Genomic DNA, 72,089 nt, shown 5'->3' on the forward strand with positions numbered 1-72,089 from the left:
CCATTCTTTATATTGGCAATAAAATTGGCGCACATCATCGAACCAATTGTAACTGCCTATCTCTAAACTTCATTGGAAGCACCCGCATACTCGTCGATCTACTGAAGAACCGCAGGTTCAGAATCATAGCGCTGCAGGAGGTGTGTTGGACAGAATCCATGGTGCGAACGTTTAGAGGTAAGCTGTGTGGCTTCGTGGTCGTGCGGCTAGTGTCACCAAGCACTTAGTCGCATCGTGCTAAGGAGCGCGGGTTCGATTCCCGCCGCAGCTGTCAGGAAAAGTTTTCGGCTGTGCCACTGGGCGTTACATGCTAGTCCGTTGTCTAGTGTCGTGCTTCCTTCAAAGAGCGAATAGCTCACTGGAAGCATTGAACGTGTCCGTGTCTTTTAAAGCTGAGACGAGACTCGCGAAGACGGTCTTCTTTTTCTCCACTTTGTTATTTTTTTCTTCTTCCTATCTGTGTTGACATTATGTTTTGGGCTGGTGGTTCAAACACGTACGTGACCGCATCACCTCACATGCAGTGTGACTGAATCCCATTCACGCACAAAATCATGTTGAGGTGAAATTTTGCATCGCCAACAATCGTCAAGCAAAGTAATCATTGGAATATTTTGTTTTCAATTTATTTTTGACAGTACAGGAGAAGAAAATGCTGCTCGGAGTGAATTTTGGCTTCAGAATTTATCTCGGATAGCGATACTTTCCTCGTTTTAGGTAACGTAATCAAACGGGCTACAACTGACAGCTCAGTTGGGCTGCACTTGACGTTGCTCAGGAGGTAAGCATACCATCAACCAGTGCTGCGGCTACACACGCAAGCTGGGAACAGCTTTCATCGTGATAGGTGATATGCAGAGGCGCGCAATCGGTTGGGGGCTGTCCATTAATTACGTAAGGGAATTTTTGCGATTTTTCAATACCCCCTCCCCTCCTTGTAAGATTTTTTGTATGGAAAGCCAAATATTTTTGTATGGCGCGTAAGATTTCTCAACCCCCCTCCTCCCTCTATAAACAATTACGTAATTAATGGACAGCCCCTTGGTAGCCGATCGATGATAGAATGCAAGGAGAATACATTTTACTAAGGTGGCGCAGATAAACATTGCAAACCACTGGTTGTCTCTTCCACTCTTCTGGTGTTCTTATGCATCTAAAATAGTGACGTCACTATTTCAGTTCCATAAGAACACCAGAAGAATGGAAGAGACAACCAGTGGTTTGCAATGTTTATCTGCGCCACCTTAGTAAAATGTATTCTCCTTGGATAGAATGTACCTGAGAGAGAGGAGACAGCTTACTGACAGCCACGATGTTTACATGTCTTCTTCTTACTTCTTTTTTCAACTTTGTGCGCCGCACAATGGTTTGAAAACATATAATTGGTCAAAAATGATTTGCATATTGAGTTTGTTGCCACAGAGCATGGAAAATAAATAGATTCGTTGCGCTGGTCGAAGAAAACTGATCATTAATATTATATCTTTTTCAATCACAAAAAACGGAGCGGAATATTAATAAGATATTTTGTAGATTTGGCCACTCCACACCATCAATGTGCGATTTTCAGCTCGGTTTGCGGTGACAGTTTGTGACAGGTTTTCCTTGACATTAAGTAGCACGCAATCGAAGCCAGCTGTCTCCTCTCTCTCAGGAATGTATACAGGTTGAGGATCAAAGGCAGATTCTTCAACTTCAGCATAATAAACGAGAACAGCCCACACTCCGGAAACACTGATGATGACAATGATGCATTTTACGCGCAGCTCGTACGCGAGTACGACCGCTACCCAAATCCAGATCATCATAGGATCTATACGCTCAGGTGGGCCGGGGGGAGGAATTTAGACCGACGATTGGAAAGTTCAGCGCCAACCAGCAGACGAACGAAAACGGCCTACGACTCATTGAATTTGCCGCCTCCATGACCATACGCAGAACTTTTTTTCCAACACAGCCTCCCTTATCGTTACTCGGAGTTTTCGGCTATTCAGTCTTATGATTTCAAACGGTAGTTTGTTAACTGCCCGACGTTTTGGCTGTTCTTGGCAGCCTTCTTCTAGGGGAAATAAGATCTATCGTTTACGTTTGTGAACATATAAACGTAAACGATAGATCTAATTTCCCCTAGAAGAAGGCTGCCAAGAACAGCCGAAACGTCGGGCAGTTAACAAACTACCGTTTGAAATCATAAGACTGAATAGCCGAAAACTCCGAGTAACAGAATCTACCAGTCGAAAACCACTGTGAAACCTTCCTTATCGTTACATCTGGATATAACCAAAGCAGACGAAATCGCAAATGGACCACGTTCTGTTTGACAGACGGCACTTCTCCAATATTATCGATACTATCGACGTCAGGACCTATCGTAGCGTCACCATCGATTCCGACTACTACCTTGTGAAGGCCAAACTACGCCCAAAACTTTCCTTCATCAACCATGTACCAGCGGTACGGTATTGCGCGCAAACCCCAAAATTTTATTCCCACCTTTGGGTTTCCGCGCCGAAGACCCAGCGCCAGATTCGGCGACAAAGAAAACTGACAGCAGTCGCCGGGCAGTTGGCAATCCTGATATTTGACGGCGGTCGCCCGTTAGTTATGGGAGTGGATTGTTGTCACGCAAATAGAGCTTTTCGCTGAAAATGCATGTGTATTGAGGTCTTGTTGACAGATTTTCTGCTGTGTTAGTGTGAAATTCAGTGATTTCCTGTATCGCGTAAGCCTTCGCTGGAAGGAAATGTCATGTTGCTCAGCGAAGCAAGGAAATTTTTCAGTGAAAAAAGCAATACCAGCGACCGCCACGGTACAACCTAGAGTGACTAAAACAACTGAATGTCGCTTCAGCATCAGTGTTGGTAAACTCACACTCAAAGCTGGCTCATGAACCACTCCTACGTGAGCAAACTCGCACGCGATTCTGAATCATTTTCTCACGCGCGAGATGTTCATGCAAAATTTCGCGCTCATGAGTCAAGCGCCGAAATCTCGTTCGCTTGTAAAACGAATCCAAATCAATTTGAATGGCATTAAATGTTATTGTACGCAAGATTTGGTCTTATTCTATCATACAATCCTAAAAACTTCGTTGTAAATAATAAGAACACATTAAAATAAAGCAATGAGTAAAATTACGAGTCAACTCATGCATGAGTTTTTCGGCGGTGAGTTTGGCGAGTCAAGAATCGCGCGTGAATCAACTCAACCATGAGATTAGAGAATTTGAGTTTTTACCAACACTGTTCAGCATACGCACATAATCTCGAGGTCACGTTGCCAGACGAGGGTGTGTTCGATGAGGTCCCTCTAGAGAACTGCTGGATTACAGCAAAAGCAGACATCAACGACACAGCCGAGCGCACTATCGGGTATGTGGAACGGAATCGACGAAACGAATGCTTCGACAAAGAGTGCAGAACGGTTTTTTTTAAGACACAGACACGTTTAATGCTTCCAGTGAGCTATTTGCTCTTTGAAGGAAGCACGACACTAGACAACGGACTAGCATGCAACGCCCAGTGGCACAGCCGAAAACTTTTCCTGACAGCTGCGGCGGGAATCGAACCCGCGCTCCTTAGCACGATGCGACTAAAGGCTTGGTGACTTTAGCCGCACGACCACGAACCCACAAAGCATTACAAACAGAAGCGGAAGCTGGAAGAAGCGAAGAGCGAAGAAATGGAACTGCTGTCCCGTTTTCAAGAAACACGGAGGCTCTACTAAATAGATGCTCGATCATCTTCCGTAGTCCGTCACCTAAACCGAATGAGTTCGTAGGAAGTTATCAAGCCGGCTTCATTGACGGCCCGTCAACAACGGACCAGATCTTCACCTTACGGCAAATCCTCCAGAAAGGCCGTGAATATCTGGTCCCAAAGCATCACCTGTTCATCGATTTCAAAGCGGCATACGACTGTATCTCAGCGACTGTAGGGACTGAGTCCGAATCAGCTCTGGCCGGTTCCGTTCGCGCCTTTTCGTCCCCATCTGTCAATCGTCACACACTAACTCCCGTTCACCCGAGTTGATACACTATAGATAGAAAATAAACTATAAAAGAGTATAGAGAACCCTACAACGATAGTATCTACCGCACATAGCTATGGGAAATCTTAGAAGAAAACGGCTTTCCTGGGAACCTGACTAACGATCAAAGAAACGATGGACGGTGTGCAAAATTGCGTAAGAGTTTCGGGTTAACTATCCATTTCATTCGAATCTCACCGGGGTCTGCGACAAGCTGACGGGCTTCATGCTTATACTCTTCAACATTGCCGATGCGACGAGTCTAGAGGTGTGCGCCGATTTAAAATCGATCGGCGGCGGCGTTTTGCAATTTTTTGGCCGGCGGCGGCGGCGTGATCGGCGTGACGCCGAATGCATTTTCGGCGGCGGCGGCGGCGGCGTGAAACGGCGTGGCCATAATTTTTATTTTATTTTTTTGCTAATTCCGTTAATCAATATCAGTGTTTTATTTTTTAGTAACTCATCATGTTGAAGATTCAATAACATGTTTATAGTTACGGTTTTGTTATATTTTTTTTATTCTCACATGTTTTTTTTTTTTTAATTTATTGAAATAATTATTATGGTGAATCATCTATCAGCTGCGCAAAAATTAATCCAGAATGGCCTCGTAAAGGAATTCCCGGAAGAAATTCTAAAGGAATTCCCGGTGGAACTTCTAGAGGATTTTCCGAATAAACTATTAAAAGAATTCTCGGAGGACTTCGTACAGGCATTCCCGTAGGTACACCTAGAGGAATTCCCGGATGAACCTTCTGAATGAATTTCCAAAAACATCTTAATAAGGAACGTTTAGAGAAACTCCTGGAAGAATTTCGGAAACAAATCTTAGAAGAACTCTTAGAGAAATTGCCGGAGGAACTCTCAGTGGAATTCACGGAAGAACTCCTAGAGGAATTTGCTGAGGAATTCTTAGAGGAATTACCGTAGGAAATCATAGAGGAATTTTCGGAGGAAACTCTGGTCAATTTTTTGTGCAACTCTCAGAAATACTTTTAGAGCAACTAATAAATAAATTGCCGGAACAGCTTTCTGAGGAATTTTCGGAGGTACTCCTAGAGAAATTACCGAAGTAATTCGGACAGGAATTCAAGGAAGAACTCGTAGAGAACTACCAGAGGTATTCCTAGATGAGTTCCCGGACGAACTCTTAAAAGAATTTCCGGAAGAATTTCTTGAGGAATTTCCAAAGAAATACGTAAAGAAATTCCCTGAGGAACTCGTAGAGGAGGTCGTAGAGGAACTCGAAGAGGAGTTCCCGGTGGTACTCCTAAAAACTCCCGGATGAACTCTCACATAAATTCCTGAGAGAAATTGCAGAGAAATTCTCGATAGAACTCCTAGAAGAATTCCCAAGAAATTCATGAAGAAATTTCCGGAAGAACTCGTAGAGGAATACGTGGAAGGACTCATAAAGGGATTCCCGGAAGAACTTCTAGAGAAATTCCCCGAGATACTTTTAGAGAAATTGCTGGGAGAACTCCTAGAGGAGCGTTTGGGGAAACTACTGGATGTATTCCCGGAAGATATCATGAAGGAACTCCTAAGAGGAATTCCCGGAGGAATTCATAAAGGAATTACTGAAGGAACTTTACAGGAATTTCCGGAAGAACTTCTAGAGGAACTTCCGGGAAACTCCGGCATACCCAGTGCAACTTCTAGATAAAACTTATAGAGCAACTCGTAGTGAATTTGCCTTTGGAACTTCTTCGCGGTGAAACTCGTAAACGTGTTCCCGAAGATGTTGGAATTCCCAGATGTACTCCCAGATGAATTCCCGGAAGAACTTCTAGAGTCAGTCACGGTGAAACTCTTAGTGTAACTCCCGAAAAAAAAATCGGTAAGGAATCCCCGAAGGAACTCGTTGAAGAATTTCCGGAGGAATTCATTGAGGAAATCCTAGAGGAATTCCCACAGGAACTTCTAGAGCATTCCAGAGAAGTCTCTGGAAGAATTTCAGGAAGAAATCGTAAAGAAACTTCTGGAAGAATTCCAGGAGGAACTGCTACAAAAATTGCCGGAAGAACTCCCAGAAGAATTCCCGGTAGAACTTCTAGAAGAATTACCGGAATGAACTTCTGGTATTTCCTGTGCAATTTCTATGAACTCTTAAAGAAATTTACGTAGAAATTCATAAAGGAATTCCCAGGAAGAACTTCTAGAGGAATTGCCGGAGGATCTCCTAAAAGAATACACGGAGTAACTTTTAGAGGAATTTCTAGAGAAAGTACTATTAAAAGTCTCTCTTAGTTAAACTTCTGTAGCAATGCCCGGAGAAACTCCTAGAGGATGTCTCGGAGGAAACTCTCGGAATTCCAGAAGAACCTTCTAGAGCTCCCAGAGGAACTCTTAGCGAAATTCTTGGGGAAATTGCTGGAAGAATCCTCAACAGGGTTACTAGAGAAATTTCATCTCTTCTGTAGATGAACACGACAAAAACATGTTTTTTTAGAATCACTAGCATTTTCTTCGATCTTCGGAATCCGTACATTCTTTCAACAGCCATCAGTTATCTTCAGGAACCCCGGTATATATAATTTAAAACAAATGTCGGTGTAACTGAGCGTAATTTGATCTATTTTTCGCGTTCCAAATTTTCAGAACTGTTATAAATTTGGACCATAAAAATGGACCACCGCTGAAAACGACCTTACAAATGCTATGTATGCAGATCAGGCATTGGACTTGTGAGCGAGCTCAACGAGCATGAGCCTAACATGATCGCAGTGTCTCGGTTATGTGAGCGAACTCAACTCAACTCGCTTATAGCCAGCGATCACGAATCGCTCGATGGTTCGCCTCTGGAATAAACCAGTGAGCTGGAGTTTGCTTGACAACGCCTTTCTGCTTGTACCACTCGAAAATCATAGCAAACCAAAACTATGTTCATGCACCGAAACAGTCACTTCTGTCATAACCGGCATGTGTAACTGTAAGAGTTGAGACTGACGCTTACAAACTGCTCAAAATGCCCAGCGTCTGAACGGAAGAACCGCAACTCCAGGATACCTACTAGCTCAGCAGCATGAGACCGTTGACATAGTCACAGTGCCCGTATGCTACTGGGGGTAATTCGGAAAGGCTACGCGGAACTACGGATGCAAAAACTGTGTTTTTATTGGTGGATTGTCCTTATTCTTATTGGTCCTCAATCTTCAAAATTTCCTTTGCATTGCATTGCAATGATCTGAAAAACAAGGAGCAGGAGAATGCACTCTCCTTATTTTTCAAATCAGCATTGCCATGATTTGTGCCTATCATTTCCAGAAAATACTGCATCATTGATGCAAATCAATTACAGCTCTTTACACTGGCTGAGTGCGCTACAAGAGCTTGCATGCATACATGGTAGGCCTAGCAACCAATTCGCCCCTTGTTGTTAGCGACTGAAAATTTTCATTATTACCGAATGTGTGCCAGTTGCGGTACGTTGTGATTAGCTGTAAGGTTTGAGGAAATTTATTCAATAAATTTTATAAAGAGGAAGATGTTTCAAAATTTATTTTATTTTCAGTTCTGCCACTATCCAGCTGTTAGAGAAGAGCGGCATTATGAACAATATTGTGTTGAAGATATAGAGTCCACAAATCACTTCGGCCAGCTGTATGCCCTTTTTGGCTGATCTTCTCTGCTTGAATTTCACTTGAATTTCCCACCAAACGTTACAACCCATGTCATTGTTTTATTATCAACCAGAATAAAAATTCATTTTTAATCGTATACCTAATGTTTTTTTTTTGTATTGACACCGTATATGATCAAAAAAACTTATTACTGATTCTGAAAGACATGCACAGAAAAATTTGCTTAACACTGTCTGAACTCTCAGGGTTCATCGTCGAGAATCATCAATGTATAATTTGATGAACACTTTCCTCCAATTAACTCCCAAATTGGTTCCCTCAAATCTCCCTCCAAAAGTAGTTGGAAATGATGAAAGTGCAACATATTTTTTTCTTCATTCATCACGGTACTGAGAACTCGCATTGTCACATATTTGACGCTTCCTTAGATACGGCCATTATTTCAGAGGTATTCGAAGCCAATTTCGGATGTTCACTAGGAGATCCTGGTTATAGAAATGAAGTTTTTCAATCATTTTGTATTTTTTTTTTTGGGCTTGATTAAGTGTGTAAGGTTACAGTTTGTTCACGTTGTATTGCTTCCCAGATCCCGCCAGAGATGACTCCGATTCATCTACGGACAGCAGTGGTGTGGACTGAGATGGACAATTGCACATCAAAAACACTTCATTTAATAAACCCGCTTCAAAAAGCTCAGTAAAATAGCCCGAACATAAACCCGAATATCAGTACCGTTGGAATGAAATGATTTGAATCAATGATGCACTATTTTCGATCGAAGGAGCATAGGAGCAATAAAATGCGAATATTTGAATTGATCGTCTATTTAAGATTTTTTCGAAGCATGCTTTTTTAAAATTCACGTACGCAATGATGATCTTTGAAGACTGTAATGGTCCTTATCGGGTAGACCAACGAAATTGATGGGTTGGCCTGGCCGATCGTGCATAGTTGGCGGGAGTATTCTGTGAATCATACCTTCCCACCAAAGGTCATTGACCTCATGACTATCAAAATTAATTGCCCTTTGGCCTCACACGATGTGGTCCGCTTCAGGATCATACTTGGCAATTTGGGCACTGTAGACATTTTAGTCACTTGGTTCCTCATTCGCAACTGCCGTGGACCGTCCATTAATTGCGGAAGGAGAACCTTTATGTGTCATGAAGAATGCGAAAAAATCCTACGAGGGGGCCAAGGGGTGTTGAAAAATCATCAAAATCGTCATTATCTAATAAATAGACGGCATCTAAAACATCTAAATTAGGTAACCATTCTTTTGCATCACGTTGGGAACATCTTGTTGATGCAGTGTAAGGTATGATTCAAAAATGACCTAATGCCAAAGGAGGGTTAAACAGTTGCTTATTTTGTTAAAAGTTTCGTTCACCAAAATGCGGCCGAAAATATAAAATATTTTCCCAAACAAAATCGAAGCTCAGCTAGTTTTGGTACAGTGAGCTGCGGTGCTCGAAGCTCACTTCACTGACGAGCGTCCAAGTTCAATGAGCTTGAATGATCATAGGCTATCGTTCTGTTGAGCATCAAGTTAGCATGGAATTGGCTGAGTTTTGCTCGTGAGCTGAGCTTTTTCAATGCCTGATTCAGATGACTCCAATGCTTGAAATATTGTAATGAAATAAATCAATAAACAATATAATTTTTCAATACGTTTTTGAGATCGGCGTAAAAAATTGGAGTTCGGCGGCGTAAGCGGCGGCGCGCCGAAAAATAATCGGCGGCGGCGGCGTCAACCAAAAATCGGCGGCGGCGTCGGCGTGGCGCGGCGGCGCACACCTCTAGACGAGTCGCGGTCAGCAGCCGGGATTCGATTTTCACAAAATTCGGTCACTTTGTGTGCTTGCGGATGACATGGACATTATCGCCAGAACATTTGGAACGGTGGCAGAATTGTATCATAGATTTAACACTAAGATATTAAGGTCAGGAACAAATTCATTTCGATTTGTGACGCCATTCGCTCCCCCAGTATTTTCGCCTGCTCAGCATTTCGCTTGAAGCGGCGCGTTAAATTTTCAATTCGCCGCCCTTTTTCACTTTTCTATCAAAGCAAACTTATTCCAGAAATATGTATCGTAACCAAGCTAACGAGATTTGCTTGTTTGTTTATCCCAAAGCTAAGAAAAAATAGATGGGAAGCAGCGGGTACTTTTCTGCCTTCAGGTATGCACTATGCAGCTGGGCGGCTGTCGGGCACTAATAGCCGGAGTGAACCCGCAGCAAATAAAAAGGGATGATCATTGTGCCCACACCCTTAAATGAAACAACACAGCACACGAGTAACTTTCACGCAGCGACCGAAAAGACAAAAGAATTTTCACGCAGATTTGTGTAACACCGGATCAGCACATTTTTTGTGTTGATCCAGTGTTACACAAATCTGCGTGAAAATTCTTTTGTCTTTTCGGTCGCTGCGTGAAAGTTACTCGTTGCGCTGTGTACATCGAGTTCTGCGTGCAGATCTTGGCTGGTGTTGAGAGAGATGTGATAGGAACGACTCTCGAGATTCATATGGCAGAAGAGCGGGCTGGTTACGTGGCAAACTCCCAGCGGTTTAGCTCGAAGTCATAAACTGTTCTCGTATAACTGCCAAGCTTTGCCACTTAGAGCAATTCTTGAAATAAAAAATAAACAAAAAAGCCGACAAAACCTTCAAGGAAGTCTTCGATCCTATGAAGGATTTTCATATATATATTTGCAATATTTCTTCCGATGTTTGTTCATTACTTTATTCAGTAAATCTAAAAAATTAATTTAAAAGACACAGACATCGTCTTCAGCCGGCGGCGGAACAGACAGAACGAAACTTTACGAACGATCACACGAACATGGAATACGAAAAAAAAAATATTCTCGCGAAAAGTTTCATCGCCCGAAGCGGGAATCGAACCCTCGCCCAAGGTGTGGTTTGAAGCTTGGTGACCGTAACCACACGGCTACGAGGCTCCACACTTGGTGTATGACATTTTGTATAAACAAAGGAACACATGATGAACAGTTGAAAGCGTCAAAAGCGCCGCCTCCTAAGGTGCATTCGTGAATTACATACTGGGGGATTGGGGTCGCTGAAATATCACGAAACTGGAACCACGGGCGAATTGTGAGTTGCATATTGATTGTTGATTGTATACTCGCTTGAAACGCAAAGCAACAAAGGTCGGACTGTTGGTGAATGCGTCCAAAATAAAGTACATGCTGGCAGGAGGAACTGAACACGACCGGATCCGTCTAGGTACCTATTAATGTGACGATAGACGGGGATACCTTCGAGGTGGTGGAAGAATTCGTCTACCACGGAGCCTTACTGATGGCTGACAACAATTCTAGCCGTGAAATACGTAGACGCATCATCAGTGAAGGTCGTGCCTACTATAGGCTTCAGAAGAAGCTGCGGTTCAAAAAGATTCACCCACGCACCATGTACACGCAGAAAAATGGCGCTTGTTTAAAACAATAAAACGCATGGTTGATTTTCAAACTGAGAATTTACTTATTCCAAAGTTATATTTAATTGTTTTCATTTAGAGTTTATCGATAAAAACAACCGATTACCATCATTTCATATAATGTCAAAAATTTCATTTGTTCCAACAAAATAAATATCATAAACATGGTCCGAAAGCACTCACACATCTATAAAATGCTTACCCAAACATCGCCACAACGAAGAAGGTGCAGCATATCCATCACGCCAACTTCCAAGTGCAGCTTTGGCCGTGATGGATAACACGCAGGTACTCACGTTGATCGGTTTCGCCTTTTTTGTCTTTTTTTAGTAGTTCTCCTCCCCATCCGCTTACCGACGGACTAAAAATAGATTTCCGAGCTGCCGCAGTTGCTGCCGTCACCAACACAATCACATTCCGGGTTTGTTAGTGGCAAATGTGCATTCGTTTGAATCAATCCATTATTTTATGTTGAAAATACCATATCTCTGTTTGTTTTAACAAACTGTCAAAAATTTCGACAAATGAAAATATTGGTCATATTAAACAATAGAACAGTTCAGTTTAAACTAGAATTCAGTTTGTCGCTATAGTAAACTGAAAAATCGGTTAATTTGAACTAGAACTTAATTGTGTTTACAATTTATTTTTCTGCGTGTACAAGATGCTGATAAGACCGGTAGTCCTCTACGGACACGAGACATAGACCATGCTCGAGAAGGACCTGCACGCACTCGGAATTTTCGAGCGACACGTGCTACACTGAGAGATCAAAGTACTCTTTAAAGAGTAAAAAAGTACCCTTTTCGAGAGTAACTAGGTGAACTCATAAAAAGAGTAAACGGCCTTTACTCTCAAAAGGGTAAACCGCTTGTACGTCAAATCAACGAGTGATTTTTACCCTTTTTCTGGAATGATTTGAAATTATGAAAAGAGTAAAATTTACCCTATTTATTATTTTATGGGGACTTAGTGATTATTAATACAATAAATTAATAATAAATAAGCAACACAAGATTGTTCATGCGAAATATTTATTAATTATAATACTAACATTATTCCTATGGGTTTTGCAAGTCGGAACACGGACCTTTATACCGCAACTGGTTGGAGGAAGCCTGCAGATCCAACTTTGATCCAGGTGGAGGGCAGAACCGAGCAGAACCATGCTCGCGGCCTCTGACATTCTAATGAAATAAATAATTCACTAATCAGTTTCTTACTTATTGAATATTAGTTAAATATTTAGTTTTACTTACCCGCAAAAATCAGCAAAATGAAAAACATCACTCTTGGATGCACCTCGAAAAACTTCAACAACATTTTCACTCTTTGAAGAGTACTCGGTAGGAATTCTAAGAAGGGCAAAAATTACCCATTTTAAAAATTTGACAAGTACCCTTTATCTTGACAGTTTCATATACCAGCAAAAAAAAGGGTACTTTTTACTCCTTAAAGCGTAATGCCGGATTCGCAGTGTAAGGGCGTTCTTCTGCGGTGTGCAGAAGAATGGTGTATGGTGGAGAAGGATGAATCACGAGCTCGCTGCACTTTACGGCGAACCCAACATCCAGAAGGTTAATTTCTTGATTTTTTGCATTGGCTGACCAAGCCATGTAGGAAATTACATTGTTGAAAATGCTTTGACATCCATGTGCGTTCTGTTGACATCCATGTGCGTTCTGTTGTTGTGATCATGGATACCAATGCACATGTTCTGTTGTGTGCATGGATGTCAAAGCATTTTCAACAGTGTATCCAGAAGCTCGCCAAAGCCGGAAGGATACGATGGGCAGGGCATGTTGCAAGAATGCCGGACAACAACCCTGCAAAGTTGGTGTTCGCGACCGATCCGGTTGGTGTGGCAGGCGTGGAGCGAAGAGAGCACGATGGGCGGATCAGGTGGAGCGCGACTTGGTGAGCATCGGGCGTGACCGAGGATGTAAAACGGCTGCCACGAACCGTGTATTGTGGAGAAATATTGTTGATTCAGTTCTATCTTGAATATGATGTAATACTAAATAAATGAAATGAATGTGGTTTGAGGAATTGGACATGGGACGAGATTTTATCATAATAATGTGTCGATTTTGTCCAATCACCACTCGCTTGGCTGGTACTTCTATCCAATGCTCACAGATATCAATCACTGTAGCTGTGGTGCAGCCTATCAAGATATCAACCATTTTGTGAGGAAATGCCCCGAATACGGTATTACTAGTATCGATTTAGGTGCAACCCTCAGGACCTGAAGGAATCCAGAATAAGACGTTAGAAATGCGTTGGGTAACATGAAGCTTATGTACGACTTTTTGAAACAAGTTGAAGACTTTGTTTTTTTTTCTTTTTTATTTATGTATTTATTTCGTCAATCATAATGTAGATTCCAATCATTCTAAAGGCTGTATCTGTATCCTTTTGTATGCATCTATAGGAATTGAAATATTACTTTAAATTTGTTCGAGATATGGTCAAATCAATTGATATGCAGTGCTGGTTGTAAAGAGGCATCATTCGATACCCCAGTCTTGCTGTTCCACTTGTCCAACTCGTGTCCCTTCGAAAATCATTTGTTTGTATTTTTTACATGTTTTCGATTATCCACTCTATGTTTGACCAGTAGCATTACGCTTCATCATGCTGCTAAGTGTTAACTAAATGTCATATTACACTATTTTTTCCTCAAACATTATTGATTCCTGCTGTTGAAAATCGACTATTATCTAAACTCTATAGATTACTGGCTATACAGTCTTTGGCTTCAAAAAACGAATTTTATTTTTCTCCCGGCGTCTGGGGGGAAATGAATATTAAAGTGTTTGGTCAAATGTTTTGTCTAACTTTAACTGTTTAGTTTTGTGTCGTTTTTGGTACATGACCTCGGAATCAGTTAAACAGTCCAACGGTTTTTTTTGGCAAACACAAAACGAGACTGTAAAAGTTAGACAAAACATTTGGTCAAACACGTTAATATTTATTTTCCTCCTGAAGAAGACACTACCTTGGACACTACCCATGTGTCGAAACGTCAGGTGAATAATAAAACTAGTGTTTTGAAGCCCAAGACTGCGTAGCCGTTAATCTGTAGAATTATTTATTCCTCTGACCTCGACCAAACCGTGAGTTTTACGGTTCACCAAAACTAACATAGTTTAAAGCTATGTTCATTTAGAATCCGGAATGATAAAATCACGTATATCTTAAGGATGGAATAACAAACATAAAAGGTGAAGCCCTCAGAACAAAGATTATTTATTGTACTTTCATGGAAAAATATCATTGAATTTTTTTTTTCACACATTTTCTCACTTTTTCAGTGTTGACCTCTCTAAAAATCTGCACAACGATGGTAAATTTTAGCAACAACTCCTTCCGCACGTTTGTTCAACAATCAGGTCATCTATGCAGTGTCCTGAGTGCCTTGACTAGTCTGACTAGGATTCCGAAGAAAAATTGCCAAACTTTTTTTTTTATTGCGAAATGAGGGGCAGTTCAGTGAATTGAGAAAACGCGACATTTGAGTGTTTTTTCGTTGATAAATACTACCCATCTGTGACGATACCACTGAACGTCTCCGGCTATCATGGCAGCTCATCAAAATAGGTAAAACCTCCACATATCCCTTGTGTGCGTTTTTGAAAAGCAGCACGCGATTATTGAGGCAGTCATCCTTGTATAAATTGGTTCTCATCATCTTATTGCGAAAAAAACATGCCCAGAGTTCGAACTTCTTGCCAAATCTTCAAATTCAAAGCAGATTTATCAATGAACCCAAGCTTTTTTCTTCCGAGGACACTTCCTTATGCCATGGTTAACAACATCTGTGCTATGTGCACAGGACACATAATGGTTTTGACGATATTAACATTTTTCGCGACTGTCGTACCTGACCACGCTAAATTTTCAACGTGTTTGTGCAAGATTTTTTTCCTCCTCTTGTCTTCAATCTGAAATAACTTTTCACTCGTTGCAAGAAAATCGATGAAATTTTCACCATTTAAAGAGGATTAGTGTATGATCAGAGTGCTGCAAAAGAATGATGATTATGTTCATTGAGAGCGCCACTAGAAAATGTGACATGATTCCAGATTCTAAGTGAACATAGCTTTAGATCATAAATATGAAATTGTAAAAAAATCGACACTGATTTTTCAATAGGGCCTAACTGACATTTTCGATTTCTCTTCATCGATCCTCTCTTTGTGTTTTTACGGAAAGTGTATTAAGTTTTCCAAAGATTTTTTGGTTGAAATGCGAAGACGACGACCACATCTTGCTCTAGAAACAAAAAGAATAATGATTTTGTTTGTTTTGATCAAGTTATTAGCGAAAGAGAGAGTCAACAAAGATAAATCGATCAACTCAGTTAGGCCCTTAAGAAAAATCAATGTTTGAAATAAATTCGGCTCCGTTATGCTTGCTGGCGCATAAGCCCAAAATAAACGATTAGGCAAAAGAAACTGCCTTGATATTACTCTGAACTTCTTGGAACAATATTGCAAAAATTCATTACATTCATGAGAACATTATCCAACAAATCTTTTTGCTCCTAGTCATGTTTAAAACGATTTCAGTCAACCAGAGCTTTTATCAAATGTGAAGCGACTCCTTGTCATTTGAATGAAATGTTACTGAAATGACTAGCTGGGCACAAAACACGAAACACCCGGAAATAATCCACCAGACTGAAAAATTATTGGATGTCGGGACAAATTTTATCGATTGTTGGACCACTGTTGAACCCACATCGGATAACTGTTGGGTCTATGTTGGGTTTGGTGGCCAAAATAAAAACAGGTCAATGATAGATTTATATCGGGTTATACGTCATCTATCACGTATAAAATTTGAACCGTTCAACAATTAGCGAGAATCGTCCAATATTAGGAAGAGCCAGCTTATGGAAGCGTTCAACATTTGGGTTCAAAGCTTCCGGTGCAAATGTTCTATTTTCTCTTAAAAAATGGAATTAAAGGGAATTCAAATTCAATAGGAAGTTTAAGCAATGAGTGAATACGTTCTATGGATATTTTTCAACTACAGTGAAATTATGCATAGAAAATCAAATGAAAATGAAAATTTCAGTACTAACCGTTCAACCATTAACGAATTACCATCTTTAACCCTCCTTTGGCATTAGGGTCATTTTTGACCCAAACCGTGCACGTCGTCAGTGAGCTGCTCCCAACGTGATGCAAAAGGAAGGTTAATAGAATTAACTGCAAATTTACTTGAATAGAGATTCAGGTGTACGGCCATGAGTTTTGGATGTTGAAGTAAGCTAGACTTTATAAATTCTGGCGTGAATGAGAAATGGACTAATTGGAGTGGAATTTGCGGAAAAATTTCTCGTCCTCTCGGTGAGACACGAACTCACGACTCCTACTCACTAAACAGCCGCGTTGCCCCGTTTAGAGAGTAGGAGTCGTTAGTTTGAGTCTCACCTAGAGGACGTGTAACTTTTTCGCAAATTCCACTCCAATTTGTCCATTTCCCACACACGTATTTAAATATAGCTTTAGGAACTGAGTTAAACTTCCACTCGGCTGGTTAAGCCGCAAAAATCGATAATTTATTAATTAATTATGTTGAAGAAAGTCCAAAGGAAAGCGTTTAGTGTGTGCAAGTTGCTACCAACAGTGACGAAGAAGAAATTAGTGTTTGATAGCGTCCGCTTTACTGTTACTAGAAAGTGACGGGGAAAGGCCAGAAGCAAAAATACAAATCTAAATTGGCTTCTTTAGCGGTGTTGAGATAATTCTATATTCTAAATCTGCATGTCAAACTGAGCCGAAATTCAAATTTTCATGAATTTTGAAGCCCGGGAACCTATTTAAAAATCAATTTGAAGTTTGTATGGGAGCGATTTGTCAAATCACCCCTCGTCGCATTTTGTACTGGGTGGAGCTGTCAAACAGTTACCCAGCTGTCAAAAGGTTATTTCAAAAATTCTCTTTGAAATTGATTTTAGGTACGAAAATAAAGTTCTAAAAATCTGAAAAAAATCATAGTGGCTCAGAAAAAGGTGCTCTTTCGTATAAAATCCAAAAATTGATTTATTTTTCTTAATTTAAAAACCCAATTTTGGTAATTACGTCACTATTACAACAGTATCGTTCCCAATATGGAGGGAATGCTATCAATTGAGAAAAGTTGGTTGTGTTAAGTTATCAGTGTAGCAGTCTTAACCAAAAGCTTAAATGTTTTAATATCTGACGTTCCGATGCATTAAATGAGAAAGTTTTTAAATACATCGAAACATTGAAACTCCGAAACAAAAAAGCTTTTGATTTCATTGCAAGACTGTCACTCCAATAACGTATCACTATCTGCCCATAATTACAATCCACGTTACATTCAAGTTTAACTAGGAAACCATAGTACCATAACCTACATAAAAAAATAGTTTCCACACCACGATGCAGCATCCAACACTTGACCGAATCCTTCCGTTTTCCTCAAATGCTTGCTTCGGAAACCGCGTCAAACCACACAGTAACACATATTTTCTGCAAACCATACACAGTCGCTTTACCGGGGTGTCCATTCCCAAAATTACACTAGAGCATCTCGTGGCTTATATGGTGGAGTTTTCGTAGCCACGAAAATGTGTAACGTCCGTGCGCTCGCGTCTGCGTCTCCCCGCCCAGTCTACTGGATGAATGGTACTGAAAATGCGGTTAAAATATATTATCTGTCGTTATAAATCATCAAAAGCACTCATTGCACCACCCGGCTGCTCAACGGTGTTATAGACACACGGTCATGAGTGTAGTAGATTCAAAGTTTCCAAGAATAACGATGGAGTAATAAAATTTTAATTTGAGACTTAATTTATTAATATATGGGCTCGATGGTGCAAAGCTCCGGATGAAAAATAAAAATGTATGTTCTTAGAGACTTTATCTTTCCGTATCTTCAATGTGAAAACCATCACCAGTACCGAAGATATTTTGTATGTTGTGCTTTTGTTTGATAAGTGTCTGTGTAATGCAAAAATGACGCGGCCGTTTATTCCGGCCACTCCTTAGGAAAATCGTGATGTATTCTTATAGAACTTCTAAAAAAGTGTCATTTTTGACACCCTTCATAAGGCTCAAATTTTCTTTGTAAGGATCTGACACTCGATCCATTTTCAATTTCCTTTTCTCGCTTGCTCTAACCCGGAGGCTAATAAGCACGTGCTGCTCTGCCATTCACGCCAAGCAAGCATCAAAAACTATTCCGTTCCGATATCGATTTCAACTAGTTGGGGACGTGATTGGCATGCTTTATGGCTACTTTCTGACCGGCACCCCCTTCACTTTTCTTCCTGTTCAATTGTTGTGTGACGTTCGATATTCGCTGACAAAAGAAAGTGTAGCCTCTCCGCTGATAAAATTCGCAAGAGACTGTCGGCAGCAAGACGAATATCCAGATGAAGGAATTATACGACTGCCAGGATGCATATAAAAATCGCATAATCGGAGCTCTAGGATACAACTGCGTAGTGGCCCAGTTCCAGCTGCTAGCTGGTATTACACCCGGGGCACCATAACAATAAATTTATGACAATACCGTATTCAATTTTACAGCGCCCGGGAACTTTCGGCCGTATATTTCGTTTTGGATGGTGAGAATTGTCCGAAGTGTTCATAAAATTTAGAATACTTTATATGCATGACGTTTGCTTTATGATAGACGTGAATTTTTTTCGAGTTCCTACACACTCCCACATTGGAGATTTTATTGAGTGCATGCATATACAGCTTGTGAGCTTACAGTGCCACCTACAGACAAAAATACAATACCGTTACTGAACCGTTGCGCATGGTCAATTATCTCATATCTGCATACATTACATACATTTATTTACACAACATCACCATTACGATAACGCATAATCAACAATAGTAAGCCACAAGACTCGGTTTGTGACTACCGCTCGTCAACCTTAGTCACACTCAATACTCGCCAGATCACGCTCCACTCATAGTACTCTCTATGTTCCTCGCCTTAATTTGCCAATCAGATTAGTAGCGAACGCCAACTTTGCAGGGATGATGACAGGCATACTTGCAAACTGCCCTATTTACAGTATTCATCCGTATTTGACAACCTTCTGGATGCTAGGTTCGCCGTAGAATGCCGCGCGCTCGTGATTCACCCTTGTTTGACATACACCGTTCTTCTGCACACTACCAAAAGTCGTCCTTACCACGCGTCGCTCAAACATTCCGAGTGCTTACAGTGCCTCTTCGAGCATGATAATTCTTTGAGCAAAAGTCAATTATTTGAATTGTGGTTTGCCTATTTAGAACCGAATCGACACGAAACGATCGTCTATTTTTCTGTGGCTCAACGCTCACCAGCTGACAAACGAAGCTGACGAGCGAAACGACCTAGAACTCATCGATTTCCCTGCCTCCTTTCAACACAGCCTCCTAAATTGTTACAAATAGAAATCACCGCAGCACATGGAATCGCAAACGTTTTGATTGATGCACGGCACTTCTACGTCATAATTTGACGTCAGTACGACCAATAAACTAGAACAACCAACCGTATGTCGCCTCAGCACACGCGCAGGGTCTCGAAGCCGTGTAGATGCCGGCCAGGAATAAAACTAATATCCCCAATTCAAGGTGTCAAGCGACCCGTGCCGAGTAATGATTGATCAAGGGGGTGAAAAGTATACTCGATCGTTAACGAAGCCTGCGGGGTACCTGAGCACCCCGCAGTTTTTTGTCCCTTACCGCGTTAATGCAGGCCTCTGGCGTGGTGGACTTTTTTACCGTGCTACTCGTGGAATTAAAAATAGTTCAATAGGCAATCCGATTTTCTCCCCATCTAGTTTGTCGGATAAGGTATTGTACGGAGCGTGGTTAACGAGGGCCATACATAGGAATCGTGATGGGCTCTCTTCGATGGAGATGGCTGCGCCGCAGCTTGTCTTCATCATTGACCTTGCGTCCTCAGGCAGGTCCTTATTAAACTTCGGAGGTCAATGATGGCGGCCAAGGAGGACCACGAGAAATTAGTGGCAACTGTGGTGGCGGCCAGTGTTTGGACAAAAAAGTGATCAGTGAACCACTCGGCAGTTTTTCCTCCCTTCTGTTGGTTCTGTTTCAATTACCAAGCGGCGTATGTTCTCTCGTCGAGTCGCATGGTTCACGAAGGAACACAAAGAAGATACTCCGATATAGACAAGCTGCGGCGATGAGCGGGCATCGCTAAGTGAAACACTTACCGATGATCTCTCATCGTTGGCTTGGGACAACTGTGAATAATCGTTATTTTTATCAGTATTTAATGCGTTTTCGCTTCAAAAACGTAAACTACTATTTAATTTAACTGTATTCATGACGTTGCATGTTGTGTAGTCACAATAAAAAAAGAATTATGACAATAAAATATTCTTACCGAATGCATCGCTTTCATTAGCGTCATCGAGCATCTTCTCTCATGATTGCGCTCTCGTATCGAACCGGACAAGAGAATGAACAGCATTTCGGGGAGCGCACACAGGCGTAAATGGGCCAAATTCCTGGCCATAAGTCGAAAAATTTTTTTCAGGGTTTTCCAGAGTCTAATATTTTTTAAAGATAAATGAAGTAGTGCTTCATCATGTGGCAATCAATAAAATACTTTGGGATGCATATTTTTTTAAGAATAAATGCCGAAATTTGACAATTTTCTCTACTGTTTTTTTCATTTGCATCATAACTCATCGGAAGAACTTTAATTATCGAAATATTGACAATTTGAAAAAATAACAGAGTATGTAACATAGTTCTCCTGATAAGGGTGTATCATTTAAACAAAAAACTTCACCTGGTTTCATTTATTTTGCTCTCTTACAGAAGAGTTTTCAAAATCATGTTTTTTGTCAATTTTGAACCATTTTCAGCATTCAAAAAGTTTTCAGATTCTGCAGCATTCCGCGATCTGGATAAAATTACAATAAAATATAAGGCATATCCTCTGTGAATCGCAAGAGAACGGGTACCAGAAAGTACCAGACGAAAAAATAAATCATTTTGAAATTTACACCTTTCTGATTAGTTTTTAGTTACAATTTATGTTTAATTTTGATATAATAACTTCGTTTTGACTACTTTTTCAATGAACGGCCACCTATTCTCGGTAGATAGATCATAGCAGAATACAAATCAGGTCTTCTATCTCTTAACAAAATGTGTGAAATGGAATTAATTTAGTAAATTTGGGCAGAAATCTCCATACACCGATAAACGCCTAAATGTATGCAATGCAGTAGTAATCTAATGTAGCTAGAACTGTTGTGTTCAAAATTTGTTATAAAAAAAATCAAAAACAACTCAAATAAAGAGCTCACTATTTGTAGCATGTAATCATATGTTGATGCACCGTTAAGAAAATATTTTCAGATAAATATTGTTTTTTATAGCTAAACTCATTGAGTTTTTCACTCAGTACTTCACGAACTTACTTTTATGTATAAAGTTGTGTTAAAATGCCATGTTTTAATAGAAAAATTAAAACTGATATATTCCACACGGCTTCTATCATCATGTTCAAACTCCTAAAATTTCAATCCATGATTAGTTTTTGAGTTTTGATTGTGATGAAAATGTGATTCCCAAAATATCTAGAAAAAGGTACAACATTTAAACTGAGTTTAAGGGACCGTTCAAAAATTACGGCCCATTTTCCCAAAAATTGTGAAGATAGAACAATTGTTCAACAAGTTTCCCAATTATGATACTCCTTACAACTTTGCTGAAGACATAAACACGTTATCTACACTTATCAAAGAATTGAATTTCTCTCACACTTCTAGGAGAATTTCTATGAAACGAGGTGGCCCTTGTTTCCAAACAATATTTTTCATGGAAATATACTTATTTTTCAGGTCTCTGTTGTCAAATAAAAATGTTCGACGCTTCAAGCGATTTTTGGGGGTGAAAATAAACGTTGTCCTTGAAGAGGTTATTAGAAATTATTTCTGGCCTTTATGTGGATTAATATGGCTATTTATAATCCAAAATGCTTCCTCAATATCTAAATTCACAATTTTATCGCTAGTACATACATAATACACCATAGAAACGTGTTAAAACTTTTTGGCCATGAATTGGACCCTGTTACTCCAGTGTGGAGCGTTCCCGAGCATGTTGGTTCACGAAATGTTACATTCGCGAATGTATCACTTGCTGAGCATGGTCCATTCAGTGGTTCGCGATAAAAATCCACACACTGGTGGCGGCAGAACCCGTGAAGTCAAAGGTAAGTTTTTTTTACCCAGACGGAGGCCTTCGCTTTCCCGGGTAGCCCTGAAGGTGTAGCAGATGCTACCCAGGTAACCTATAAGCAGATAAAATTGCATTTATTTAGCACTATATGCGCCTTTACTGCAGGTAATTAAATGCTAATATGCCGTATATGCGCCATAAGTGCTAATTAAATGCAGGTTTTGGCCCAATATACGGCTGATTAAATGCTTATCTTTCCTATTCCCAAAAAATCGAACATAAACAAAAATATTTTGCCCTGCGCATTTCAGTCGCTTCATATTCTTCCCTTTCTATTTTTACTCACACTCTCCTGTGCGACTTTGGGGCTTTTGATTATTTTTGCAGTTGTTTTTTGCTGTTCCCGCTGAAATTGGGATTCGATCCCACAATCCTCTGGCTGATGATGATGCTGAACCGCGCTACAGGATGAGCTATAAACGATCAGATAATGTGCGATGATTTTTTGATCTATTAAAAGGCTTCGGTGTGGTACGGTCCTCCCCTTCCTCTTCTTGGCGTAACGTCCTCACTGGGACAAAGCCTGCTTCTCAGCTTAGTGTTCTATGAGCACTTCCACAGTTATTAACTGAGAGCTTCCTCTGCCAATGACCATTTGGCATGTGTATATCGTGTGGCAGGCACGAAGATACTCTATGCCCAAGGAAGTCAAGGAAATTTCCTTTACGAAAAGATCCTGGACCGACCGGGAATCGAACCCGTCACCCTCAGCATGGTCATGCTGAATACCCGTGCGTTTACCGCCTCGGCTATATGGGCCCTCATATGGTACGGTGTGGAAGTTATTTTTCTGTGCCCGGACAGCGGCTCGGACAAGTGCTGATAATCAAACCATCCACAGAATACATGATGGCATAATTGATTTCTTATTCCATGGGATTTATTTGGAAAACATTTGTTCTCTCATTGGTTTGCTTCGTTGCTACCAGTAAATGATAGGACATCTGAATGGTAATGAATCCTACACTGCCCATAACTGCATAATTGTAACATTTGCATTTTGTGCCAATATTGAGTTAATGCCGGGGATCATCTCCCAATCATCAGTACTTTCATCCACCTAAATGAACTTTTTAAGTTTGTTCTGCAAAATGTGAAACAAACACCAAGTCGTTTTGTCTCATTGGCTAAAATTTATGAATGTAACCGCATAACAGTCACACTGGAAATACACACTGGCGTCAAAGAGTAATATCAACCATATTTTAGTCTGATTATTTTTTTAACTATTCGTCCAGCATACAAGAAGAGCTGTAGAAAATTTCATTGCAAAAGGATGAATTTTAAATTATTGACAAATATTTGAAATTTCGTATCGAAACGAACGGCGCCGCTGCAAACGTCGCGATGAAAACTGAGATAAGAGCAAGCAAAAAGGCCTGCTTTGAGGGTCTCTGTCAGAGTGCCAATGCAAACCCGGGGGGTAATACCTACAGGATCGTGATGGCCAAGACGAGAGGTGTAATGGTTCCTACGAAGCAATCTCCAGAGATGTTGGCGGGAATCATCGAGGGGCTTTTTCCGCACCATGATCCTAGTCCTTGGCCTCCTTTCGTAGGACAGTCGGAGACTGAGGCTGGTGATGAGGAGAGGGTCACCGATGTGGAACCTGCGGGGATAGCAAAGTCCCTTAGCGTAGGACCTGGGGCCTTGGTCTGGACTGAATTCCAAACCTGGCCTTAAAAGTAGCCACTGCAGAGGCTCCCGAGATGTTCAGGTCTGCTATGCAGAAATGCCTGGACGAGGGAGTTTTCCCGAGAATTTTTCCCGGAATTTTGCCGAGCTGAAGGCTTCAGCAAAATTTTGCTGGTTTGTTCAATAAACCCTGCTGACCACCTGTAACATTTTGTTGAAATTCAGCAAACTTGACTGCAAATTCAGCAAAATATTGCTGAAAGCGTTTGGTGAGTAAGAGGAGGGGGAATCGCTACCGGATGTAAGGAACGCGTTCAATATCACCATTTGGGCGGCTATTGCCGATGCACTTCTGTGTCTGAGGATACCCGGGTACCTGTACAATATTCTCGGAAGTTACATCCAGAATCGAGTACGGGGCGGTATACGTTTTGTTTGACCGCATGCTTGCCACATGCGGGGAGGACACAACTCCGGGCAAACTTGGCTATAGACTGTGTCAGAAATTATAAATACACTAACTATAACCTGCCATTTCAATTTAAGCACAATATCCAAAAAAATTTCTTCTAGCTCTAATAGTAAACATGCTAACGAAGCAAATAATACCAATTTTGTTTATGTTTCTGGTAAAAGTTGAAAAATAGGGCTCTGTGAACAAGATAATCAAAATTTGAAGTTGCACAAAGTGGTCAAAAAATGTAGCATAGTAGAAAAGAAAAAAATCTCACAGATAAAACATTTAATTTCCAAACACAATAGAAATTGCTGTATCGATAATAGAAGATATTTCTCGATTGGTAAGAGTAAATTTTACTGGAATATTTGATCGAGAACCACCATTACGGGCCTTCTCAAAACAAAAATTTGTGTTTCAAATTTCTCAACAACACCAGTAGCAACAAACGTTAAGCAAACGAATGTCTTAATTACTGCTTACTGCATTCGTTTTTATGGTATGACAAGCTTTGCCATCTGAAGGACCGAATGAGCTGAAAAAAATAAGTTTGTTTAGATTAAATGCGTTCAGGAAAGCTAAGAAACTGTGTGGTAGAAGGCCGCCGAAGTTTCCGATATCCGATGCACCGCAACTGCATCGATTCAGTTCTAGGCAAACCACAGATCCAAGAATTTGCCCGGTATAATGCAAACATAGATGTTATCCCTTTTTTAGGTCCGACGAGCGATAGCGAGTTCGGACAGCAAGCAATTGCTCGGTAAATTGCAATCATAGTTACGCAAACTTTTCAGTCGTTTCAGTCATATATAAGTGCGATTCAGCATTTCACTGTCTCATACTTTTCTGCATTTGTTTTTCATGGGTAATTTCGTCATATTTTATTGCATTTTTTGTATTTTTTATTGCTTTTTCGATATTTTTTTATTGTGAATTTTCTAATTTATTATGGAAAAATCGGATTTATTTATGGAAAATTCGAAGTTATTTGGTGGGAAAAATGGCTTTTTTTATTGCAACAGTTGATTTATTCATTGCATTTTTGACGTTTTTAACTGCCCAAAAATTAATTATTTATGGATTTTTTTTATTTATTTATGCATTTTCTTATTTGTTTATGGAACTTTTGTTATTTATTACTGCTTACACCCCTGTTTCTTCACTGGGATTTTTCGAATTATTTATGGGAAATTTTGTATTTATTATGGAACGTTTAATTGTCTGCCACCTTCTTCGCACTCTCTTCCAAGCTCGTGCCTAGACCTTCAACTTCGCTCAAAGACATATCTTTCTTCAACATTTTCTGTCTGAGCTTCGCCGAAGAGCACTTTTCGACGATCTGATCCAAGATCATTTCCTCTGGTTTATCGTACTCACATCGCTTCACCTGTGTTCGCAACCGCAATACAAAATCTGTAAATCGCTCTGATGACCCCTGAGCAATTTGTCGAAATAGATGACGTTCGTAAGTACGCCGCCGGAAAGGCTCAAAATGAGCATCCAATTTGGCGATCGCTGCATCGTAATATGGTGGATCCTACAATTATTTTTCTTTTTCATTCCCGTTTTTTTATCGCATACCACTAATTCATCACATCACCTACCTGCAAAATGTGCGGAACACTTTCGACTTCTGGAAGATTATCGTATATGTCTCGGAGATCAGAACCACCCAAGTACAAAAGCTTGGAGCGTTTGTCATACTGAGAAAGTATTTTCTCAGATTCAAAATAGCATTCTAAGTCCCGTTTCCATTTGGACCAGGCCAGAGGCAGTTGAGACGAGTCCAAATTAGTCTGAAACGCTCTAATTCGAAGTTCACTGCTGGTCCTAAGAATAAAAATATCCAGCGAATGAAATAAAAATGACGATAAGTATTTCACTTTCGTGCTCATGATAAAACGTTTTCAGCTCACACATCATTTCTGTACAATTATAAACTAAAACATGTAGTTAATATTTTGACTATTCCTTATTTAAGACTGAAAGGTTTACTCTTTAGACGATTCCGCCACTTATGCTTTAATCTTTGACATTATCGTCACTTTCCTGTTTATAAAAAAAATATTATTCATTATTATTCATACGAAGATATTACCGAATAAATCGGTTTATGACGAATCCGCCAATTGTTTCGTTTGACGATTCCGCCACGTTTTATTTTTATTGAACTCACTGTTAAATTACTCTTTGACGATCCCGTCAACTATATCCTTAAGATATTTCTTTTATGACGAATCCGCCACACATCTTCATTTATGACGATACCGCCACTTGTAGTTTGAGCGAACCCGCTTGACGAATCCTAGGACGAATCAATCATATCATCCAACCATCCATTTAGCGATTCGTATCACGATTTCGTCAATTATCGAATTAAGCGATGTCGCTTATGACGAACTCGCCACTTATAGGGTATTGGTTCCCTTATTAAGCATGTGGCTCCCACTTTCATCCTACGAAAAACAAAGGATTGACGCGCTGTTTGTTTTGTTTCTTATTTTTGTATTTTTTGTTAGAAGTGAGCACCCACGAAATCACAAAGAACGGAATCAATCGGTGCCGTAATCGCTCGTATTCGAATAGGATGAATATGGGAGCGTGAGATTACTGATGGTACACATACCCTATTTTAATCAAATTCATGTTGACGATTCCGCCACATTTTCTATTTGAAAAAAAAAGTATGATACATATCATGTATCATAAATATGACGAATCCGCCAGTTATGCGTTTAAGCGATTCCGCTTATGACGATGCCGCCACTTGACGATTCCGTCACAAATCTCATGAATTTACTACAATGTTCTCAATCGCAGAACGTTCTGCTGGCGTAGTACAATTCATTATCATTTTTTTATGACTCCACACTCATCTGGTTTTTTCTAACAATAATAAATCATGATATCCAGTTCAGAATCAACTATCCTTTCATAAAACAAAACACTGATGAATGCTTTATTGAATGTTTATTTTCTCTATTCTTTTAAACCGAATGTAGTTTGTTGCTTACCTTTTTTATCAGCTGCTGTCACCTAATCCGACACTTATTTTCTCGGAGTTTTCTATTCTTTTCAGTTAGTTTATTTGAAGGAAACACTTTCACTGACCAACCACCAATCAACCAAACAATCACATCCAATAATATTGTCCAATTAAATATTGTACACTTTTCAAAATTCCTGCATCGCACTATGGTAGTTGGTATTTTGTATTTTTTTGTTTACAATTATTATGACAGTTCCACTTGTCATTTTCTATGATATGTTACTATGTGTTACTCCGTTACCCTCAGTGACATCAAACTATCCCAGGATAAACAACTTTAATCCAAACTTCAACGCAAAAGTTCGATGCAAGTTCCGTGAAATATTTCACCATGGTTGCCATGGTATCTTTTCGCTGCCGAATCAACAGATAGCAAATTTTTTCGGCAAATTCAACGAAATGATGTGTGACTTTTTCCGTTTTATTTTTCACAAACAAGTATTTTGATAAAATACTTACATTTTCTCCTCGTCGCCAATGTAATATCGGAAGTAATTCGGATGTTCGGAATGTATTATTATAATTATAATAATCTACAGATTGGGTTCTCGTTACACGCTGTATTCACCTGTTCACTCTTTCACAGTTGAACTCCACTCTCTGACTTGTCTCTCTCGAATCCATGGCCTACTCTAACTTGTACAATACTACAATTCCGGTCTAGTGATTCGGGATCATTCGTATCCCAAAGGCAAGGAAAGATTCCATGGCATTTCCACCCAACTAACAATTCGAAGGGTGTGACTCCCAACCGAGACAAAGGACGAACTTTGTTGTGAGTTTGGACATACTTATCTAACACTGTTCTCCAATTAACGTTATCCAGTCGAGCCGCAGCCAATACTCTCTTTATTCCGATGTTTTGTCTTTCGACGGCACCATTCGACTGGGCACTCAACGGAATGGACTTACGAATCTTAACGCCTCTCGCTTCCCATATCTTTACAAATTTGTCCGACTGGGACGGAGGTCCGTTATCACTGTGTATCGCCAACAGGGAAAGAAATTATCAGCAAATTGAGACGAAAATTGGCCTTTTCCGAGCAACCGAACAGTTCAACGATCCTTTTTCCAGCGAGAAATGTTTATCGGTCGCTGCCGTTGTCCACGACCGAAGATAGCCGAAAACTGAAAATCGCTCTTGCCATTTTCGCTATCCAACTTTATCGCCTTGCCGGTTATCGCGATAATTATCAGGAGGCAAATAACAAAAATTGTGCCGCCAACGGGATTCGAACCAAGACCCTCCACAAAAATGTTTCTTAGCGCGCACCATAACCACGCGGCCGCACAAGCTGCTCGAGAGGTGGAAGAAATTTGATGCATAAAAGCTACTTTTGGTTGCGACGATGAAACGGAAAGGCGGACAAAGAGCAGAGAATAAACCAGTCGGCTTTTCATTGCTGGTGATAATCCATTTTCGGCGCTGCGGGACGAGCGAGAACACATTCTCGGGAGAAATCCGGGTCTGAATTTATCGCAAGTCTTTTTTCGCCGATAATGTGTGTGAGCGAGTTTTCTATGATCGCGATCGTGATCGATAATTTCACTCCCTGATCGCCAAAGGATAACCCCACACTTCGAATATTTTGGAAAGTGCAGCATTAGTCGTGTCTGCGTCAGTGTTTTTCATCTCCACCACTTGGATGTACCTGGAGTAGGTATCTACTACTACCAAAAACTCACCGAGATCGAAATCCCTATCTGTAAAAAAATCGATCTGTAAGATCTCCCATGGTCCTTGCGGTAGTTCTCGACTAGTGAGTGGGAGAGGCGCATTTTTGCTTGAAAGTCTCAGGCATGTCTCGCAGGCGTCCAGGTACTTCTGCACATGGCCGTTTATTCCAGGCCACCAGAAATGATTTCTCAAAATCCTCTTCATCGAGGCTGCTCCAACATGACCTTGATGTACTAGTTTTATAGCTTTCTCTCGCAACCTCTGGGGCAAGATAACACGATCTTCCTTGCAAATGAGTGCGCCCAAAAGTCGAAGATGCTTGGCATGGCATTCGTATGGTTGCAAGTGTTTACTCCACTTGGCAGCTTCAAGGCATTCTCGAATTTCAATTTGTTCTTTGTCGTTCTCTGCTTCCAACTCAATCTCGTTCCAATTAATCTCCATGCTTCCTGCTTCCAATGCAAACAGCAAATGATCTTCAGAAGAATCATCGAAATCCTCTACTGGTTGTGTCTCTATTACTAGTCTAGATAGAACATCGGCTATATTGGCGTTCCCTAGAATGCTTTCAACTGTAAAACTGTACTGCTGCAGCCTCAAAGCCCATGCTTCTGCCCGCGATACAGCCCTCTTACCAATACGATGCATACCTCCAAATATAAACTCACTGGATTTAGCGTCAGATCTAATCTTGAAAGTTGTGCTCATCAAGTAGTTGGAGAATCTCTCCACCCCCCACACCATAGCCAGAGCTTCCTTTTGTGTGTGGGGGTATTTTTGCTCCGCAGGAGACAACGATTTTGATGCACAAGCGATAACCCTTGGTTTAGCATCCTTGTCCAATTGAACCAACACCGCTCCTAGTCCGTGAGGCGATGCATCAACGTAGAGTTCCGTCTCGTCCGTCTGGTTGTAGTAGCCTAGAGTTTTGATCTTTGTCCACGCAGTTGATGTAAGGAATTCAAATTCCCGATCCAATTCCTCAGACCAATAGAACTGATCCGCCCGTGCCAGCTCTCTCAATCGCCATGTTCTGTCCGCTCGATTAAGAATGAACCGGTCCATGTAATTGATCAATCCCAAGAAACTTCTGACTTCGTCCTGTGTCTCAGGTTTTCGAAAATTTTGGATTGCTCGAATTTTCTCGTTCTCCACACTCCATCCCTCACCAGATAGATGGAATCCAAGAAATGGAACTTCTTGTTGGCTAAGGAGGCACTTACTCTCGTTGACTTTGACGTTGTGGTCCGCTAGCCGCTTCATTACTTCCTCGAGGTTTGCATCGTGCTCCTCCTTCGTTGCTCCAAAAACAAGAACATCGTCCAGGTAATTGACCGTACCTGTACATTCATACATTTAATTTGTGCAACATCTAATAAGATATAATTCAAATAACAACATACCTTCGCATCCGGAAAGAATAACAGATTGCATCGTCTCCTGGAATATGTCTGGCGCGTTGCACAGACCGAATGGAAGTCGTCGGCACCTGTACAATCCATCTCCGGAAAAGAAGTTGGTCAAATGACGACACCGCTCATCCAACTCTATGTGGAAAAACGCGTTTTTGAGGTCTATGGTTGAAAACCATTTAGCCCCATGTAGTTGCATTATGATTTGCTCAAAGGTGGGCATCTTGAACGGAGTCCGATAAATACACTTGTTTGGACCTCTCAAGTCGACAACTAAACGGATATCGTCTTTTCCTTTTGGCACCACCAAGAGAGATGAGCAGAATGAGCGATCCATGTTTTCCGTTACTGGTTCAATAATTCCAGACAGTAAGAGCTCACCGAGTTTTTGTTGAGCTAAGTTTTTGAAGCTCGGCGGAATGTGCGTGTAAAAATTTCTAGCAGGAGGCATGTCCTTGTTGTAGTGTAGTAGTACAGGCGGGACATTGAACTTTGGGAATTCTTCAATCGATGTACCCATTACTTCGTTCATCAAAGCAAACTCGCACTTCCAGACATTACCGTATCCGCCAATAGGCACACGCAGGCCAACATCCAGTAAACTTGTAACTCTCTAGCTCAGGGATTGGGGGATTTAGGGATTCTCAGGGTCGTTTTATAGGATGGCTTGAACTTTCACACTTACACACTGATTTAAGGGCTATCCTGAAACAGGAAAACTGGACCTTGACTTCACAGACAAAACATGAAAATAGCAGAGTAACGGTCAAATAAACATTCCTAGTGACGTGGAAACCATAAATTCCAGGATCTGATGGATCACACGAATAGCGAGGCTTGACGACTCCTTTGTGAGTCCGGACAAAGCGGATAACGAACGAAAAGATGGTGAAACTATAATAACCAGGGCTGCGCTCTAAATAAATGGCTTTCACTGAGGCTATTTACAATTTACATAGTTTTATTCATTACTTGTGACGTCACTTTGATGGGGGGGGGGTGTATTTGCATGCATTATGGCCTATGGCCGCGATTCACTTAGCACTGATCGGAACTAGCTTACCGAGGGCCTTGGGAACGGTTCGATGTAACTCGGAGACTGGGCGTTGTGGACCGATAGTAGTAGCGGTCTGCCAATGTCGATGATGAACGCCGACGGAATCGGCGAAATGCTGAACAGCAATGGCCGTCGTAGGATGGCCGCAGCTGACGGAAGGAGGCCTCGAACGATAACGGCAGCTGTTCCCAATCGGGATTTCTGATCGTTGGTGGGTTGGTGATCGGAACCGTCCGGGAAGTTACCTTCCGGACGTTTATCTGGCGAGTAGTTTAAAGATGGGAAGAAAAAGGCCCATTCATCGGACCTAACCACTCGATTAATACCCCGACATCACTCTACATAATAGCCTCTTACAATTTGCCACATCTTGCACAAACTAACAATAGAATTTACCTTTTTCTTATATCTTCTTTTTAACTTGTGTTCATGTCGTTTTTCACTAGGTTTTTGTATGTTACAATACTAATAGAAAAAGAATAACACATTAGCTTTAGGTCCATGTTGCATGATTTTAACTACTAACCATACTAATTTTTGCATGCTAGCACGTTTACTAACGGTTTTACTAACACTTTTTGTAACATTTTACTTTAGACCTATTAAAGAGAACAACACTAAATTATTACAAATTCACCACACAAAAGGTCTTACAATAAACCTTACAGAACAATTTAAAATAACACGCGCGCACTACTACTCTATTCACAAATCACGATCAGAAAGAACATGGAGATTTCAGGTTTCCTCTTTTATAAGAATCGTCAGTCTTAGAAATGGAACTCGATCAATTACACATATACAACATAGAAACATGTAATATGCATGATTTGTTCTTTTAATGCCAGAAATTTGATCATATAGGGTAAGAAATCAAACTTTGAACTAGTCAAATTCTAATCTTAATTTGAACCATTTCGAAATTCATTAAAACGACGTACTTTTCAGGCAAATATTGTCCGGAAAAAGATGTTAAACAGCTTTCCGTAATATAACCTGATAACATGGACTTTAAAAGCATTGAAAAAAGCGTTTTTGTCATGGAAAACAGGCAATTGAAAAATCAATGTGATTTCACCCATTTCCCCCCAGAGAAAGCACATTTTCGGTGCACTCGTACAGCTCATGCATTGTATCACACGCAATGTGTGAACACGTCAAATGAAAGCTTATTCATCGTAGAATCGACCAACCAAATAATATTCCACATTATTTGTCATAAAATTATCAAATTTAAGTAATTCTTACTTGGAGAATGTTATCTTAAGTTGAACCATTTGTAATCTAAATTTGAACTAGTAAACGGGGGCGAGCTTCTAGTGTTGGCCTGCAGACTGCGCTAGTGGTTGTTTTGTTTACTCTTGGGGGATGAAAAATTCCAAATTTAGTTTCCAAGTTCCTGAAGGTTTTAGAACATTCTTAGTTGAAATTCCACTGCCTAATGAAAAATAGTTATGGGAATTAGCAGATCCATGTGTTTTTCTATTGTTCAGCACGAAATTGGCTGTTGTGGGAGATGCTCGAGCTGCTGCCGCCAGTAGTTCAAATTAAGATTAAAATTAGTTCAAATTATGATTATGATGGTTCAAATTTAGATTAAAATCATCGTTGATGAATAATCGAATTTTTCAATGAAATTCAGTGCAAATACAAACTTTTAACCACTTAACAGAAAGCTTATATCCGTGGCTTTCATGTACATACGATTTTGCCGTAGTAAATTGTTTCCATGTGGGAGAAAAAACACTCAAAATTGGCGCTACTTTGGAAAGCCGCAATTTGGTTCAACTTTTGATTACCTACCCTACCCTAATTTTACTAACTCCATCTGGAAGTCAATAATCACTGGCTGCGTACTCTTTTGCCATGACAGCTCAACTGTTATACAGTAGACCGCCACTCAAACGGTATGCAGTGCGAGAGTGGGACAACGCTCTTACTCCCATCAAGCCACTGAGAGCAGCCACTGTCCCATCATAGTGTTAGTTGGTTCTTTCTTTATAAAGGGCGTATTAATGAGAAGCGGGAAATTTGGGAAAGGAATTGAAAAAATGCAAAATAGAAAAATACTAAACTTGTGGTGGAGCTACAAGCATAATTTGGAACCGACGGTTACAAACTATATCGAGCTGCTGTGCTAAAACTCATCAACGATCTCGACTCTTTGACAACATAAAATTTCTCAAGGAGCACTGGTCTGTCCTTTGAAACATATAATATCGCAGAGAAAGTAGTCGATACGCTGATCTCTCCTTGAGAGGCATACGCGCGCAACTTTTTATCTGACGAGTAACACAGGTCGACCAATTTATTTGATTTGGATTCATCCTGGAGAATTTTGTCGAAGATCCTCCTTGTTATGGTGTTTACTTGCGCACCCGAATCGATGAAGAAGATCACACGCACGCCTGCCACATGCCCAACAACGAAAGCATCTTCTTCTGTTGGTAGATTAAATGTGGGCACTGCACAAATTACCTTCTCAGTGCCGCTGTCATCAGTTTGTGAATTATGTTGTACCTAAAAACCAAATAATCGTTCATAACAACTGAACAGCCGTTTCTAATCTAATTGTTTCCAAGCTATCTCATTTGATAGTGTTCTGTTATCTCATGCCAGACTAGATAGTCATGCATATCCTGTTTGACAGATAAACTACGACTAGTTATGCCAACTCCAACTGACTAAGCGAATCTCCACACACGATTGAAACCCAAATACAACTCAAAACAATGTGAACGTTACTTCAGAATATGGGTGAGTTCTTTCGAAATAAAATAAACCGATATTTATAAGCAACTCATTTATTCAAACAATTCATTTTAGTTCATACAGAATCCATGTTAAGTTCAACTATCAGATGAAATAGCTTTGAAATCATATTATGTTTATTCTACTTCAAGATTATCTTCCATTACCTTTTCTTCAACTTCTTCGCCGTTTTGTTTGATTGCCGCAATTTTTGGTCTTGGCTCGCCCTCTCCTTGCTCGATAGCCGCACGCTTTTATCCTACTCCAAACTTCGGCACGTTCGAGCAACTGCGGGCTAGGTGCCCACGACGCTTACAGTTGTGGCATACCTTGTCAAGATTAGGGCATGCTGAAGGTTCGTGGTACATGCTAGCGCACCGTCAGCAAGCGTTCCGAGACGATCCTTGTGATTGCGCGTGTCCTCGACGGAATGTTCCTCTGCTTCGCTGAATACCTCTGAACTTGGATCCAAAGCCACGTCGACTTGACGTTCCTGGTTCAGAATGTTCCCTTACAGCAGCGATTGGCGCACAACTCTGCCGGTTTAGCTTCTGATATTCCTCCTCGTTAAAGATTTCCATTTCTCGATCACTAACCATTGCGATGAGGCTGTTTATATCGCCTTGGTTCACCCAGTTTCGATGGGCCAGCACACGAACGCGGCTGTCGGTAGTTCCTTTAACGATGGTACGAACTATGGCCTCCATTTCTTCATCGTTCTTGTAGCCACACAACTTTGCAGCTGCTCCAACTCTTCTTACAAAAGAGACGCTGGCTTCACCGCTGCGCTGCGCTGTATTCATCAGTTTGCTCCGTTGTCCGATAATGTAGGTTCGGGATCCAAAGTAATGGTCCAGTCGAGCGATAGCGTTTGAGAACGGCCGACTCTGTTCATCCGGCATGTCCGCAGTGGAAGACGTCCCTTGCATCACCTCGAGAAGTTTTGGGCCAGCCTTGATCCTGAATTTATCCATCTTCGCACGCTCGTCTGTCGCTTGTACTAGATTGAAGGACGCATTCACGATTTCCTTCCAATGCTCGTACGCCTTCTTGTCCACGTCCGCTTCACCATCCGATGGCTTACACTCAGGGATGTTTAAGGAACCAAGTGACATATTGCTCATGGTGGCCAGCAAAGATTCGTTTCCGACCGATGCCGACTGGTGAACGTCGGTATCCGATCCGGATCTGAAGTTTACCGCATCGTTATCTGCAGTACTCGCCTCTGAACCTTGTAGCAATTGCTCTTTCTCGAGCCGTACGGAAGCCAGTTCAGACTTAATGGCAGCCAATTCTTCCAAGAGCATCTTTCTTGTGACCTTCGTTTTCGATTTCCTGTGAATTCGAAATAGAAAGATTTGTTCAGTCACTTTGCCTCGCCTATCAGAGCACTCATGCTTGTTGCAAAGGATACTCTGTCTCGACTACCAGAGTTCCAACACAAAATAAAGGAATCTGCCTCGACTACAGATCCTCTTTTTTCTTTTTTTTTCGTATACTTACCGAGGGGGAGATTGCTACCGCTTGCGCCATTGTCGAAATTTTCGGTTGGATTCCTCAGCCGTGGCGGTAGTACGGCTTTTTGTCCGCTGTCTTCCATGCCGATCTGATTGATTGGCGGGATTGATTTGGGAACTGCGTAGAAAATTGTTTCCCAATAACTCTTGTGGATGATGGAATATTTCTGAATAACTCAAGGAAAATTTCTGATAACTTTAGACGATGTGTTCGTTTCGCCGTCCGATACCTTGGTTGCACTGGGAAATGCCTTCGTACCGACGTCCGTTGGCAGAATGAGTCACTCCGCTGTGACTGTTGACTCACCGGTCAACTATCAAGAGTAGTGAAAGGAGGGCACGAGATTCCGATTTCTTAATATTTATTAGGCACATTAAAAAATTCCTGAAATTCAACCTCATTAGTCACAATTCAATTGGGGCCACACTCAACTTACGTTTAGTTCTTTCGTGCTCTAATTCCTCCTATCTTCGTCCCTTTATGATGTATGGTTCCAAACTTCTAGCGGCAAATCTGTTTCTACTGCATGTAGATAAATTAGGGTCTTAATTCAACTATGATTATCTGATCAAACTTACGATAATATGTTTCTATAAACGATCTCCAACGCAGTTCAGTTACGGTTAGCGAATACGCCGAAGTCTAGTACAGCTTATCTTTAAAGGAATTCATTTATTGTTAAAGATGATAACTTGAAGTGTTAGCTGTTAGATTACCTCGTTTCACTAATTACTTGCAAAACAATTATAACTATAACGAGTAACTGCAAAAATTCTATAATAACAATTCGAGAACCACACCGCAATTTTGCCTAATCATTCTCCTGACCATCTCATGTTTGACGTCCCAGCATTTGACAAGTTGCTCTGTCATATTGAGTGTTCTACCTACATCTATCGAGTTCTGTCGGGATCATGGTACCTCAATGAAGATCGTCCTAATAAGGCGCGTCGACCGAGGGGTCGCAACACTCCCCCCCAGGTACGCCAGGGTCCTGGTTTACCAATTCTTCGCGGCGAACATCCAGTACGGCGATCTTCGTTGCGGGTCGCTCGTATATTCCAGTCACAGTTTGTACCGTGGCTGATCTCACTTGTCCGTCCTTTGCACGATTGACAGAAATCACCCTACCTTTAGGCCAGCAATTTCTGGGAAGATCTGGGTCGACGACTAGTACGATGTCGTTCACTTCTATAGGTTTGACCTTAGAGTACCATTTCGTGCGTTTAGTCAGCTCTGGCATATAATCACGAAGCCAACGTTTCCAAAATAAATCCGCTTCTCTTTGTGACGCACGCCAAGATCGTCGCAAAACTAAGGCCCTATCGTCCAAACGTGTAGCGGGTTTAAGTCCACTAGATGAACCCAGAATGAAATGATTCGGTGTTAACACCGGAGCTTCAGGATCGTCTACCGGAACATGAGTTAATGGACGTGAGTTTACAAGGTTTTCCATTTCAGCTAGGGTATTCCGCAGGACTTCATCCGTCGGATGTCGTGTTGGAAGCATTGCTTGTAGGTTGACCTTGACCGTCTGGACGAGGCGCTCCCACGCACCGCCCATGTGCGGGGAAGCGGGTGGAAGGAATGTCCATTGAGTGTTGTGGCTGACAATTTCCTGAATCACCTTCTGTTGATCCATCTCTCTCAGTGATTCGCTCAGTTCTTTACTGGTCGCAATAAAATTAGTTCCTCGATCACTGTATATTTGTATTGGAACCCCCCGCCTTGCCATAAACGTCCGCAATGCCATAATGCAAGAATCTGCACTTAACGAATGAGCAACTTCTAAATGCACCGCCCTAATGGTCAAACAGGTTATTAGGACTCCCCAACGTTTCTCGTTCCTACGCCCCACCGCCACAGTCATTGGTCCAAAATAATCGACCCCGACAAACGAAAAAGGTCTGGTGTAAACAGCCAATCTGGCACTTGGAAGATCTGCCATAGGAGGAGGCTTGGGTACTGCTCGTTGGTTCTTACACGTTTGACATTCTGTTTTCACTTTTCCCAGCAATCTTCGTAATTTTGGAATTCGAAATACTTGCCGCAGCTCGTTCAAAAAAGTCTCCTGATTGTGGTGATGATATCGCTGGTGGTAGTCCTGTACGATGAGCTTCGATAAGTAATGGTCCTTGGGAAGTATCACGGGATTCATGGCATCGGTGCTAGCATATTCACATGCGCTGATGCGGCCATGCATTCGCATTACTTGCATTCCGTCCAAAAATGGATTCATGGTGAAAACTGGACTTGATTTTGGTATCTCTTTGTGTGTTTCTGGGTTGGATAGAACACCAACTTCTTCTGCGAATGACGTACTTTGAGCTTGGCGGTAAAGTACAGCTGCAGCATGCACGAGTTCGTCTTTTGAAAATGGTCCTGTAAGGCGCTCGTCACACGGCCATGTATCTGTTGATTGCCATAAGAATTCAGGCCCCCTGAACCACCGGCTATGGCAGCTAATATCTAGGGCTCGTTTCAGCTTGGTTGCTTCATCAGCTACATTGTCTTTAGTACTAACCCACTTCCAGTCGTCGATAGCCGTCGTATCCAATATTTCGCTCACTCGCCAGGCCACGTATGGCGTATATTGGCGGTGGTCTGAGCGCAACCAACAAAGGACGTCTCGCGCATCGGTTAAAAAAAATCTCTCGCTGATATCGAAAGACAGTGCCTCAGAAATTGTGTTGGCGAGCCTGGTGCCAAGAACTGCGCTCTGTAGCTCCAGTCTTGGGATAGAGATGAATTGCAAGGGTGCTACTCGTGATTTAGCACCGGCGATCGCGCACTCCACCGTACTACCTTGTTGAAATCGAAGGTATACAACCGCCGCGTATCCTAACTCGCTAGCATCTACAAATGTATGTAGCTGAATCTTCGTATCGGAACTGATTGTTGTCAAGGCACGGTAACAACGGGGAATGCTGATATCTTGTAGTTTTGGAATAATGCGCAACCATTGCTTCCATTTGGTATGCAGACTGTCTGGTATTTGATCATCCCAATCTATGCCGGAACGCCAAATCTCCTGGAAAAGTATTTTGAGGAACACAAGTACGCTGGAGAGTAGGCCCAAAGGATCAAAAACGGACATAAGCGTCCGCAGAACCTGCCGCTTGGTTGGCTTTTGTTCTCCACTCAAAAGTTCATAATCGTACTTTGGCGAAAGTTTGTAGGTGAAACTGTCTGTGCCCGTGCACCACCACATGCCGAGGACTTTTTCCACAGTAGATTCCGATCCAACGTGAAGACTTTTGAGGTCTGTCTTTTCCTGATGAAGAGCTTGAAGAACAGAGACGGAATTTGAAGTCCAATTACGAATTTCGAAGCCAGCTTGAGCATGAACGTATCGGACCTCTTGTGCTACGTGAATGGCTTCTTCTTCGCTTTCTACGCTGAGCAGCATGTCGTCCACATAATGTTGTTTGGTGATCGCTTCGGCTGCCCTCGGGAATTGTTCAACGTATTTGCTTGCATTCAATTTTTTTATAAACTGTGCACAGCTTGGAGAACAGCTTGCGCCGAACGTCATAACCTGCGACACGTATGTAGACGGCATATCATCTTCAGGATCATCTTTCCACAAAAACAGTTGACAATTCTGATCTTCTTTTGCGACTCTAACCTGGAGAAACATTTCCCTAATGTCCCCGCTGATTCCGATTCTATTTTCCCGAAACCTGTACAGAACATTGTTGAGGGGGACTAGCTGATCGGGACCCTTGATCAGCATTGAATTCAGCGATACGCTCCCGGTCTTTGCCGCGCAATCCCATGTGTGCAGACAATACGCAACTTTCCTGGTTTATTTGCGTTAAACACTGGAAATATTGGAATATAGCAGAAACGATGTGTCTGCTCCGGAAGTTCTGCTTCTGATAGTTTTCGTACGTAACCCTTGGCTTTGTAATCTTCGATTCTTTCTCTCAGTGCTGTCGCTAGTGTGGGATCTTTGTTCATTCTAGATTCCAAGCAATGAAATCGACGCAAAGCTACAGGTTTACTGTTTGGTAGCCGAAAATCGTCGTATTTCCATAGCAAACGGGTTTCATAATGTCCGTCGTCTGTCTGAACTACTTTGTTCAAAATTTCTAGAGCTCTCTGGTCTTCTCGGGATAGCAGTGGTTTATCAGGTTTCGTGACACCAAGTCCTTCTAGCGAAAGATAGTCTTTCAGCGCATGCTCCAAGAAAATATCTTCCTTTTCGCGGCAAGGGCAGACCTGAATACCGTGATAAGCAAGAAGCAGATCATCCTCGTCAGACCCTCCATGGAAAACCCATCCCAACCGAGTTTTTGTTGCAATGGGTTCATTTATCTTCCCCTCTCGTCCTTTCAAAGGATAACTGAGATTGGCATTCTTAATTCCTATCAGTAAACGAGGTTGCGCGTTCTGATAAGATTCGATTGGAATTCCACGTAAATGTTCATACTGATTAGCTAGTTCTCGGGCGTCAACAGATTGATGGAAGAGATCTAAAGCGGAAACCGTATGAACCCCTTGGAGCCAATACTTCCTCTGATTTGTCCAAGTTCCGGAGATTTGCACGTTCAGTTTGGTTGACTCGTTTTCTAGACGACCCATGTTTCCTGTCCACTTGAGACAAAGTGGTTCACGCTTTCCTTCGATCTCCAAATCGTTTGCAAGCGTCGCATCCATCAAGGTGTAAGAGGATCCGTCGTCCAGGAAGGCAAACGTTCTTATGCTTTTCTGAGGACCATACAGAATAACAGGGATGACTCTGAACAAGGTTTTGTTGCTGATCTGATGATGGATGTTGCATTCACTGGCTGAGGGTTTTTGGTTATCAGGCTTGTGAAGATCGCCAGACGCGTTAGATTTGGCCTCGGATGTAACAGTAGCGGCTGCATCTCGTTGGTTGTTGTGGAATAACTGATGATGTTTATATTCGCATCCGTTCTTGCCACAGACTTTCTGTGATTTGCAGGTTCCCTTGTGATTCTTAAGACATTTTCGGCACAGCCCAAACTCCTTTACAACCGCCCATTTTGCGTTATATCCCAATTCGTCAAACCGCTGGCATTTGTCGACACTAGGGCAATTGCTTTTGCATACGATGCATGTTTCGTCTGTGGGTTTAGGCTGGACTTGTATGCCTGGGTTTTGCTTCCTCGGTTCGCTATCTACGTTCTCGGCATGTGCATTGAGGAACACTTGATTGTTCTTAGCTGCTCGCTGGCCTTTCGTATCGGCGGGTAATCCAGCGAGCGGGCAAATGTCTTCTGCAAGCTCATACAACCAGCTAGAAAAGATGGACAGATTTACAGTGGAGAAATTACGTCTATATCTGGCCCAATCTAGTTTGATAGCCGCTGGTAGCTTATCAACAAGTTCGCGAAGAAGTGCTACGTTGTAAGAGTATTCTTCCAGCTGACACGCTTCGATCGTTGCACATAAATTCTGGACGGCAAGAGCAAATTCAATTATCGTATCTAGTTTGTCTGCCTTTGGAGCCGGAGTTGAGCTGATTTTGGCCATCAAATTGTGCACGATAATCTCTGGGTTTCCGAAGCGCATCTTCAACGTCGAGATTATTTGAGTGACGTTCATCGGGTGCATTAGCATACACTTGACGGCTTCGAAGGCTTTCCCAGTGAGACATTTCTAAAGACGTACGAGATTTTCATCCGCTGTATATCCACACATGTTGGCATTGGCGTAACTAGGATTTTTTCCTGGAGGGGGCCCAGGGGGGGCCTGATCTGAGATGAATTTTGAGCGGGATGGGCGCCCGATATGTGAATATGCAAATCAGTATTGTAGTTTTGAGTAATCAAATTGACTGTTTCAGATTTGTTCATAGTTTTGTAAACTATATGAGTACGAACAATTCCTCCAAGATTTTTTTCCATAGCTTAATTCAGTGATTCCATCTTGGCTTCTTCCAGAAATTCAATCAAGAATTCATCTAGGGATTCCACTAGACATTTTTTCGGGGATTTGTCCTGGGATATCTTTAGAGGTTCCTCCAGTAATTGTTCCAGTGATTTTTTCAAAGTTTCCTTCAGGAATTTCTCCAGAGATCCTTTAGGGTATTTCTGCAGGTATTCAGAGATTTCTACAAGGATATCTCCATATATGCCTTCCAAAATTCCACTAGAGATTGCTCCAATAATTACATCTGGAATGATTCGAAGTATTTCTGCAGGAATGTATTCCAGAAATTCTTTTAGAAAATTTTACTTAGAGATTCTTATAAAACACTCCAAGAATTGCTTGAAAAAATTGTACAAAAAACCTTTAGGGATCCTAGTTTTTTTTTATCTGTATTAACGAGATTTTTAGCCCTAGGCTAGTTCATCTCGGGACCCAAGCTTTACTTCCCTTCTGAAGGAAGAACTCACATTTTGCGAGTTTGTCGGGAGTGGGATTCGATCCCAGGTCCTCGGCGTGATAGTCAAGTTTTCTTAATCCCACCAGGTCTGCTCCACTAGGGATCCTAGTATTCCTTCAACAATTACTGCAGACATTGATTTCTTCATTTTTTTTTATCCACGAATATTCCTACAAAAATTCTTCCAGGTATTCGCTAAGAAAGCTCTCCTGAGATTCCATAAAGAGTTCCTAATGGGCTTGCTTCCGGGATTCCTCATCGGGTTTCTTCAGAAATTACTTCAAGAGTTCCTTCAGTGATTCACCGGAACTTTTCTCTGTTATTCTTACAAAAACGAATTCCGAGATTATTTTAAACATTTCTAGAAGAACTCTTATTGGGATTCCTTCAGAAACTCCCGCAAGAATTAATCTAGCAGTTAAGGATTTCCTCAGGAATTTCAGCGGTTTCTTCAGTATTTCCCCTGAGAATTCTTCAGAAAATCCTCCTGGAATTCCCTCAGAAATCGAACTTTGTATTTCATCAGGAATGAATCTTGAGATTCCTCCAGGAGCTCCTTCGGCAATTTCTCCCGGATTTTTTTTTTTCAAGAACTATTCCAGGTATTCCTCCTGGCATGCCTCTAGGATTTCATTCAGGCATTTCTCCAGAAACTTCTGCAAGAGTTCTACCAAGAATTTCTCCAGGTATTACCCCAGGTATTTCCTCAGGAATTACTCCAGGAATTTATTCAAGTTTTGATCCAGGAATTCTTCCATGAATTCCTCCGAAAATTCTTCCAGGAATTTCTTCTCTAGGGTTTCCTCTGCACATTCCTCCAGGATTTATTTCATGGATCCCTCCAGGAATTCCACCGATGATTCCTGCAGTAATTTCTCCAGAAAATCCTCCTGGAACTCCACCAGGAATTCCTTTCTGAATTCCTCTAAAAATTTCTCCAGGAATTCCTTCAGAAATTTCTCCATGGATTCCTTCCAGAATTCCTCTAGAGATTCTTCCAGGAATTCATTCAGGGATTCTCAAGATATTCATTTAGGGATTCCTACTGCAGTTCTTTCATGAATAGTTCCACGGAATTTCCCCAAGATTTCCTATACAGATTTGTCCAGGAATTCCTCCTGAGGTTCTCCCAGAAATTGTTTCAGGGATTCCTCCAGGTTTTTTTTTGCAAGAATTCCCTCAGGGATTCTTCCAAGTAATTCTCTAGAAATTCCTCTAAGGATGCCTCCAGGAATTCCTCAAGAGGTTACTTAAGTATTACCCCAAGAATCCCTTCAGAAAGTCCTCCAGGAATTGATCCAGGAACTCCCATAGGAATTCCTTCAGAAATTACTACCGTAATTCCTTCAGGAATTCCTCCTGGAATTCCTCCAAAAATTCCTCTGGGAATTCCTCTGGGAATTTCTCTAGAAATTTCTCTTGGATTTTCTTCAGAAATTTCTCTTGGAGTTTCTTCAGAAATTTCTCTTGGAATTTCTTCAGAAATTTCTCTTGGAATTTCTTCAGAAATTTTTTTTGGAATTTCTTCAGAAATTCCTCCATTAACTGCTTCCAGAATTTCTCTCGAAATTCCTCCAGGAATTCATTCAAGAATTCTTCCACGGATAGTTCCAAGGAATTTCCACAAAAATTCCCTTACAGATTAATCCAGGAATTCTTCCTGGGATTCCGCAAGGAATTTAACCAGAACTTTCCAGGCATTCCTCCTGATGTTTCTCCAGAAATTGCTTCAGGGATTCCTCCAGGGATTTTTCAAAGAATTTTCCCAGGGATTCTTCCAAGAATTTCTCTAGAAATTTCTCTAAGGATCCCTCTAGGAACTTTTCAAGAGGTTTCTTTAGAAATTTCTCCTGGGAGTTTCTCCATGGACTCATCCCGGGATTTCTCCAGCAATTCATCTAGAGATTGCTTCGGGAGTTCTCCAAACTCCACTATATTGCTCCCGGAATTCTTCTGAAAACTCCACCAGGAACTCATCTAGAAATGTATCCAGAGATTATTCCAGGCATTAGTCCAGGAATTTCTCCAGGGATTTTTCAAGGAAATTCCCCAGGGTTTCCTCCAGGGATTTCTTAAGGAATTTCTCGAGAGATTCCTCCAGGAACTGATACAGGGGTTACTCCAGGCATTCCTCCAGAAGTTCCTCCAGAGATTTCTATAGGGATTCCTCCAGGCATTAATCCAGGATTCCTTCAGAAATTACTACCGCAATTTCTCCAAGAATTTATCTAGAAAATCCTCCAGGGATTCATTTAGAAATTACCCCAAGAATTCCTCCCGGAGTTTATCCAAGAAATATTCCAATAATTCTTCCTGGGATTCCTGAATGATTTCCTCCTGAGATATCTCTAGGAATTCCTTTAAATATTTTTTCAGGAATCCTCCAGGAAATCCTCAAGGGATTCTTTTAAAAAATTTCCCACAAATTCTTTCTAGAATTTATTTCAGGATTTCATCCAGGCATTTCTCCAGGGACTCCTCCAGGAGTTCTACCACGAATTTCACCAAAAATTACCCCAGGTATTTCTTCAGGAATACTTTCGGTAATTTATTCAGGATTGGATCCAGGAATTCCTCCAGGAATTTCTTCGGAAATTCTTACAGCAATTCCTTCAGGTATTGTTCCAGGAATTCCTCCAGAAATCCTTCCAGGGTTTCCCCCAAGAATTAATCCAGGAATTTCTTCTCCGCGGTTTCCTCTACACATTCCCCGACGAATTATTTCATGGATTCCTCCTGAAATTCCTCCGATGATTTCTCCAGTAATTCTTCCAGAAATTCCTTCTGAAATTGCTCCTGTAAGTCCTCCAGAAATTCCTCTGGAAATTTCTCCTGGAGCTCCATTAGAAATTCCTCTAGGAATTTCTCTAGGAATTTCTCTATGAATATATTCAGAAATTTCTCCACGGATTCCTTCCAGAATTCCTCTAGAGATTCTTCCAGGAATCCATTGAAGGATTCCTCAAAGAATTGATTAAGAGATTCCTCCTGGAATTCAATAGTTCCATGGAATTTCCCCTAGATTTCCTATAAAGATTTGTCCAGAAATTCCTCCTGAAATTCCACCCGGAACTTCCGGAAGTTCCTCCAGGAATCCTTCCCAAGGTTCCTCCAGAAATTTGTTTCAGGGATTTCTCCAGGGTTCTTTCCAAGGATATCTCCAGTGATTCTTTCAAGAATTTTTGAAGAAATTTCTCTAAGAAATTTTGCGGGAATTCCTTATGAGGTTTCTTCAGAAATACCCCAGGAATTCCTTCAGAAAGTCCTTCAGGAATTCATATAGGAATTCCTTCAGGAATTCCTCTGGGAATTCCTCAGAAATTACTACCGCAGTGTCTCCAGGGGCTCCTCAAGAAATTCCACCAAGATTTACCGTAGGTATTTCTTCAGAAATTCCTACAGGAATTTCTTCACAGATTGATCAAGGAATCCCTCCAGGAATTTCTTCGGAAATTCCTACAGCATTCCTCCAGAAATTTCTGCAGGAAATCCTTTAGAGATTGCTTCCGATATTCTTTCAGGAGATTCTTCAGGAAATTCTATAGGAATTTTTCCAAGGGATTCCTCCGGAAATTCTTTCAGGTTTCTTCGAGGAATTATTCCATGAATTTCAACTCCAGGGATTCCTCTAGAAATCCGTCCAGGAGTTATTTCACGGGATCTTCTAGAAATTCCACCAGGAATTCCTTCAATAATATACCAGAAATTCCTGCAGGGATTCCTCTAAGGATTCTTCCGTGAGATTCCTCCAAGAATTCCTCCTGGAATTCCTCCAGAAATTCCTCTGGGAATTCTTCTAGAGATTTATCTTGGAATTTCATCAAAAATTTCTCTAATGCTCCAGGCATTGTTCCAGGAACTTCTCCAGGGATGCCTCCTTCAGAAATTTATCCATTAACTTTGGAGCCAAGGGCTGAAAGTCTCTTTAAAAAAGACAAATCAATCAATCAATCCATTAACTTTTCCAGGGAATCCGCCAGGAATTTGCCCAAAAAATTTTTTACGATTTTCTCCAGAAATCCATCTTGAAATTGCTGAGAAAATTTGCTTATGATTTCACAAAAAAAAAAATGTGCCTATGATGCTTCGTTCTATGATTTTTCAAAGTAGGAGGTGTCTGTGGAAAATGTTTGATTTTCACTGGAGTTTTCCGGAAAATTAGGCAACCCTGATTTTTTTTTTCAATTTAGTTTTTCAAATATATATGATCCCTACCTAATTTCATTAACCTTCAGAAACTTCATACCAATTTGTACGATAACAAAAAAATCCCCTAATGCTCCAGCAACTTTTCCAGAGATTCCATCCAGGAACTTTTCCAGAGATTCCGCATGGAATTTTTCCAGGAGGTTCTCCCGGATATCCTCCAGAAATACATCAAGGAACTCCTCCTGTGAATTCTTGAAAAATTCCTCTAAGGATTCCTCCAGGAATGCATCCAGAAATTCCTCCAAGGATTCATCTTAAAAATTTTCTAGTAATTTCTACAGGGATTTCTGATGCGGATTCTTCAGATTTTTTTTCCTTAAATTCCTAACATAATCCAGGGATTCCTCCAAGTATACTTTCACAAATAACTCTAGGGATTCCTGCAGGTATTGCTCCGAGAATTCTTGTAATGATTTCTTCCGAAATTACTCTCGGGATTTTTTTTTAAATTTATTCAGCGGTTAGTTAAAAACTACAGCATTCCGTTCATAATGTTTTTCAAAGATTCACCCCAGGGTTCTTTAGGATCACTTGTAGATTTTTTGAATAATTTGAAGGATTTCTAGAGGAATTCCTCCAGCGATTTGTATTGGAATTCTTTTAGATAATTTTAGAGGGACATAGAAGCCAAGAAATTCTCCAAGAAGTCATCCAGGCATTCTTTCACAATTACTCATGAATACCAAGTCTTTCACAAGTCCAATCATGAATACCTACAAACTTACGATTACATCTTGCAGCACCAGTTTTTAAATATATTAAAACTTCCTCAATGACCATTTGAATTTGTGCGTTTTTTGATAGACGCAAAAATACCCCTGGCCCACGAAATAAAAGAAATTAATAGTGACCGACTAGAAATCACCTCCAGCATTGTTTTAATGAATACACTCGCGCTTACGCTTCAGCTACGTACATCTATTCTCACTAGGAATTCACAAACTTTTGCTGGAATTCCATTGCAAATTCAACCAGAGTTTTTTCCCACATGATACTTGATTTCCATAAAGAATAAAGAAGTACTTAATCATATTTTGCAGTAATGCTGCTAGTAAATTCAAAGATTTTTAAAGATACCCATCCAGGAATTCCTGGAAATTATCATTTAGGTTTAATTTCTCAGCGATTCAAAAAAGAAGATGTACAATGTATTGCTTTTTATATAATTCTGATTATATAATATTTCCAAACAAAACTAACTAATTACATAGACTATTTTGGACAATGATCTTGTAAAGAGTGACAAGTTCAGAATGGTCTCCAATAACTGTCAATTTAAACACATATTATGCCAAATAAATTTCTATTACTATACGTGCAGTTGAAACCCGGAATTTCAGACTAGCGAAGTTGGATTTTTCTCCAAATCCGTGCGTCGGACCTAACTTCGGAGCTGTTTGCTATACAGCGCATTACTTCCGAAGTTAGGTCCAACGCACGGATTTGGAGAAAAATTCAACTTCGCTAGTCGAAAACTCCGATTTTCAACTAAATTGAGAATATAGATCTATGTTTGTCACCACGACAGTGGTTTTCAGATTTTTTCTAATTTCCATATATAAAGTCATAAAAAATTTCTGGGGGGGGCCTGGCGGATTCTGGGGGGGGGGGGCCTGGCCCCCCTGGCCCCCCCTCTAGTTACGCCAATGATGTTGGTTGTAGTAGTGAACGAAGAGAAAAACAGCGGCCATTCTTCGGGAACCCCACTGAAAGTTGGCAGCTCTCGTGAAACTGCTTGTCGGGCAGCAACTTGACTACGAGTTAGATTATTTCCTTCGTCGTCGTCGAACGCGTCGGGTCTCAAGGATCGACCAGGTGCTGGTGAATGGACGTATCTCGATCGCTGATCTTGCTGAACGTTTATATTAGGACGGTGTGGCATGATATTCGACAACATACGTTGATTCGAGAAGCCATGCGAAGGTTGATTCGAGGGAATGTCGTAGTTTCGTCGCCCAACCGATGTCGCGATCACTCTAGGTCGATGCAATGATGTAGCTAGACGGCTGTTGTTGACGAGGCTGGGAATATCGTCGTGGTTGTCATGCTGTCGTACATTCCTGGATGGCTGCTGAACTGCTGTATTGAGCTCCAGTAGCTCCCTAGTTGGTCCCGGCTGATCTGGCTGTTGTCCTTCAATAATACCATTGTTGACCCATTCTTCCACTCGATCCTCAACTCTTGCATCTTCAGCTTCAACTATCGAAGACGATTCGCTGGCCATCTCCAACAGTAGAGCGTACCGCCTTTGAAGGTATTCACGCTTCTTCGCATTTTCTTCCTCTTGCAATTTCCTCTCTTCGTCGAGCATTTTTAACTCCAACTCCAACTGTCTTTGCTTGGTAGATCTCCTCGAAGTTCCCGAATGCTGACTCGATGTGTCCCGAAAACCTTGCTTCGCGTTGTTTTGGGGTATATCCGACGTTGATTTCAGCGGCTCGTTCGGAAGTTGTCCAACTAAGACTCCAGTAGTTGGAATGATGGTGCTGGATGCCAAGGGGATGCTTGCAGCTGCTAGTATAGGCGGATGACCGGATAAGACTGGGAGACACTGTCTCAGACTCCTCATCTCCGGGAATGTGTTGAGCGAACACGCAGTCGACTGTATAAATTGATTCGATGGCGGGGGAGGCGGATTGAGGGGCGCTGTACCACCGGCGGGGGGAATATGCTTGGTGGAATCAGTATATTTGACGCGGAAAACGTACTAGTTACTGGGGTATTAGAAGGGGGTATTGTGTTGCTTACTTTATTGGCGGACATAGGCGGAAACATCACATTGGATGGAACGTGTGTTAGCATAGAATCATTAACATCGCTGGGCAAGGCGGGTAAACTTGAAGAGATTTGAGGAACGACATTCAATGGCATCGATGTTACTCGTATAGAAGGATTTATAGAAGCTAACGTACTCACGGATGGTACTACAGTAGCTTCCTTCGCTGTACTTTTCTTCTTGGCTCCCTTGGCGGCTTGCAAGCAGCTAGGGCAATGCCAATCACGGTCTGCGACACCTTGGCTTACTTCCACGCACTCGAAGTGGTACCAGTCATCACACTTGTCGCACTGGACCATTCGAGTGTTGTCGTCGTCTTTGCAAGCTTTGCAGTGTTGACTGCCATCGATTTCGTTTCGGGTAGACCCCGGAGCGGTCCTACTATCACGAGACGCAGCGGTGCTTCTCGTCTTCATTGGCGTTCGCCCAAGCATCGTCCGCTCGGAATGGGAGTAAACGATTTTTTTAAATTGTTGACTCACCGGTCAACTATCAAGAGTAGTGAAAGGAGGGCACGAGATTCCGATTTCTTAATATTTATTAGGCACATTAAAAAATTCCTGAAATTCAACCTCATTAGTCACAATTCAATTGGGGCCACACTCAACTTACGTTTAGTTCTTTCGTGCTCTAATTCCTCCTATCTTCGTCCCTTTATGATGTATGGTTCCAAACTTCTAGCGGCAAATCTGTTTCTACTGCATGTAGATAAATTAGGGTCTTAATTCAACTATGATTATCTGATCAAACTTACGATAATATGTTTCTATAAACGATCTCCAACGCAGTTCAGTTACGGTTAGCGAATACGCCGAAGTCTAGTACAGCTTATCTTTAAAGAAATTCATTTATTGTTAAAGATGATAACTTGAAGTGTTAGCTGTTAGATTACCTCGTTTCACTAATTACTTGCAAAACAATTATAACTATAACGAGTAACTGCAAAAATTCTATAATAACAATTCGAGAACCACACCGCAATTTTGCCTAATCATTCTCCTGACCATCTCATGTTTGACGTCCCAGCATTTGACAAGTTGCTCTGTCATATTGAGTGTTCTACCTACACTGAACGAAACCCCCCGCCCAAGATCGACTGAGAGGCGATACGATCACGCCCCTTAACGACATTCGGTCGAAAACCGTATGGTCCACCGACCGAATGATGTCATCTTAAAACCGGATGACAGCGATATGAAAATAGAATGTCGACCATATGGTCGAGCAACTTTGTTATTTAGCGATTGATAACAATATCACCGCTATCTTTTTCAAAAATATATGTGCTTAGTGGCCAGGGCCAGGGTACCCATGCCGGCACCCTTTTCAAAAAATATGACATGTCCAGGATAGGACATGCAAATCAAAGTCGTCAATGTCCCGGGTGTCACGATCAAGGAACTTGTTACGCTATCGATGAATAAATTCGGTGCATCTGTGTGGCCTTCGCTCTGCAACTAATATTCATTCACATAGCGTGCGTCGACTCATACGCGAATAAGATGATCGTCATCCGATTTTTGGGATGATTGCCGTATGACTGATTCGTCTTTCGAAAACACGATTTTGGTACTTTGGACTGGATGGTCGGACAAATCAGTCGATTTTGGGATGGGGTTTTCGTTCAGTGTACATCTATCGAGTTCTGTCGGGATCATGGTACCTCAATGAAGATCGTCCTAATAAGACGCGTCGACCGAGGGGTCGCAACAGTGACGCTGTCGGTTTTATAACCGAAAACCACTGCCTCGGTTGCGCGTGGGGAGGCGCTTGTCTCGACGATGGTGGAGTGGATGAGCCACTCCGCTGCGACGCTGTCGGTTTTATGACCGATGACTGCTTCCTTGGTTGCACTGCGGGATGCGTGCGTGTCGACGTTCGTTGACTGAATGAGCCACTCCGATGTGGCGCTGTCGGTTTTATAACCGAAAACCACTGCCTCGGTTGCGCGTGAGGAGGCGCTTGTCTCGACGATGGTGGGTGGATGAGCCACTCCGCTGCGACGCTGTCGGTTTTATGACCGATGACTGCTTCCTTGGTTGCACTGCGGGATGCGTGCGTGTCGACGTTGGTTGGTTGAATGAATCATGCTTTGAAAATGGTACCATATTTATAGGCCGATGACCGAATCGAAATAGCTCCGCCCAGTCAATTCCATACCCGATTTTTATGAGATGCATGAGAGATAATCAGCTTAATAGTCAACCCAAATCATATGTCGCTGAATTCTGCCTGTTAGTGGATAATTCTTTTCGTGAATTATTGAAAATTCAATTTAAATCAGTTTAAACAGTTTATTGTTATTTTTTTTTTCATTTCAATATCCCAAGTTTCTACAGTATCCTGTATCATTTATCGCTTGAAGTAATTTTCTTCCATCCTTGCACATCTTCGTCTTCGGAAACCGCCTCAGTACAACCAATAAACTAAAGCAACCGTATGTCGTCGCCTCAGCACACCCACGCACAGACTCTCGAGGCAGTGTAGTTGCCGGCCAATAATAAAACTAATAAGGCGAGGTCTCCATAAAGGAAAAGTGAGGCCATAGGTGCGGGAAGCTGTGTACGAAGCTCCAGCGTAAGAGTTCCTAGCCTGCGGGTGGAGATACTGGATGGAGCGTGATTGTTAAGGGCCATCAACCAAAAAAGAGAAAGACTGCCCGCTATCGAGGTGACTGAGCAGCAGCTTGGCAAGATCATCGTCTTTGCGTCCACGAAGTTTAACATTAGCAAGGACCTGAAAACAGCCCTGTTGCGACTTCGGAAGTCGGTGGACGATGCCAAGCAGATACTCGTGAAGACTGCAGCAGCGGCGGAACCTGTGAAGGAAAAGGATACGAAGTATACCAGGGAGTCCAAAAAGTATGGTGGATAGAACTGCCCGTGATAAGCACTCGCAGAAGCGGGCGATGCAGACGCCGGGCGAGGAGCTGTCTGGCGGTGCCCGCAAGGCCAGGCGAATACTTACCCCGAAGGTCGGCAGCAATGCCAGCAAGTCGGACCCCAGCCAGGTGTACCAGAAAGCTGGGAAGAGTGAACTTGAAAAGGCTGGCCCATCCCAGATGGATGGGAACAAGGGGTTGCGGCTGTTGGTAGGCCCTCAGCAACCACAGAGTTGGGTGAACCAAGGCAAGGACCCCCCTGGGAGGAAGGTCGAGAGGAAGAAGTCAAAGCCGCAGAAAGAAGTAGTTAGGGACGCCAAACCAAGGCGTAAAAGAGTAGGTGCCAAGCGTATGAAAGCATCAACAAGACCGAACAGTCGAAGTATTCGTACGTCTTGAAGGCGATGCGAAGCGATGCTAAGCTCGTGGATCTGGGAGCCGACGTGTGCAGTATCAGATGTGTACGGGCGAGCTGAAGCACGATAAGGAGCGAGAGGGCACCGCATACAAAAGTTTGACGGAACAGGTCTTTGGCGAAGGAATAGAGGAGAGGGCTCTCACACAAGAGGTGACTCTGAAGGTTAAAGATCTAGACGAGGTCTACAAAGTGGAAGAGTTTGTCACGCATGTGTCACGGCACTGCGGCAACAGTACGAGGTGCAGATGGTTGCCGCAGCCGTTAGGCTACGAGAGGTGCCAGCAGAAACACAGATAGCTTTGGTTCAGCTAACTGTGCCGGACGTCAAAAAGTCCGTTAAAGTAGGGAGGATAAAGGTAGGCTGGTGCGTATGTCATCTGATGTTCCACGAGCCACCAGAGGTTTGCTTCAGGTGTCTGGAACCAGGACACAAGTCATGGGATTGCAAAGACCCTGACATGAGAAAACTGTGCAGGAGATGCAGAGCTGAAGGCCATAAGGCACAAGGCTGCACGAGTCCACCCATTTGTATGATCTGTGCCGGGAAATCCGTGAACAACAGGCATCCACCACCGGGTCCAAGGTGCCTGGCCTTCAAGAAAGCCGCAGTGAACAAATCACTGTATAGATAACGCAGCTGAACCTGAACTGAACGCGTCACGGTGCGGCTCAGCAACAGCTTTGTCAGGCGGTTTCTGTGATATCTCCATCACAGCGGACCCGTACCGACCACTCGCCGGCAACGCAATTGTGTCGCGGTTGGAGTCAGAAAAATGGCGGCGGTATGGACGACGGGTAAATACCCAGTCCAGGCGTTGGTGTCTATCTATATATATAAAAATGAGTTTGAAATCCCTTTGAAGCAACAAAACTCACAAACGGCTGAACCGATTAGGATGGCTCTTGCACGGTTCGATTCGTTTTCATGGTGGCTGTGTTTATATGTACAAAAAGTTACGAAAATCAACTAGAAAAGTAACAAAATTGAAAAAGAACTGATTTTCTATGAGCTGGGAAGGAAATCAACACGACCGAAATGAAATCAATCTAGAGTGCGGTGCTTAAATAAGCTCAAAATCTGTCAAGCCACCACAAGATTGGCAAGACAAAGTTTGCCGGGACAGCTAGTTACTTATAAGAGCTTCGCGGTCGCCAAAGTAAACGGGGTCTTTTGTAGCTGTTGTGTACCTCCGCGGTGTCCGATCGAGCAGTTCACGCAGATGCTAGACTGCATGACGACCATGCTAACAGGGCGAAGGCCGTGGAATGGGGAAGCCGTTTCACGAACCAGCGGGATCAGATCCTGCTAGAGACACTGGCCATACTAGATGTCGACTTGGCTAATGTCGACACTAAGAGTACCTACCTTTAGTCTGGTACCGGTGCGGAGTTGATTACTGACGTGGCTTTTTGTAGTCCTGGCTCTACTGAACTGGAAAGATGTCGATAGCTACGCTACAGTATCGACTACAACAACAGCAGGCAGCGGGTAGAGGAAGAGTTCACTAGGCCAAGGCCAAGCCCTCGCAGGTGGAAGACATCATACTTCGACGAAGCGGTATTTAGGGCGGCGCTCCGTCGTGAGCGAAACCTACTCGTGTGCGTGCGATACGACCATGCCTAGGCGAGTCCACCCTAGAAATAGGAGTCCACCGGCTTACTGGTGGACTCAAGCGATTGCGGACCTGCGCAGCGTCTGCCTACGGACTAGGCAGGAGATGCAGCGAGTACGATCTGAGGAAGAGCGAAACGAACGGCGCCGCTGCAAAAGTCGCGATGAAAACTGAGATAAGAGCAAGCAAAAAGGCCTGCTTTGAGGGTCTCTGTCAGAGTGCCAATGCAAACCCGGGGGATAATACCTACAGGATCGTGATGGCCAAGACGAGAGGTGTAATGGTTCCTACAAAGCAATCTCCAGAGATGTTGGCGGGAATCATCGAGGGGCTTTTTCCGCGCCATGATCCTAGTCCTTGGCCTCCTTTCGTAGGACAGCCGGAGACTGAGGCTGGCGATGAGGAGAGGGTCATCGATGTGGAACCTGCGGGGATAGCAAAGTCCCTTAGCGTAGGACCTGGGGCCTTGGTCTGGACTGAATTCCAAACCTGGCCTTAAAAGTAGCTACTGCGGAGGCTCCCGAGATGTTCAGGTCTGCTATGCAGAAATGCCTGGACGAGGGAGTTTTCCCAGAAGTATGAAAGTGACAGAGCCAGGCTCTATTGCCAAAGGCGGGGAAACCACCCGTAGACCCGTCGGCATATAGACCAATATGCTTGATCGACACGGCGGGGGAGTTGCTCGGAAAGATCACCCTCAATAGAATGTTGAGGCACACCGAGGGCGTTAATGGTCTCTCGAGCAGCCAAGATAGCGGTCAAGCACCAAATATATCCATTGAGAGCTTCAGCAAAATTTTGCTGAATTTTATCGAGCTGAAGGCTTCAGCAAAATTTTGCTGGTGTGTTCAATAAACCCTTCTGACCACCTGTAACATTTTGTTGAAATTCAGCAAACTTGACTGCAAATTCAGCAAAAAATTTCTGAAAGTGTTTGGTGAATAAGAGGAGGGGGAATCGCTACCGGATGTAAGGGATGCGTTCAATATCGCCATTTGGGCGGCTATTGCCGATGCATTCCTGTGTCTGGGGATACCCGGGTACCTGTACAATATTCTCGGAAGTTACATCCAGAATCGAGTACTAGTTTACGACACGGGGCGGTACACGTTTTGTTTGACCGCATGCTTGCCACATGCGGGGAGGATACAACTCCGGGCAAACTTGGCTAGCTCAGGCTCCAAAGAATGGCTAGCTCAGACGCTATAAGACAGGTGGTCCAAGGGTTCGGAGTCGGTAACGTAGATCATACCGGTGCCCTGCGGTCGAAATCCTTACAGCGATTAAGTGGCCACGGGGAAAACATCCTGGTAACGTTGCTGTCGTGGCGTCAGTCTACTGCATTGGATCCATGCCTGCGGATAGAAAAGGGTACTCGGTAAGGGCCGGGGTAGGTGGAGGCCACATTGTCAGCAACTCCTTTATGTACTAGCTAATAGGGCCTGAGCCTTCTGCAGGTTCTTGGAGCCTTTTAACATACAAACGTAAAATGAATGAAAGGTGGAAGCAGTACTTTGATGAACCCCTGAATGGTGCAAGGAAGCGGGCACTGAGTAGCAAGACAGCGGAGGAAATTACAACATTTCAACTTAATTTTTCGTTAAAATCAGACGGAGTATGTAGAAAATGATATTTTTTATAAGTTCTCCGTTATCAGACAAAAAAAGGCTTTGTGTATTCTGTAAAAGGGGAAGAGGAGCCTAGTATATAGCATTTGGGAACCTTCATTGAATAAACAGTCACTTACAGACAGACTAATTTAGAATGCCAAAAGTAAGAAAAGGCATGTCACATACCTAATTCTGCATTTAAAATGGTTGTACACAAATCTTTGGCTATAATTTTCCCACAACATTGACCTCGTAACAATGTGTTTGACGTTATAATTTCTCAGACTCCGAGAAGAGGACAATTACCTACAAACACCAGGCAGTAGTTATTCTTGCCATTTCGCAACAAGCCAAGCAGCTGCAATCGAGCACATCGAAACAGAGAGAGGACCACAATCGCAAGGCGCTTCCCAGCCGTCACTCAGCATGAACAAAAACTTGTCCTCTGTCCAAAATAGACAGAAAACCACAGAACACACTCAAACCGGTCACCAGAGATGCAAACATTCTGCACACTAAATGAAACACAAAATAAATAAAGCTTAAACAATTTATTCGTCTGCAGTAGTCAGTGTAGCAAGTCAGCACGCTCGACCTCATCGCTGTTTTCCAGTTTTACCGCCGACTTGGGGCCAGCCAGCCCTCAGAAACAATGCGATAGGGACACGGTGTGTCTGGTAGAAGAAATTTATTACAAAAAAATAGGCATCGCTTATTTTTACGTTACGTGAAAGTTGACGCTAATAGCTTTCATTCAAGCCCAACATCGAAATATTCCATCGGGGGAACATTTTCATACAAAAATTGGGAATGTTTGTTAAGTAGAAATGGGGATTAATTTGGAACCGTTCATTTTGTATGGGAAAAACAGTATTCTGAAAAAGTTGTTCGAGATCCCTCGGTGGATTTTTTTGAGGGACCGTGCAAATGAAAGCTGGAAGCCTCTATTTTGAATAGCGAAAAATTTGGCGATGCCCATTTTTTTGTTATAAACCTTTCCCATACACACGCCGTGGGGAAATGGTCCTGCCTGGTGGCGAGTGTGGATACTGTGCTGTTGTGTCAGCTGCAGTGCATCGGCATTTGTAGCGCAGTATTGGTTGATTAATTTCATTCCACAGGATGTGCCGGATGAGCAGCGTTAGCTAGAATATTTTGAAGAAAGCAATGGTTCGTGGAGGACAGAAAATTCCATAGCTATGTCAAATGCTTTCATGTTGTTCCCGATTACAATTACGGTGCCTAGGAATGCAAAGATAAACTTTCGAATTTGAACTGAATCATGGACCTTGTTGGTGCATTTTGTTGTAATATGCATTATATATTTAAATTTATCGGCTTTTTTCTTTTTGATTTCATAGTATTCCATAGCAGGATACAACGCATTTTCGTTCTACCCACTTAACGCAAGTTTTGAATATTTTAATCATTAAATTATTATTTATTGGATGTTTCTATCGTTTCAACAATATGAATTTAAAAAAAAATGATAAGTTTAGGAGACACAAAACCGTTAATCCATTAACATACACTTCTACACTGACCTCTTGCAAAAATTTGTTCCGAGCACTTTTAAATCATACAATATTCTACATTTTCCCAAAGAAAGCAATGTTTTACATCCTTAATCAAAAAAGGTTCATGGTTTTCTTTTAAAAGTTTTTTTTTTTATTTAATATCACAAAATTGTGCAGGTGGTTTTCCAATCTCTTAGTACCACCCAAAAGATTATGTTTTTATCTCGGAAGTACTCATAAAGTGCAATGCTGAAATACAAGCTTTGGCATTAAGAAGAGAAGTAGTTGAACTGTAACTAGATTGGGAACCCCTGGCGAAACGAGACGGTACGATACGATACGAAACTAAGGATGTCAAGATTAACTCGGGGTATCCTGTTCTAGAATTGGGCAACTTTTATAGTGTGCTAACACTCCCCACGAACACGAACGGAATCAAGTAAAGATTTGCTAGCACAACTCCTTCTGTTGCGATCAGAATTTAACCAAACCCGACAACAAGTTTCGCTTATGCGCCAACACACCCTATGGGAGTGATGCGAAACTGCAATTTAGGTAGCCCGACCAACTCTCTCTCTCAGAGCGGGTTGTTTAAAACACCAAAGTCCACTCACCAGTATCCAAAAGCGCAAAAGTATCCAACTAATAGACCGAACGAATCAACAAATTCTCTGTTTTGGGAATGGTTATTACAAACTAATCGATTTGTATCACATTTTAGATTATATTGAACGTACGGTAAAGTCAACTTGCGCAAGTGATCAAAAAAGCTATACAAAAGCAAATATCTTAGCAAATATCTTACTTATCTAGTAGTTCTAACCTGGGGATAGCTAGGCTATCTTTCGGGATCCGATGTAAATCGCTGGGCGCCGATCCGCTCGGCAGTGGCGGTGTAGGCTCGAAGCAGAGGCGGTGTAGGCTCGAAGCGGTGGCGAATGCTTGTGGCGGCGTCGTATGCTCGACACGATGACGTAGGCTTGAAGCGAAGACGTTGGCTTGATATGCCGGGCCTGAGCCGAGCGAGCGATTGGCGGCCTGGAGGTGAACGTTGGCTTGATGTTCTGCCGACCGAGCCGGACGGATGATTACCGTCCTGGAGGTGATGTTTCGCTTGGTATTCTGCCGACCGAGCCGGACGGATGATTACCGTCCTGGAGGTGATGTTTCGCTTGGTATTCTGCCGACCGAACCAGGAAAACGATAAGCGGCCTGGCGGTGAACGTTCGCTCGTTAGTTTGCCGACCGAGCCGGACGGACGATTGGCGACCTATCCGTCCTGAAGACGCAGCCCTAAGCTTTTGTCAGCACGGGGCGTAAGGTCGAACGTGACGATGGCGAAAGAGGGCGTTAGGGGCTCACTAGGCCGAAGTCGTGGCACTCGACGATCACCGGTGTGGCTTCTCGGCGACCACGATTGCAGCGCCTCTTGTTTCCGGACGTCGCCCACGGATCTGCACAAGCCCACCATAAAACCTTCACTCGAAGGTTTATCCTTCAAGTGATACACTGAATGAGCCACCCAGCCTTACACATTATATTCAATATTAATTACCTGATCCTCCTCAAGGTATTGCTACGGATACCGCAAGCAGCACTTTAAAATCTGATCTGTTCTATTCGGATCACCAAACAGCAAGAGCCTTTGATTATTCGTTCTGTCCCTTTTATAACATATCAAGTGATATTGAAATATCATATCCCGAACTGATGAGGCTCATCAGTTTCTTGTCATTTGTTTACATCTGAGAGTGGAGGCATGGAATTCTAAACTGTTATACGCGAAACGGTAATGGTTCTTGTCCGCACTAGAAGGATTTCGCTTATGAGAAGCTACAACAAAATAGCGTTCACAGCTGTTCGATTATAACGCGTTCATGATCGGTCTCGCTTAACACACAGGTTATTACACAATAACTGTTACCGAACAAAACTGATATTGAAATAAGGGAACTTACGTATTTTCGTCAGTTCTGTTCTCTTCCTCATGGGGTTTTTTTTTTGAAACCTGTTGACCTTATAGTTGGCCTCAAATCCTGCCCATCCAAGTTAAGTTATATGCCCAAATTTCAGGCAATTTGACCCACAAAACCCCCCATGACGAAGAGAACAAACCTGCCGATAGTACCCTTCGTCACTCTATCATCTTTGATTCAACCACTTTAATTATTTGCGACATCGATAACTCAGAACATCAGGTATTTTATAAGAAATTCCGCCCCATTCTGAAAATAAACATTGTTAGCTCGTCCTTGACACTTATCCCACGAAAGCCCCAATCTCAAGCATTTCAATATGCTTCTTGACGTGTGTATCAGTAAACGAAAGAGAGCAATGTCAAACTGAATCGTATAAATTGTCTAGATTTATGTGCCAATCCCCTTTCTTTGTAGCGACGACGAAAAACACGGTCGCCCTCGAACAAGATACTTTTACACGAGAGCTCCAAAGGAATAAAAAAGCACACAAACTCGGGCATGGAGCTACAAGCAGAGAAAAAATTCCCATGAGTATAAAACAATAAAAATGTTTATTTTTGTTTAGATTTGTTTCCGTCGCACCCCTCATCATCGACGGGGACACCGACAGCCTTGCCCTACTGAGCTTCCGCAGATTTGTTCTTCTCCCAAAATGGCAAAAAAAAGAAACGGATAGGGTTCCCTTGTGAATCGTGACTTGATTTTTCCGGCTACACACGCAGCGCCAAATCGCAAAAGCCATCATGTGCGCAAAAGGCGCATAAACACCGGAGCTCAATTTCATCCAACATTTCCCCAATGGAAAATTAAAAAGTTTTTTTTTGCCCTGGTATCTCACTTTCCTTCTTTGGGCTTTTTCTCTATATGTAAGTGGTTCGTCCCCTTGGCTTGTAGCCCGGACTGACCCCCTCTGCAAATCAACGCAGCCAAATGAAACCATTTTCCGGCCAGACTAGACACAACTGATTGCCTACATAGCTAGCTACATAACATTATGCGACCGCCCGGTGAAAGCCCTTCGACACACATTGCAAGTGTTGTTATTCAGCTCAAGTTGAGGGATAGCTGTGCTGGAGGGATCAACATACCTATATCGTATCAATCCGTGCATAAGCCTAGGCCACCGTTTCTCAAACTGTGCAATGCGACCCACTATGGTGCAGTGTATATAGTTTCTGATTGATATCCGAAACTGAAATATTGACTTCCGATGCCGTTACCATACGTTAAATACAACATCGGACTTTCAAACGTTTTCTACATGATACATTTGATGCGGGGGTGAATCTTTTTCGACCCAGTTTCTTCTGGAGCTCGTTATAGGCACGACTTCCACTGATGATTCATTTTTCATATATTTAAAGATTAAAACTGAATCAACAATATTTCACCATAATACACGGTTCGTGGCTGTCGCTCTCCATGGTCGGTCACGCCCAATGCTCGCCAAGTCATGCTTAACCTGGTCTGCGCTCCACGCCTGCTTGTACCAACCGGATCGCATGCATTAGCATTAGCATTAGCATTAAGCGAGTCGCACAAATTCGTAGGTGGTACAGTCCTAGACCGCTGTTATGAGGGTTGCCTCCTTCCCGTCCGAACCAAAGCACAAAGATTTGGGACTAATCTCTGACTCTTAGACAAGACTGACGCAACCCTCCAATGGTCGAGCACTGTCCTTGCCACGTCCTTGCGACTGCTGAGGAATGGGAAAGGATGGTTAGTTTTGGACATCTATGAAAAATGTAGACAACTCTACGATCTCTCAGCCCTAGGTGTCACGGGAATTTGGGTGTTGTTAGTGGAAGGGTAAACTCCAAAGGATACGCTTGGTTAACGTTCAGGCACACCATTGTTAGACTGCTTCGAATCAGTTGTCTGCCCAATTCATCCTCGTTTTCTCGTCATCTTGTTGGCATTTGGTTGAATTACTAGATTCTTCGGTTGATAATCTGAAATATAAAATAGTATTAACATCGTACGTCAAATAAGCTACATATGTGTGATACGCTCGCCACAGTTACATATTCTAAAAATATTATTTATATCGTACGATACATTTACCTGAGTCCTGCTGAAATAAAATGTTAATTAGCAGTAATTGAAACACAAATACTACAAAACACAAGGAAAAGAGCATCAAACTTTGATCTAGGAATATTTAAAAATACGGTAAATATCAAGATCAAAATTTGATTTGGTAGATCTTACACCGCAACGCACCATTCTAAGGTGATCTACCCACGTTACGGGGAGCTTGTACCAACCGGATCGCATGCACGAACTTAAGCCTGGAGCACATAGTGTCCGTTCCGTCGAGGTTTGCGTTTTTTTGACAGTTTTCCTATGGGAAATGTGTCAAACTACTGTCACGCACACGCAAACGTATGCATTGTGTGGGGCACTTTAGCAGGATTGTTGTCCAGCATTTTTGCAACATGCCCTGCCCACTGTATCCATCCGACTTTGGCCACCTTCTGAATGTTGGGTTCGCCGTAAAGTGCAGCGAGCTCGTGGTTCATTCTTGTCCGCTACACACTATTCTCCTGGACACCGCCGAAGATCGTCCTTAACACGCGTCGCCCGAAAACTCAGAGTGCTTGCAGGTCCTCCTCGAGCGTGGTCCATGTCTCGTATCCGTAGAGGACCGCCGGTCTTATTAGCGTCTTGTACATGGTACATGGGCTGCAAAACGGTGAGTCGATAATGAGAGCGTCCAACATAGCTCTGGTTCTCACAAGTTCCTACCTCATGCTTCCACGGGTCAAACGATGACAAAGACCGCCAGCTAAGAGTTGTGTGCTTAGCTGGTAGTGTAGCCTGGGCTCTGTTGTCCTTCTGACTTCAGCTAGATTGAGGAGGTACGACCCGAGCGTCTGTTCACCAAGGAAGTGCGGCTCAAGCAGCGTCTGTTCTGGCATCCAGCGGCTGAATAAGAAACGCTGCACCACGCCCAGCTAGATCCAAGGTGGTAACCCCATCACGTTAAACAGAACTGGCACGATGGCCCTCCGGCGAGACAGGAGTGTTGGCGTAGGCCCAATAAGCCACCTGTAAAAATCCCCATTGCGAATAACATAGGAGAAAATACGACTCGATGCAATCGGCAAAGACCCACGCGATGAAATAAGGACTACGATTGGAAACTTGGAACATGGAATTGCAAGTCACTAGGTTTCACAGGATGTGACAGGATAATTTACGACGAACTACATCCCCGCTACTTCGACATCGTGGCGTTGCAGGTACTTTGTTGGACTGGACAGAAAGTGTGGGAAAGCAGGCTTCGAGCGGCTACCTTCTACCAAAGCTGTGGCACCACCAATGAACTAGGAACAGGATTTATAGTGTTGGGCAAGATGCGACAACGTGTGATCGTGTGGCAGCCGATCAACGCAAGGATGTGCATGTTGAGAGTTAAGGGCCGTTTCTTTAACTACAGCATCATCAACGTCCACTTCCCACACGAAGGGAGACCTGATGACGAGAAAGAAGCGTTCTACGCGCAGCTAGAGCAAACATACGATGGTTGCTCGCCGCGTGACGTGAAAATCGTTGTCGGCGACATGAACGCGCAGGTAGGAAGGGAGGAAATGTACCGACCGGTAATCGGCGAAACAGCCTACACGCCGTATCAAATGATAACGGCCAGCGATACGTGAACTTTGCAGCCTCCCGTGGTATGGTAGTCCGAAGCACCTTCTTCCCCCGCAAAGATAACCACAAAGCCACCTGGAGATCACCCGACCATCAAACAGAAAACCAAATCGACCACGTTCTAATCGACGGTAAATTCTTCTCGGATATAACCAATGTCCGCACATACCGCAGTGCGAATATAGATTCGGATCACTACTTAGTAGCTGCATGCATGCGCTCAAAACTTTTGACAGTTATCACCACGCGTCGAAGTCGAACGCCGCGACTCAACATCGAGCAGCTACGTAACGTACAAGTGGCTCAAGACTACGCGCAGCAGTTAGCAGTGGCCCTACCAACGGAAGAGCAGCTTGGCGCAGCTACACTTGAAGATGGCTGGAGGGACATCCGATCCGCCATAGGTAGTACCTCGGCTACAGCACTAGGCTTCGCGACTCCGAATCACAGAAACGACTGGTGCGACGGCGAATGTGAACCGTTGAAAACACGCGGAACAGGCAGAACTCAGTCTTCCGGATGAAGAAGCGCCAGCAGGAAGAACGAGATCGCGAAGCGATGGAAGAACTGTACCGCGCTAAGGATACACGAAAGTTCTACGACAAGCTGAACCGCTCACGCAGAGGCTTTGTGCCACAAGCCGACATGTGCCGAGATAATCACGGGAATATTCTCACGAGCAAGCGTGAGGTGGCCGAGAGGTGGCGGCAGCATTACGATGAGCACATCAATGGCGACGTAGCAAGTACCGTGGTGACAGATCTAGGAGTATGTGCACAGGACGCTGTTCAACATTGCGTTAGAGGGTGTAATAAGGAGAGCGGGGATTAACACGAGTGGTACGATTTTCACGAAGTCCGTTCAGCTGCTTGGTTTCGCTGATGATATTGATATTATTGCTCGTAAATTTGAGACGATGGCGGAAACGTACATCCGACTAAAGAATGAAGCCAGGCGAATCGGATTAGTCATTAATGTGTCGAAGACAAAGTACATGATGGCAAAGGGCTCCAGGGAGGAATCACCGCGCCCGCCACCCCGAATTTATATCGACGGTGATGAAATCGAGGCGGTTGAAGAATTCATGTACTTGGGCTCACTGGTGACCGCCGACAACGACACCAGCAGAGAAATTCAGAGACGCATTGTGGCAGGAAATCGTGCTTACTTTGGACTCCGCAAAACTCTACGATCGAATAAAGTTCGCCGTAACACGAAGTTAACTATCTACAAAACGCTGATTAGAACGGTCGTCCTCTATGGGCACGAAACATGGACCCTACGTGCAGAGGACCAACGCGCCCTTGGAGTTTTCGAACGGAAGGTGTTACGTACCATCTACGGCGGAGTGCAGATGGAAGACGGGACTTGGAGAAGGCGAATGAACCACGAGCTGCATCCGCTGCTGGGAGAACCAACCATCGTCCATACTGCGAAAATCGGGAGGCTACGGTGGGCGGGTCACGTCATCAGGATGTCGGATAGCAACCCGACTAAAATGGTTCTCGAGTGTCATCCGACCGGTACAAGAAGACGTGGAGCGCAGCGAGTTAGGTGGGTCGACCAAGTGGAGGACGATCTGCGGACCCTACGCAGAGTGCGGAACTGGAGACAAACTGCCATGGATCGAGTGGAATGGAGACGGCCACCCCGGCCTTAGCCTGATTGGTAAGGTAAGTACATGGTACATTTGGTGCGTGGGTAAATCTTCTTCTGGAGCCCATAGTAGGCACGACTTCCACTGATGATGCGCCTTCGTATTTCACGGCTAGCATTGTTGTCAGCCATCAGTAAGAATCCAAGATAGAAGAGTTCCTCCACCACCTCGAAGGTATCCCCGTCAGTAGTCATATTACTATCTGGACGGAGCCGGTCTTGTTCGGCTCCACCTGCCAGCATGTACTTCGTTTTGGACGCATTCACCAATAGTCTGACATTTACTGCTTCGCGTTTCAGGCGGGTATAAACTGTACAGTTCTGTCACCGTTCCAAATGTTCTGGCGATAGCGTCCATGTCGTTCGCAAAGCACACAAATTGACCGGAATTTGTGAAAATCGTGTTGCGCATGTTGAGCCCGCCTCGTTGAATTACACATTCCAGAGCGATGTTGAAGAATGGGTATGAGATTCCGTCAACTCGTTGCAGTCCCCGGCGAAATACGAATGAACTGGCTAGTTCACCCGAAACTCTTACGCAATTTTGCACACCGTCCATTGTTGCTTTTATCATCACAGTTAGCCTACCAGGAAAGCCGTTTAAGCTCTGTGCGGTCAATACTGTCGTATGTCGCTTTGAAGTCGACGAACAGGTGATGCGTTGGGATCTGGTATTCACGGCATTTCTGGAGGATTTGCCGTACGATGAAGATCTGGTCCTTTGACGCCCGGCCTTCGATAAAGCCGGCTTAGTAACTTCCCATGAACTCATTTGTTTATGTGACAGACGACGGAAGATGATCTGGGATAGCATTTTGTAGGCAGCATTCAAAATAGTGATCGCTCTGAAGTTCTCACATTCCAATTGGTCGCCTTTCTTGTGAATGCGGTAGATTACCCCTTCCCCTTCCTTCTACTCCTCCGGTAGTTGTTCGGTTTCCCAGATCCTGACTATCAATCAGTGTACACAGGTGGTCAATTTTCCTGGGCCCATCTTGATGAGTTCAGCTGCGATACCGTTCTTACCAGCTGTTTGTAGGTTTTGAACTGTTGAATGGCATCCTTAACTTCCCTCAGCGTGGGTATAGGCTCATTTCCGTCCTCTGCTGCATTGGCGTAGTCGTTCTCTCCGTTGTCGTGGTCTCCCGTGCCTACGTCCTCCATGCCATTCAGTTGTTCGACGAAGTGCTGCTTCCACCTTTCAATCGCCTCACGTCCGTTCGTCCGTCAAGAGGCCTCCGTCCTTATCCCTGCATATTTCGGCTCGCGGTACGAAGCCGTTGCGGGATGCCTTGAGCTTCTCGTAGAACTTCCGTGTTTCATGGGAACGGCACAGCAGTTCCATTTCCTCGCACTTCGCTTCTTCCAGGAGGCACTGCGGCGAAAGAGGTGGGTCTGCTGGTTCCGCTTCTGTTTGTAACGTTCCACGTTCTGCCGGGTTCCTTGCTGCAGCATTACCGCCCGTGCTGCGTTCTTCACCTCCATAATCGCTCTATACTCCTCGTCGAACCATTCGTTTCGTCGACTCCTTTCCACGTACTCGATGATGCTTCCGGCTGTGTCTGCTTTTACTGTTTTCCAGCAATCCTCTAGAAAGGCTACATCAATCCCACTCTCATCTGGAAACGATGCCTTGACATTTTGCGCATATGCTGAGGCGACATCCGGTTGCTTCAGTCGCTCAAGGTTGTACCGTGGCGGTCACTGGTACCGTACATTATTGAAGACGGGAAATTTTGAGCACAGTTTGACCATCACCAGATAGTGGTCGGAGTCGATGATGGCGCCACGACAGGTCCTGACGTCGATAATGTCGGAGAAGTACCGTCCGTCAATCAGAACATGGTCGATTTGCGATTCCGTCTGCTGTGGTGATCTCCAGGTGTAATGATAAGGTAGGCTGTATTGGATAAAGGTGTAGTCGTTGGCCGTAAAATGCGTCTTTGCCAGCATCAGTGCTTCCGGAGTGAGAGCTATGCACGTTTATTATGCTGAAGTTGAAGAATCGGCCCTTGATCCTCAACCTGCACGTTCATTCGTCGACCGGCCACTAACCGATCACGCGCCTCATGTCACCCATCACGATAAAAGCTGTTTCTAGCTCACGTGTGTTGCCGCAACTTTAGGAGATATAGTATTATTACCTCTAAACGTTCGCACCATGAATCCTGTCCAACACACCTCCTGCAGCGCTACGATGCCCAACCCGCGGTCCTTCAGTAGATCGGAAATAACACGGGTGCTCCCAATAAAGTTGCGAGATCGGCAGTTCCACGTGCCGAGTTTCCAATCGCAAGTTCTTTTTGTCCGCTGGGGTCGTTACCGTTGGTCTCGGCTCGTATTATTCTGTTGCTGATTTTCCGTTACAAAGCCTGGCGCGTAGGGTCTGACACCTGCCCCCAACTTTCCAGAGGATCATGGTTCATAATGTTGAAGTTAGAGTCCTTCCCTGGAACTCGGAAGTTGATCAGCCGCCCCTAATATGTGAATCAGACGCTGTCATGAGCCACTCCTTCTGTAGAACAGACGCTCAGATTTGCAGAAGCAAACCTCCCTTCCCTGTCGGCCTACGACCAAAGTTCCCACCGGGATTGGTTACCTGATCTTCCCTAGGGATATTTAGGAGATGCTGGGCAGAAGCTAGTGATCTCAATAGGATCTGTATTGCGCGAATTACCCAGCATTTGCCGTGCCAGTCTTCCACTGATGATGCGCCTTCGAATTACATGACTTACATTGGTTGTCAATCACAGTGGTAAGGATCCGAGGTAGACGAACTCCTCCACTACTTTGAAGCTATCGCGTCCATGATTTTTTAGGTTTCAGAGGAGTTTTAAGGCTTGTCGGGGGTTTCGGGAGATTCGGGCGATTCAAGTTCAATAGGGCTTTAGGGACTTTGAGGAGAGCTGCGGAGAAATTTCAAAAGGGTTCCAAGGCGCTTTTAATACATTTTAGAGGATTCATGGGACTTTAATAGAGATAGAATGTTTCAATGCATTTCAGATGATTTCAGGGGGGCATGAGTAGAGTTTGAAAGAAGCCTACGCGGGCATTCGGGGCGTTTCAGGTGGTGTGAAGTTTCAGGGGGCATTAGTAAAATTTAAGGAAGGTTTATGGGAGTCTCAACGGAGTTTTTTTTTTAAGGGGTTTCTAGATGTATCGAGAGGTTTCAGACAGCTTCAGGGGGCATCAGTAGAATTTGATGGAAGCTCACGGGATCCTCGTGAAGGTTCTCAGCAACGTTTCCATGGAGGAAAGCACGATAAGCAAATAATATCGAATAAAAATACAGCCCGTATAATTGCACGGGTTACGTACAAAAGGCCGAAACAAAAAAAAACTGAAATAACAAAAGGCTGAATTACGAAAGGCTGAATCACAAAAGGCTGAAAATGTCAAAATGCTGAAATAACATAAGGCTGAAATAATGATTCGACTAGTTTTTAAACGGCGAGCCTAAAGGCAACACTAACATCACAGAAAAACAGACATAACACTCTCATTATTCATATCGTACACTGATATAAAGATCTTTATGAAAATTTGCTAGTTGGCCGACCACTCAGCCCTGACACTTGCATTGGTTTTGCTTGAGTTTGACATTTGACGCACACTACCGCTCATTGGTTGATGATTCATTGGACGAACATGCTTCCGTTACTATGTTCGAAATCGGAAAGAGTTAGAACTGTTTTTCCGCGCTAAAGTATTCATTATTGATCGCCTACAAAACTATGACAGTATTTCTCCAAAGAATAGCATTATTTAAAAGACGGAAAGATCTCTGATCACATTGTTGGCAGCTGTAATGGCAACCAATCTCTATAACAGCATGACTCGAAAGAATAGCTCATGCTCAAAGAAGGAAAAATCTCCAATTGAAATACCATCAGTCATTTTTTGTGTTAGTTGGTATGCATTATTAGCCTCTTCACTAAGCACATTCTATGACTAGGACTCATATATGTAGCCGATCTGGTTAGCGAACGGGTAGTCATGCTGAGGGTGACGGGTTCGATTCTCCCTCGGGCCAGAAACTTTTTGTAATGGAAAATTTCTTCACAACCGCGGGCATAAAGTATTTTCCTGCCCGTCACACGATATACAAATGCAAAGTGGTCATTGGCAGAGAAGGCTCTTAATTATTAACTGTTGAAATGCGGATAGAAGCTGAAAGCAGGCTTTGTCTCAGTTGGGAAGTTACACCAGAAAAAAATAAGAAGAAGTGCTATAACTCATTTTCTGCATTTTTGCAATTTCAGCCTTTTGTGAATTCAGGTTTTGAAATTCAGCCTTATGTTACTTTCAGCCTTTCGTTTTCAGCCTTTTGTGCATTCAGCCTTTCGAAATTCAGCCTTATGTTAGCATCCCAATTGCACAAAAAATGCTACAAATTTAAGATTTGCATGCCTCTAATCTCCTGCAGTACCACGGTTTTCCGCATTTTCGAAGATTATTCTTTTAACAATACAATGGCTACCTTGATCAACCAACTGGCATGCCCGTGGGGCCATGCTACAGCATGTAACCCGGCAGAACATGACATGGTTCAGAGAGAAACACAAGACGCTTCTTAATGAAGAAATACAAACAGTCGAGCGTGAAGTTTGGAAACCACTCAATCAGGCCATTGTAAGCCGACGTGCTGTAGTGCTGGTACCCGGAAGGTTGAAAGTTTCTCCACCGGTCGGCATGTGTTGGCTTTAATTTTAGGTCTGCCAATTGCGTGTAATTGGAAAATTAGCATAATTCAACGACTTCAATTATGCAATCGGTTTATTTGTAAAGTTGCATGCTTTCGACCCGTTTGGTGTTTTTGGGGTGGATAGCGATGGATGTAGAGTAGGCAGTATGAACGTGTCGTATAACGAAAACAGAAGCTGATAACAAAATACTTCCACAGCAGTTGTACACAAATAAACGCAAGAAAAATACTCGTTTTCGTCCGCTGCATTACAGTGGTCAACCGTGAAGTAATTATATAATTTCCCCATTATTTTCAAAGTAGTAGATCAAATACCTCAACCGGTAAACGCGTAGCTATTAGCAACTCTAGCGTGCGCAGCTTTTTCTTTTTTCTCACTCCCTCTCGTAAGCAATCACGAGGGAGAGGAAGATAAAAGAGGGGGCATTTTGTCCCATCTTTTATGTCACTCTTTCTTACGTTTATCGAAGAGAATAAGTGGGAAGAAAGAAAAAGCTGCTCACGCTAGTGATTAGTAATTGGTGTCAAAGCTTTCAGTTGATATGATAACTGCTAGAACTACTCATTGAACACTAAGGTACTTAGGACGTTAACACAAAACATATAAAATAATGCTTTATATCACAAATTAAAACCATTTTCATTGCAAAAGTACTTTAAAATCTGGTTTAGCCACCAAGTTCAACTTAGTTGTCTGTACGTTACACAAAAAGTATTGCAACTAAATTAGTGAGCAACTACGGATGCAGATTTAATAATCAAATTTGTTATAAATACATAAGCAATAAACCTAAAGCGTTGATGCTTTGAAGGTAATGGTAGTCAATTCTTTTCATCCAGAAAATGCCTGATTCAACCATTTCAAACATAGATTTTGCCCTCTACTGACCATCTACATCTGATGAGCATCAGGTATGGAATTAGCAGCACTTTTTGCCTGCCACTGCCACATGCATCGCGCTGATGTTCGAGTTAAATACTCGCAATATGACATTACCGCATGCAAAATTTATTACCCTCGAATGCGGCTTTTCAATGTGTGAAACCTCCGGAACCGATGGTAGAGGGATGTTGTCCATTGTAAACATTTATTTACCACGTGTAGGCCCTAGCAATTCAGCTCAGCCAGCCAACCAACCAACCGATGATGCTTGATTAAAACCTACGAGAGTTGAAATATTTCACCATTCGCATTCTCGCACCAATCCATCCAGCTTAATGGCGGTTTGTGATGACGGCCTATGGCCTCTAAATGTCCAGTTCAGTGCACTGATGGCGGTTTTGGTTTCATGTAGTTGGGTTAGGATCAGCAGGATAACTACGGATATATGCATCTGATGGTCAACTGGTTTAACGCGGGTGTTTACCAATCCCTCATCATTAGCTTTCATCATTCTCGTGTTTCCTCGCACGTGTATTCACTCCTTGCTTGGCAGCCAGCAAGAATCGTTTGATGGAACGCCAACTGATTGAGTTTAGTATTTTTGCGGTTATGCTTTGTGCAGTCTATGAAACTGTTTGTGATTCGAAATGAATAGTTTTACATTAGCAAATGAGCTTCAGTACATGTTATTAAACAGGCCACCTATAATTAAGTTTAGTGAATTTAAATGTGCGTCAAACCAACAGCTGATCCAAATGTACTGAGAAATACTATGTACCTATTTAATTTTAATTGAATTAGAGATGCCACTTCATGTGCAATATTTATCATTAGAATTTTAACTCATTGTATTGTACATTTAATATCTTCGACCAATACAAGAAATCTTATCAAGAATTGAAATGAATTTTTTTTTCAAGTCTTGGTATGGGGTAAATTTCATACTTGCTGTTTCAGTATCACTACGACTAATTTTTCCGCAATATAACAAACAGTTGCATTATGAATCATAATGCAATTGTATGATTGACATCGGGGGATAATCTGCTCAACAGACACCTGAACAGGGACGTCCAAGTAATATGGGGTTACGGACCGTCTTCTACAAAAACAAAATAAAAGTAAAAGCCAAAACTACTCTTTTCTTGACCCACTAAACAGCATTCCCATGGTCGCCAAACCCTTTGTCTCTCCTGAACCACCAAAAAGGCATTGGTCCAGAGAGGGGCTAGTGCACATCGCACCCATAAGGTTAACTGTGAACATCGTTGGCTCGCTCTAGGGAGTCAACCAAGGTAGCATGTTGACACTTAGCCAGTTTCCCGAATGGTCCTTACCACCCCCTTTGTTCTCGGAAGGCAGGCAGGGTCTACATCACACCTGCTTCCAACTGTACAGCATGTATCAAAACTGATAAGGGCCTATCAGCCAGCACACAGGAAAACGTGCCGGCATGGGCCCTTCACCTGCTCCGACCCCGCCGAGGACCCTTTTCCAATCGCAGCTTATTTCCAACCCAGTAGACCAGCGCCGGACGTTGGGCAGCAGGGATTACAATCCCGAGGCCTGACGATCCCCCCATCTTGCGTGTCTGTCGCGTAGTCGCTGGCTAAGAATAGGACTACTAACCCCAATTCAAGGTGTCAAGCGACCCGTGCCGAGATATGAGTGATCGAGGAGGTGAAAATATGCTCGATCGTTAACGGAGCCTGTGGGGTACTTGGGCTCCTCCTCAATATTTCGTCCCATACCGCTTTAATGCAGGGCTCTGGCGTACTGAACCTCCTTTCCCGTGCAACTCGTAAGATTAACTATGGAGACTACTAAACAAACAAATCAATCAGAAGCTAGTGGTAGTGGAGAGGCTAACCCCTTTGCAATAAGTGGATTGACTAGATCTCCGTTAAGGAGGAGTGA

At 42.8% G+C, this 72,089-nt stretch overlaps 1 protein-coding gene and 3 long non-coding RNA genes across 4 annotated transcripts; all 4 read right to left on the reverse strand.

Moving 5' to 3' along the window:
- Positions 1 to 12,097: 12,097 nt before the first annotated feature.
- LOC134285854 (uncharacterized) lies at positions 12,098 to 12,553 on the reverse strand. Its single transcript, XR_009996789.1, has 2 exons — positions 12,340 to 12,553; positions 12,098 to 12,267 (listed from the first exon to the last, which is right to left on the reverse strand). It is a non-coding gene; the product is annotated as an uncharacterized LOC134285854 (long non-coding RNA).
- A 21,210-nt stretch (positions 12,554 to 33,763) lies between these two features.
- On the reverse strand, positions 33,764 to 35,895 carry LOC134285863 (uncharacterized). The gene has a single exon (XM_062847472.1). The coding sequence runs from the start codon at positions 35,697 to 35,699 to the stop codon at positions 34,773 to 34,775; it is 927 nt and encodes a 308-aa protein (XP_062703456.1). The 5' UTR covers positions 35,700 to 35,895; the 3' UTR covers positions 33,764 to 34,772.
- A 316-nt stretch (positions 35,896 to 36,211) lies between these two features.
- Positions 36,212 to 37,104, reverse strand: LOC115263280 (uncharacterized). The gene is made up of 3 exons (XR_003895653.2): positions 36,627 to 37,104; positions 36,489 to 36,566; positions 36,212 to 36,432 (listed from the first exon to the last, which is right to left on the reverse strand). It is a non-coding gene; the product is annotated as an uncharacterized LOC115263280 (long non-coding RNA).
- Positions 37,105 to 49,180: 12,076 nt separating this feature from the next.
- On the reverse strand, positions 49,181 to 50,313 carry LOC115270255 (uncharacterized). The gene is made up of 3 exons (XR_003899118.2): positions 50,146 to 50,313; positions 50,008 to 50,085; positions 49,181 to 49,951 (listed from the first exon to the last, which is right to left on the reverse strand). It is a non-coding gene; the product is annotated as an uncharacterized LOC115270255 (long non-coding RNA).
- Positions 50,314 to 72,089: the final 21,776 nt, after the last annotated feature.

The sequence above is a fragment of the Aedes albopictus genome, chromosome 1 (genome assembly GCF_035046485.1).
Source record: "Aedes albopictus strain Foshan chromosome 1, AalbF5, whole genome shotgun sequence".
NCBI lineage: Eukaryota > Metazoa > Arthropoda > Insecta > Diptera > Culicidae > Aedes > Aedes albopictus.

Excerpts from the sequence above, each read along its gene's own strand:
- LOC134285863 (XM_062847472.1), bottom strand. The coding sequence starts at position 35,699 with ATGCTCTTGGAAGAATTGGCTGCCATTAAGTCTGAACTGGCTTCCGTA.